Here is a 72,089-nt window from a genome sequence, read left to right on the forward strand (position 1 = left end):
ACACAAAGAGAGTAAAGTCAGGCAACCCCTTTCCCACCCCTTGCTGGCGGTGGGGCTCCATACTGGGCTGCTCACCGCTCAAGGGACCCAAAGGGGAACCACAAAGTCACAAGTGTCCCAAGGCTCTCGGAAGATTCCCAAGAGCCAACCCAGAGAATACAAACAGAAAATTCCAAATGCAGAACCTGCACGAACACCCCCCGCCCCCTGCAAACACCCTCTAGAGCAAGGCGCCTCTGCCCAACCAGCATAAGCAGCCTAGCCCAACCCAAACAGCAGAGGTAGCAATGGCAAATGACCCAAGTAGCCAATGACACTAGCGCCTCTGCCTGGCTTGCATAAGCAGCCTACCCAACCTGCAGCAGCAGCCAGCAGTAGCAGTGAAGGACCCCAGAATCGCAGCATGGCGCCTCTCTGCACAGGCCCATGGGAATAGCCCAGCCCATCCTGGAGCAGTAGCGAACAAGTCCAGACTCACAACCCGGTGCTTATCCACACAGGTCCACATAAGTGGCCCAGCCCAGCTCTGGAAGAAAGCAGAAGCTGCAGCACTAAATGACTCTAGACTTACTCCAGACGCAGCAATTCTCTGAACAGGCTTGAGTAACCCACATAAGCGGCCCAACCCAGCCCAGAGTGGAGGTGGCAGCGTTGAGGAACACCAGATCAGCACGGTGCAGACCTGGACAGCATAAACAGTGGCAAAGGCTTGAAACACAGACCCAGCCTGTATCACCACCCAGCATAGTCAACAATCATCTCAATGGATGTGAAACATGATGGTGACAAGCTAACTACAGCGCACAAAAATAGTGATCTGCCACAGTACCGCTAGACAGCTCCCCATCCAGTACCAAGGGAGACCAGCACTGGTGGTAATCCTGCAGAATTTGACTTGGACCCCACCACCACCACCTGGACTACAGGTCCTAAGGAAGCTGGGAGCTGTGCAAATGCACCAGCAACCAGTGGGCACACTCAGCCCACCAGGCTTGACCAAAAGCGCTCCTGGGTGGGAAGACAAGCAGCCTAGACTGCTGGTCCTTGACTAAAGGCAGAAGCTGCCTAGTATATCCAGTAGGCAGTTGAAGGAACCCTACCTGCATCCCAGGCAGGAACCCTAGCTATCTTAACTGCCTGCCTCTGACTAGTCAGGATCTGAGCGCACAGCCCATCAGAGGATGGAGTATGTCTGCCCACCACAATCCAATAAGAATAAGCTCTACATGGGTCAGACGAGCAACTGGAAAGCAGCCTCTCCCACCACAGAACCAAAGACCAGGTGAAGTACTCTCAATCAGTCCAGCCCGGAGAGCAAGCTACATCAATTGATCCAGGAACAAATCCAGAACCAAGCAAAGGCAACCACCTAGTGACCAAAACAGAGCCTGGAATTGGTCTCCAATCATCCCTGAAACCACATGCGAAAATCACAGTGAAAAATTGCAAGATTCATCAATGACCAAAATAGTAAGCCAGACTCAAAGTCCAGCAACCACACAGGGGAGAACACTAGTGGAAGTGAAAAAGAAATGGAACACAAGTGCTACAACCAAGAGATGGTAGAGGTAATGACTCAAGAATTAAAATGAGAAATAGATCAGAAAATTTAAAAACAAGGGACAGAGCTATCAAAAGAGATCCAGGCCTTCAAATAAGAAATGCACTCAAAAATAGATTCAGGCTGGGTGCCGGTGGCTCACGCCTGTAATCCTAGCTACTCAGGAGGCTGAGATCTGAGGATTGCGGTTAAAAGCCAGACCAGGCAGGAAAAGAGACTCTTATCTCCAATAAACCACTAAAAAACTGGAAGTGACTCTGTGGCTCAAGCAGTAGAGCCCTCGCCTGAAGAAGAGCTGAAGAACTGAGGGATAATGCCCAAGCCCAGAGTTCAAGCCCCATGACCCACAAAAAAAAAAAAAAAAAAAAAAGATTCAGTACACACCTCGCTAAAAGAGCCTAATACTGTAAGGAACGATGTAGAAATCATAAATGGCTCAATTTCCTCCATGTAAAATTCAATTTCCTCCATGCAAACCAAAATGGAAGTCTCAGTTAATAGAGTGAATGAAATGGAAAACAGAATATCAGATACTGAAGACAAAATGCAGGCACTGGAAAAAAAAATTACAGATATGGAAAAAAAACACTTAAAATATGCCAAAAGGAAGTCCACTAACAAGGAGATTGTGCCAAGAAATTTAATCTTTGTATAATTGGGGTGGATGAAGGGGAGGAATATCACAATAAAGGGATATATCAATTATTCAATAAGATCATCACCCAAAATTTCCCCAGTCGTAAAAGAGAAAATCTTACCTACATAACAGAGGCCTACAGATCACCTAACAAGCAAGATCCCAGGAGGAACACTGCTAGGCATATTATAGTTAAAAATGCTTGATTTTCGCAATAAGGAAACAATCTTGCACACAGCAAAAAACAAAGAAGGAGCTATACTATAATGGGAAAAAAATTAGAATCACTGCAGATCTCTCCACACAGACATTGAATGCAAGGAAAGCCTGGGAAAGTACCATCCAAACCCTGAGAACCAACATCTGCCAGCCCAGACTGATATAGCCAGCAAAGCTAGCATTCACATTCGAGGGAGAAACTAAAATTTTTAATAGTAAAGATAAACTAAATGAATTAATAAACAATAAGCCAGCATTCCAAAGAATATTAAGCGAGGGATAATAATCAGAATAAAGCAATCAAGAAAAGGGATCCCTACTAGATAGATATCATTAGGAGACCAACTTATTAAACACAGGAGGAAAGGAAAGAAGAAAAACTTAGGAAAGTAGAAAAATGGCAGGAAATACAATATATCTCTCTGTAATAACCATGAACATTAATAGACTCAATTCACCAGTCAAAAGAAAAATAGCTGCAGAAAACTAGATCCATCAATTTGCTGCCTTCAAGAGACCCACTTCACAACTAAAGATAAAAACAAACTCCAAGTGAAAGCATGGAGGAAGATCAACCATGCAAATGCCCCCAGCAAAAAGTCAGGAGTTGCCATTCTGATATATGATAAAATAAACTTTACATTAAAATCATTACAACAAGACAAAGAAGGTCACTACATATTAATACAAGGAACAAGCCAAGAAGAGGATATCACCGTTGTCACTCTATACATCCCAAATATTGGTGTACCCAAATATGTTAAGAAAATGCTCACAGATTTACAGGAAAAGATGGATCTAATACAATATTTTTAGGAGATTTTAATACTCCACCCTCACCAAAGGACACGTCTATCAACCAAAGAATTATCAAAGATGTTTCCAAATTGAATGATGCCATATCTCAAGCAGACTTAACTGACATATACTGAATTTTCCACCCAACAACAACCCAGTACACATTCCTCTCCATGAACTTTTTCTAAAATAGATCATATCTTAGTTGATACAAGGAATTTAAACAAATATAAGAGGATCTACATAACCTCCTGTATTCTGACCATAGTGGAATCAAACTAGTTCTTAATAAAAAGGCATACAGTAGAAAATACTCAAACACATGGAAATTAAACAGCACACTCCTGAGCAACACATGGATCACAGAAGAAATTAAAGAAGAAATTAAAAAGTTCCTACAATTTAATGAAAATAAAGATACATCACAAAGAAACCTCTGGAACACAGTGAAAGCAGTCCTGAGGGGCAAATTCATTGCTCTCAGTTCACACATCAAGAAAACAGAGACAGATCAAGTAAACAATCTCATGATGCAACTAAAACTGCTAGAGAAGCAAGGAAAAGTTGAAGCTAAAGTTGCTAGACAGAGGAAGATAACCAAAAGAAAAGCTGAAATTAATGCGATACAGACTATAAATGAAAGTAATAAAACAAAAAGCTTTTTTTAAAAAAAATGAATAAAATGGATGGACCAATGCCAAGATTAACTAAAAGAAGAGAGGATACCCAAATCAATAAGATCAGAGATGGCACAGGAAAATTACAACAAACATCAAAGCCATCCAGACTCTATACTCACAAAGGAAGGAAAACCTAGCAAAAATGGATAAATTTCTAGAGAAATTCAAATTGATCAACCTGAACCAAGAAGAAAAAAAAAAACAATTAAATATGCCAATAACCTACAATAAGGTAGAGGATGCAATCAGAAGCCTTCCAACAAGAAAAAGCCCAGGACCAGATGGATTCACTACAGAATTCTGTAAGACCTTTAAAGAGGAACTAATATCCATACTCCTTAAGCTCTTCAGAGAAATAGAAACAGAGGGTGTAATCCCAAACTCATTCTATGAAGCCAATATCACACTCATCCCCAAACCAGACAAAGACCCAACAAAAAAAGAGAAATACAGACCAATCTTTTTGATGAACACTAATGTAAAGCTCCTCAGTAAAATTGTAGTCAACAGAATCCAAAAACACATAAGGAAAAATCATACATTATGACCATGTAGGCTTCATCCCAGAGATTCAAGGATTGTTTAACATATGTAAGTCAATAAATGTATCTTTCACATCAACAGATACAAGGTCAACAATCACATGATTATCTCCATTGACATGGAAAAGACTTTTGATAAAATACAGAAGCCATTCATATTAAAAGCACTGGAAAAATAGGAATATGAGGAACATTCCTTAAAACAACAAAAGCCCTGTATGACAGACCAACAGCCAATATTATACTGAACGGGGAAAAACTACAACCAATTCCCCTAAAAACAAGAACAAGGCAAGGATGCCCACTCTCTCCATTCCTCTTCAACATAGGTCTGGAATCCTTAGTCAGACCAATGAGGCAAGAAAAAGACATTAAAGGGATCCACATAGGGGAGGAAAAAGGTAAACTATCTTGTTTTGCAGATGACATGATTTTATATGCTAACGATCCCTAAAGCTTCATCCCTAAACCCTTAAAGCTTATAAACCACTTCAGCAAGGAAACAAGATACAAAATTAATCCACAAAAATCAGTTGCCAATCTCTGCACCAAAAATGTACAAGCAGAAAGGGAAATTAAGAAAACAATCCATTCACAACAACCTCAAAAAATAAAGTATTAGGAATTAACCTAATCAATGATGTAAAGGGTGTATTTCATGAAAACTATAAAAGCCTTAAAAAAAGGAATTATAGAGGATACCAGGAAATGGAAAGACCTCCTATGTTCCTGGATAGGCAGCATTAATATAGTGGAAATGTCCAAAATTCATATACACATTCGATGCAATTCCCATTCAAATCCCAATGACGTACTTTACTGAAATAGAGAAAACAGGCCAAAAATTCATATGGAACAACAAAAATCCTAGAATAGCCAAAGCAATTCTAGGCAAAAGAAAGAATGCAGGAATCACAATATCAGATTTCAAGCTCTGCTATAGAGCCATAATAACTAAGACAGCTTGGTACTACCACAAAAAGAGACCCAAAGACCAATGGATCAGAATAGAGGACCCAGAAATAAAGCTGCATGCATACAGTCAGTTGATATTTGACAAAGGAGCCAAAGACATACAGTGGAAGAATCATATCTTCTTCAACTACTGGTACTGGGAAAACTGGCTGGCCACATGCAGAAAACTAAAGTGGAAGCTAGCCTGTCACCATACACTACACCAACTCAAAATGGATTAAAGGTCTTAACATTAAACCTGATAGTCTGAAATTACTGCAGAACAGAGTAGGAGACACACTTGAACTTACAGGCACAGGCAGGAACTTCCTGAACAGAAGCCCAGGGTCACAACAAATTGGAGAGAGACTGGATAAATGGGACTACCTTAAAATAAAAAGTTTCTGCACTGATAAAGAAATAGCAACCAAACTAGAAAGAAAGCCAACTAATTGGGGAAAAAATATTTACCAGCAATATATCAGACAATGGTCTAATATCCATTATATATAGGGAACTCAAGAAACTAACCCCTCACAAATCTAACAAACCAATCATTAAATGGATATGGGAGCTAAAAAGAGACTTCTCAGAAGAAGAGATAAAAATGGCAAAGAAACACATGAGGAAATGTTCATCATCCCTGGCTATAAAGGAAATGCAAATAAAAACAACCCTGAGATGCCACCTTTCCCCAGTCAGAATGGCCCACATCCTAAATTCAGCCAATGACAATTGCTGGAGGGGATGTGGAGAAAGAGGAACACTACTGCATTGCTGGTGAGAATTTATACTAATACAAGCACTTTGGAAAGCAGTCTGGGGTACCTCAGAAAGCTGAACATAGACCTCCCTATGACCCAGCCATACCACTCCTAGGCATCTACCCTGAGCAACAGAAACCAGTATACAAAGACACATGCACCTCCATGTTTATTGCAGCATTGTTCACAATAGTCAAGATTTGGGAACAACACAGATGCCCCACTACTGATGAGTGGATCCAAAAACTGTGGTAGCAATATACAATGGAATATTATGCAGCCATTAGAAAGGACAAAATAATGGAAAATGGATGGAACTAGAGAAAATTATTTTGAGTGAGATAAGCCAAAAACAAAGAGAAGAATGACATACGGTCTCCCTGATATGTGGATGCTAAAGCCAAAATCCAACAAGATATGACAAATAATAGGATTCAAGAAACAAAGGACAGCTACTCATTTTGTCATATCATTACTAAATAACTCCATGTTATTGACCATATATATGACATATATGCATGCATGGAGGAAAGCCAGGAGGAGAACACAGAATAAGTAGAAAACAGAACAGCATAAAACTAAGGGGTCCATCAGCTGCACTGGACATAGAAGAAAAAGAACTAAGCAATCCACAGACAGTGTTGGGAAAGGAGGAATGAGAGGGAAAGAGGGAACAGTCTACACTAAGCAAAAGGAAAGAAATGTTAACATCACCTGATGTGGAAGAAACAATTTGTATTATTAAAGCTCATAGAATTCACAAACTTTATAGACCATGATAATAACAATTTGCCTTGTTAAGGTTACAATATGTTTGTGACTATAACTAAGTATCACTATTTCATAATACTGTGAAATATGTGAAATTTATGTAATCACCTAATCTCAATTTTAAAAAAAATGAGAGAAGGGATGGGTTAGGAGCCATGGGTGGCAATGTTGTCAGACACCTTGTACTCATATACTGTTTTTTAGAATGGGAACTTCTGTGTACAACTACTTAAAGATAATAATAATTAAAAAATGTTTAAAAAATATGTGGATTTATTGTGTGTTCTCAGTGGTAACTACTTTTAGTGAATGGTAGCATGAAGAGATGTTAATGTGAACTTAGTCATTGATTGTAGAATTATTCATTGGATGAAATTAATAAATAATTTGAGAGGACATTCTAGGGATTAAACTCAAGGCCTTGCACATGTTAGGCAAGTGTTCTATTACTGAGCATATGCTCAACCCTTACATGCTGTAGACAGATCCTCATTTTGTAGCTCAGAGAAGCCTCAAACTTGTGAACTGCAGCCACTCTTTCTAAATTGTACACATCTATGTCTGGCTGACAAATTATATTTTTAAGGTAAAATATATTATAAGTTCACTCTAAAAGTTCTAATTCAAATGTATCCCATACATCAGGCTCAGAACAATAATGCCTACAAAACCAGGGTGTCTATGTGCCTGATCAATGTATATATTTTCTATGACCCACCAACACTTGTGTTTTTATTTGGCACATTGAACAAATGGTCAAACCTAATGTCTGAAGCCCAAGAATCTGTGGCTTGTTCCAGAAATTCCTGTAACAGCAATTTGGTAGTTTTCTCCTTGTGTGTAGCTCATAAAATGCTTAAACAGTGATCATAGTCTTCTTTAAAAATTTGATAGGTATGTCATCTATTCCCATAATAGTTCCTAAAATTCATATGATACCCCTGTGAAATAGATTCATTCAAGAATACTGTCTATCCAGGTGCCAGTGACTCACTCTTATAATCCTAGCTACTCAGGAGTCTGAGATCTGAGGATCATGGTTAAAAGTGAGCCTAGGCAGGAAAGTCCGTGGGACTGTTATCTCAAATAAACAACCAGAAAATTGGAAGTGGTAGTGTGGCTCAAGTGGTAGAGCCCTAGCCTTGAGCTGAAGAGCTAAAAGATAGTGCCCAGGCCCCGAGTTCAAGCCCCACAACTGACAAAAAAAATACCACCTATTCCTTAAAAGGAATAATTTCCCCAAAATTATGCAAATGATTGTGAACAATGGTATTGTAGCTATATTTTATTTAGGTCACATTTCTAAGATCATATTTAAATTTAATTACTTCTTTCTTTCTTTCTTTCTCTCTCATTTTTTTCTTTCTCCCTTCCTTTCTTTGCTTTCCTTTCTTCTTCCCTTTCTTAGATTTCCTTCCTTCCTTCAATCCTTCCTTCCTTTTATTTCTTTTTACTTTCCTTCTTGTGTGTATATGTGTGTATATGTATGTATGAGAGAGAGAAAGAGGGAGAGAGAGAGAGACAATCTTGCTATAACATAGAACTCCTAATTCTCCTCTAGCCTCCAGAGTACAGGGATGAGAGGAATGGGTACTCATGTTTGGATTCAATTTCATACCATATTTAAGAGAAATTTAGTTTATGTTTATCTTGGGATTTTTTTGCCTTTTTAAAGTGCAACATTAATTAATTAATTTTTTCTAGTTTCAAAGCAATTTGCTTTAATCTAAAGCATTCTCTGCTTCCTTTAGTATTGCTAGCTTGTCTCTTCCTAAACTCCAAATACAGTGAGCTCAGATCTTGGTCCCTCACAAAGCACAAACAATCATGGTTAGGAAATAAAAAGGTTTAGAAACACTCTTACCTACCAGGTAAGGCAGGCATGAGGTGTTCCCCCCAGTGCAATGCCCTCATGGAACAAAGCAAGTAGGTGAGGATGGAAGGGAGAATTATTCAGGATGTCGCTATTCACTTTAGGTGTGGACACATTCCTGATCATTCTCAGTTTAAGAATAATACTCAAGAAGAAAATTTGGCAGACAAGTTTGAGGCATTCTTAACTGAAGGTCAAGGGATACCTGTTCAAAAGTTAAAATGGTAGACAGCAACCCTTCCAGACACACTCAGGAGGTTGTGTCATAATGATGGTGGTCAAGAACACTACCCAGCCAGCTTTAATTGTGAAATTCCATCAGCTTTCATCACAAAACATAAGCTTCAAATGTGAAAGGAAGCTGGGTGCTGGTGGCTTACAACTGTAATCCTTGCTACTCAGGACCCAGATCTGAAGTTCACTGTTCAAAGCTAGCCCAGGCAGGAAAGTCTGTGAGATTCTTATCTCTAATTAACCACCAGAAAACTGGCAGTGGTGCTGTGGCTCAAGTAGTAGAGCACTAGCCTTGTGCTAAAGAGCTCAGGGACAGCCCCCAGGCCCAGAGTTCAAGCCCCATGACCAAAAAAAAATTGAAGTGACACTTTGAAGATATTAACGTAAGTGCCTTCCTCTAAAGTCGCCTACTTCAAGAATCAATGAAGCATATAAGGATTATTTACTTTGTTGTCAGTAATATTCATATATATTTATAAATGAACATGCATACACATGTATATGTGTATGTATGTAAAAGTATGCCTTTTAATTTGATGAATAGTCCTTTCATTATTATTAAGTTAAACACTTTTAGCATTAACATTACTGAAATCTATTTTTTAAATGCTTAAAAGGAGGTTTTCACCTCAATAATTAACTATTTTATGTATTCTAAGTTAATATTTTTAGATCTATGTGGTATTTCTGCTCATTTAATTGCTTCTTTCAGAGTCTACACTGAGTGAGTGAAATCTTGGATAGTCATAATAATATTTACTGGAGGTCTTTTACATCATATTCCCTTGGTTTTTCTAAGGATCTCTTGATTCTAGTACTGAATGCAGTGCATTAAATTTTCGATGGCAAATAAAACCATCTTCAGTTTTCTTCTTATCTATGTCACCTAAATCCTTTTATTTTAAGGTAGAGATTTTCAGTATATACTGTGTAACAACCAATATTGTCTACAGTTATGGACTGCATTTTGGAGATTGCACAATAGTTTAATGGTAAGGCTGTATCTGTGACAGTGGGGTAAGGACAGAGGCAATGACTTTCTTCCCATCTCCAAAATTTATAGAGGGATGGCTTAAGTGGCAGGTAGAGACAGGACTCCTGCCTTTTGATTACTGCAGGCCCTGGCGATTTGCAAATGCAACATCAAGGTGATATTTATCCAAACAATCTCTATTGAAAGTAATAAAGCCAGACAACAGTGAATGCAGAAGATAGAATGACTCTATCCTTAACTACGCTCTGTAATTAGCAGCAATTTCCTTTGTCTGTTAGTATTTCCTTCAAAGCTCTCTGTGTTTCGTTCTCTAAGTGTCATCTTGGATGAGCAAGTGTGATTTGAATAAATACCATCAGAGATCACTGTGCAGATACTGTTTGAAGGCAGAAATCAGAAATTGCCTTTTAGGATGAGAAAGCAAAGATGTTTTTATTCTAGGAAGCCTTCAAATGAAGCAAATTATTTGAATTGTTAATAGGCAGTCAACATGACCTTAATTAAGCCATTTGCCAGGAGTTTTTCTATGGACTAAACATTTCATTTTCTGCCTTTTTCAAAACCACAGAGTAAAACTTGCACATTTGAAGTTTTGATTTGATGTCAGTGGTTAAATATTTTTCACCCTGAAAATGATTATAGCAATCTTCAGTGTTCACGAGTGTAAATTTCATTTATTTGTGGCTCAGTAGCTCTGGTTTCAGTTTCCTACCCAAAGCTACAAAATCACTATGAAGTGTACCATGTAAGTAAATTAAGCCATCAAGTCATCAGGCTGGGATGTCATACCCAGGAGAGTACTTCAATGCTTATAGCTGCTACTTTGGGGCTCTAACAAGAATTTCCCAAAGCTGAAAGCTTTCTGAGGCTCAGAGAATTCATGGAACATAAAGCTTTACTTCAAAAATAAACTTTGTGTTTTGAAAACAAACCATTTATTGTTTGTATAAAAGGTCCTTGTGTTTCAGTGGGAAACAATTTAATGACTCCAGTTTATAAAAGCACTATGGGACAATGATTACAAATGTAACCTTTACTTTAAAAGAGCAAAAGCAATCTCGTCCTTCAGTTTTAACACTGTGTTGCTTGGTTGATTGCACAAAGTATCCATTGGCCACAAATGCTAACACCCTAAATATTTTATTGCTATATTTTTCATACTTTGTTTCTGGGAGAATAGTTCACTTTTTTGAGCAAAGAAAGAATTAGATGTGAACATATACATTGTTTCAGGTATTTTAGAATAAACTTGTAAATTAGTAGCTAAACAGTTTGATATACATGACTAGTACATCTCATATTTGGTGGGGCTCAAGATATGTTACTCCCAAATATCACTGTTGGGACTGAAATATGCCACCCTGAGTATGCCTCTTTGTCATAAGGATAATTTTGAGTGGGTTAGTTTGAGAACCTGCATGTATAGGAGAGACTCTGAGAGAATTACACAGCTGGAGGACTAGAGTTGTGACCCAAGTAGTAGTAGAGTGTGTGCTCATAGTTCAAGCTCAGTAAAAGTAATGAAAAACAAAAGATAGAAAGAAAAGGAAAACTTTTGTGGAAGATGAAAAGGAGTCAGGAGATAACTGGGAAAATGCCCATGAACTGTACACATAAGCATTTGTTCCCCTACAGGTAGTTATCTAGAACCTAAGGAATAAAGCAAAATGAGTAGAAGGCAAAAGGCAAGGAGGACAAACAAGGGACAGGTTCAGAGAAAATGATCATTTGACAGTCTTCAGCTAGTGTTCTTCAGGTACCCACAAGGACTTAATAGCTGCTTTTACTGTATAGCAATTACGCCTTGCTTCTAATAGAAAATCCCCAAATATTAATTAACCTCAGCAGAAAGCATCCAGATGGACATGAACATGGTGATGGCCATGAAGGTGGATGTCCATCTTCCATAGAAATGGAAAACTGACAAGTGTAAATACCGTATATGCTGAAAGGCACTGACATCAATGGGAGAGAATGGTCCCATAATGTCTGACAGTTGGGGCTCTTCTTTAAAACCCCACCCTTTTTGTGAGAGTCTGCATTCTTTTTCTGACATTAAGTTCACAGAATACCTTGATTTGCTGTCAATAGAATAATCTTTATGACATTTTCACCAAACCCTTCTTCTCATTATTCTAATTATCAGGGAAACTTCAGGAAGTGGAAGCTTCAATAACTGTTTGTTTTAATTTCTCCTTTTACTATTATTGAATTTCCCTGTGTAGTGGAGAAAATATTATTTACTTCTTATACATAGTGTATGGACTAATGAGAGTAAAACTCTCTTTGTGATCTTTTATAGTAAGATGCAATTAGTCTGTAAAGAAACAACCTAAAATCTGCTTTGGCTGGACCTATGAGTTAACTATTAGCAGGATAAAGGCTCTGCATCCCAGACACCACAGACACACACACACACACACACACACACACACACACACACACACACACACACGCACAAGTTTTCATCTGTGTTCTTTCCTTTGAACCATTCCCCCCATAGTCACTGCAATCACCTTGGGATCCAGGCAGGATAGCATTTACCTGAAAGCATCTTTTGACAAAACCCAGCCCCTCAGTCATACAAAGCTTTCTTCTTATTATTTTTTGGCAAAAGATAAAACTGCTCCAAAAGAAGAAAGCAGCCAAAAGTGCAGTCAAGAGCAGTGACTGACTCGTTCCTGTTCTCCAGGAGTGATAAAATGGTAGGTAACTCCATCTCCAGAACTCCTAGGGAAAAAAACTTCCAGGCCACATTACTACATCTATGACCTGGTTTTGTCTTGACCATTTACACCTTTCTCACCTCCTACTCAGTTTCCTGTCTATTTAAGACTATGGCAATGTCTGGAGATAGCTGAAGGTGTACTGAAGTTCTGTCTTCTCCTTGCTGTCTAATAAGAAATCTCCTTTCTTTCTCATTCACCATGTTTTTTCTTGTCTTACAGAGGCATATGGCTAAACCTGACATGTTGGAACTCCTGGAGTTTGGGTTTAGAGACTAAAGTCTCCAGTATCACTTACTACTTCCAACAACAATTCAGAGTATATATAAATAATGTTCTAAGTCTCACCTTCCATGCTTTTTTGACAGAACATGCATAAAAGTTATATGTAATTTTTGAAAATAAATGATATAATAAATTATTATACATGAAAATGAATATTGAGTTATTTCCTATCCCTTAGCTCACATCATTTGCAAATTAATCATTGCTGGACATATTGAAGGTCTTTGTAAGGTGTACTCACTATTAGTATCATCTCAAAAAGGCATGTTGCATTTCATTTCTAATTTCCATTTTTAAAATTTTACCATCTTTCACTTTTTTTGTATTGCTAGACTTGGGGCTTGAAATCAGGACCTAACCTCTCTCCCTGAACTGTTTTGCTCAAGGATAGCACTCTACCTCTTGAACGACAGCTCCATTTCTGGCTTTTTGGGAGTCATTGGGGATGAGAGTCTCAGAAACTTTCTTGTCCAGGCTGACTTCCAACCATGATACTCAGATCTTAGCCTCCTCACAGCTAGGATTACAAGCATGAGCCAAAACACTCTACTACAATTGCTTTTTAATAAAGATGTTCAGTATGGTCATTTTCTGCAGATGGAATAATGTGACAAGAAGTGTTATTCTATTTGTATGTTTTCCTTCCATGGGAGTTTGAGCTCTGGCCTTGAGAAATCAATGATGACAAAGCAAAATTTTAAATGGTTTTTATTTATTTATTTTTGGGTCCGGTCGTGGGGTCTGAACTCTGGGCCTGGACGTTGTCCCTCGCTCTTCACCTCAAGACTAGCACTCTACCACTTGAGCTACAGTGCCACTTCCAGCTTTTTTCAATTTGTTTATGTGATGCTGAGGAACAAACCCAGGACCTCATGCATGCAAGGCAAGCCCTCTACCACTGAGCCACCTTCCCAGCCCCTCAAATTTTTTATTTAAAATGTCTTCAAAAGTAAAGTCTGAATTCAACTCCACTGAAATGAAAGTGTAGACTTTTGTAAATACATAGTATGTATTCACCAAATAACTGTGTTCAGTACATGGCAATAACCAAAGGGAAAAGTAAAACTACCTTCTACATTTATGGTAGAAGATTTAGATAAAATATTTGTATCTATGGTACTTCAAGGAATGTCTACTACTTTTACAGTAGAAGATAGTTTTACATCTTAGAGAAAAGCACCCACAGAGTCATGCAGAAAGGAGTAAAGTTTATTGGTGCTTGAATTTCAAAAAGATGGTTTGAAAATCCAAGAGAAGACATTCTTGAGTTGTTTTTCTTGAAGTCTTAAAAAAATTATGTCTTAGCTGGACACCATTGGTTCACACCTATAGTCCTAGCTACTCAGGAGGCTGAGATCTGAGGATCGTGGTTCAAAGCCAGCCCGGGCAGAAAGATCCATGAGACTCTTATCTCCAATAAACCAGTCAGAAAACCAGAAGTGGCACTGTGACTCAAATTGTAGAGCATTCTCCTTGAGCTGAAGAGCTGAGGGACAGCACCGAGGACCAAAGTTCAAGCCCCACAACTGACAAAAAAAGAAAGAAAGAGAAAGGAAGGAAGGAAGGAAGGAAGGAAGAGTCTTAAAAAGCTAGAGAAAGGCTTTGCAATTACAAATTAAAAGTCAGTTCTTTCAGAGGCCCTAGAGTCAGAAAGAAGCATGTGTTAAGTTTAGCCAGGGGAACATTAAGGCCAACATAGTTATCTATATCTATATCTAATGACAAGTTACCAATCAAAAGCAAAATCATATTTCAAATCAACATGAAGAAGGGCAAAATAAAACATAGTATGACATATGTCAGTTAATTTTAAAGACTAGAATTATTTTAACTCTACTCATAACCTTTTTGGCTGAAAGCATTCTTTATTGTGTTAATAAAGCTGAAAGCAAGTATCCTTTGATATAAGAATAAGCTGTGATGCACCCATACTACGGCACATTAAGTAACTATTAAAGTTGATATAACAGATGGTCAATGGTCCTTCAAGGGATGGCCAAGAGGTATTGCTTTTGTTGTTCAGGCCAAAATCTTTGAGGTCATTGAGGATATCGCTTACATCATACTCTTCATCTTTCAGCCAGTCTGTTGACTCCTACTTAATATGCCCATTCTCATTATTTCTCCTCACTCCTGCTGGTACCATTCATCTGTCCTAAATGTCATCTCCAGACTGACTTACTATAATAGCATTGTCATTTGCTACTACAATGTCCCTTCCCAAATGCATCTCACAATGAACTCAAAGTACCCTATTGAAAACCCTAGTTAGATAAGGAAAGCATATCACATTACCCATCTGCTTCAATAATTAGCCAACCCTGTCTGATCTAGTCTATTTCTCCTGTCCTCATCTCTCCTGCTCCTTCACTTAGATCTTACCACATCAGCTCCTCTAAAGTTTTCAAATATTCTCAGACCTAATGCTTTTGTACAGACTGTTGCTATTATTTGAACTGCTCTTATTTGAAACATCATACTGCACCTACTGAACATTGTCAAAATATTCTTACCTCATACATTGAACCCTTGTAAATTCTGCTAAAGTGTCATCTTGCCATTGAGAAAAACTCTTGCCACTCCAGTTTAAAGTGCAATCTCCTCAGTCCCACTAGGATACCTCAATCCCTCTTCTCATACCAGTCTTACCTATTTATATGCTTGTGATTTATTTTTCTGACTCTTCTTATTAGAATGAAGCATTTAAACAGTTTTGTTTCACCATAATTTACTAGGACAATAACAGATTTTGATTGGTAACTCATCAGGTTCTAAAAAATAAAATACAGGGCTGAGAAGGTGGCTCAGTGGTAGAGCACTGGCCTTGCATGCATGAGGCCCTGGGTTCGATTCCTCAGCACCACATAAGCAGAAAAAAAAGCCAGAAGTGGTGCTATGGCTCAAGTGGTAGAGTGCTAGCCTTGAGCTGAAGAGCTGAGGGACAGCGCCCAGGCCCAGAGTTCAGGCCCCACAACTGGACCCCCCCCAAAAAAATAAAAATAAATAAATAAAATACAAAATAAATTAAATATATTGAAATGTACTGCAGCTGTCTTCTATACAATACATAAATCCTTATATTTGCTATTGTATTGACCATAGAGAAAACCAATATTTCTATTGAGTGCAAAATAGAAAGTATTGTGAATACAAAAACCATTGTATTATATGCTAAAGGTTATTCACTGAGCAAGTACAATATCTTTTGTTTTTACCCCAGTTAGTGGTTATAAAACGATAGTATTTTCCACTGATTACTCTCATAAAAGTGGTGGTTGTTGAAGGAGTATTGAGTAGTTCTTCTGGGTTAAAGAATACAGTTAGAATCACACTGCAGAAAGGTAATCAACAAACCAACACTTATGTCATCAATAGTGGGTGAACCTTTCCCTGTTTCTTTCAGCCATTCTCTGTGTATTCAGCCTCTAAGCCTCCAGCATGGATCAATGGATCTTTAAAGGTATCTCCTAATTCTCAGATATCAAGAAAAAGAAGGCCTGGCTTTTATGATTGTACTGTGTATATTAATACTATCTCTCACTTTCTCAAGTAAGGGAATAAATTGGAGATGATGGAAATATTAAGAAACAAAGCTCTTTAAATATCTTTATTATAAACAAATCTAATATGATTAATCAATCATTGTAATGAATGAAAATTCTAGTCTTTCAATCATGTATTTTGTAAAAACCATGGAAATGATAAATTATTATTACTTGTGAGTAGAGTATGTGGTATATATTTCTAAGGCCAGCACGCCAAACTGAAACAAGAGAGCTGGTAGTTCAGGGACATCCTGGGGCTACATGAGAAGACATTGTCTCAAAAAATATAAACGACAACAGAAGAAATTGTTACTTGATTTTTCACCAATTAATTTTCCTGTTAAGAATTATGCTCTTGTATAACTGTATTTTATAATATCCTATCAACAAAATCTAAAACATTTTTTAAAAATCCATTAAGAACTAGAGCATTTTTGCATAATAAATGAGGTCCCATAAAAGACAATGTAGTAAATAGTAAATAAAATAAAGATTGCTTGGAACAATATTAACTAAGTTCAAATCCTGTGTCATGCCTTACTTCTGTGCACTTGAACACAAAATGATTTTTCACAGAGTCTAACCTCTCTGTAGCTTAGCTTGTTAAATTGTAAAATGAAAAGAATAAATCTATTTTAAAAGATTTTTATGAAGATCGAGTTGGCATGAGTTAAAGCAATATATAATCAGGTAAACACCACACACTCATGACCTGTTTGCTTCTGTAAATAATGAGTATAATATACTACCTATGCTGTGAATATGAGGCTGCAGTGGAATAAATACATGAGCAGGCTCTACCTCTCTGGTGTATTGGAATTCACTCTTAATTGGAAGTTGTTTATTCTGGTACTATCTCTTCCTCTATTTTAAATTTTCTTTGGATAGAGTTTCTGGCAAATTTGAAATTATACGTGGTTGTTATACTTCTTACCCTGAAATAGTAAATTAAAAAACAAAAACAAAAAACATAACCTCATAGGAAGGGATATGTATATGTGCATGTGTGTGTGACTTGGACATCTGGTCTACCTACCACTGGCAAGCATGGCTAAGTATGATGTTGAAGAGGATCACAAGCTGAATAGGATGTATGTCTACTTCATTACCTGAAAGCAAAGGAAATGAAAACATGATGGATTATTTGTTCTGTGATTATCTATTAAACCCCTACCACAAGCTACAAAGGGTTTTAAGTAACCTTGAAAGTCACCTTCCAGTTGATACAATTTACTCAAATATTACATTAAGAACAAATGTTAGAGAGGATGAGTGGATGGTGGTGTAGTAAGACCAAAGGAAACAAAATAATTCAGCCATGTTATTGAAGATAGAGAAATTTGATATAAGCAAAAATTAATGAGAAATTCCTATATATAAAAACTTTAGCAGAAGTCATTACTTTGGAAAACAAAGTTTACAACTTTGGAGGGGTTGGAGAGAGGGGAGAGTATGGGAAGGGATGGGAAGGGAAAACAAAGAGGAAACAACAATGCTTTATAAAAAATGTACTCGTTAACTTGTCCATGTAATTGTAACTCCTCTGTATGGTATTCTCACAGTAAAAAAAAGAAAAAGAAAAGAAATTTAACATAGAGAATAAATAAAGACATAAGGAAAAAAATGAGTCATTGAGGAAACAAAAAGATAAAACACCTTACTACATTAGAAGGCTGGAAAACTTGAACTTTACCTCCAATGAAGTAAGTAATCTCTTTAATTTTATTGTTTAAGTTTTCATGTAGATGCTCATAACATAATAATATTAGAATAAAGTATTTTTTTTACAAAATGAAACAAATCTTCTTTCTCTCCCTGAATTTCTGTGTTTTTCTCCTTATGGCCTTTCATACAAACACTCCAACTACTTATGCTTTCTCACAGAAGAGATGTGATAAAGGAAAATCCTTGCCATTTTTGATTTTTGTCTAAAGAGCTCTGGGAAAAGTTAGTGTTTTCAGTATTTATATAAATGTACTGGAGAATCACAATTCTGAAAAACCTGAGTGCCAGAATATGAAAGAAGCCGTTAACTGCACCCCATGTACTTCAGAGTAGCCTTATTACAGCAAAGGACACTTAGGAAACGAATTCAGCCATTTAGTTCTCATTCACATTCACACACCCACTTGTTATGAAGCAAATTTAGAAAATTTCTTGTATGTGTTTAACATGTTCTAGGAACTGGACAAATACAGAGTTGGATAATAAATGTCTTGGAGTTCACATCCACATGACTCATTTTCTTCAAATGGATCCATGTTGCTTTAACTCAAGGACAGTGCTTTAGGTCCAAAGTTCAAGTCCCATGACTGGCATGTGTGTGTGCACATGTGCATGCACGCACGCATGCGCGTGCACACACACACACACACACACACACACACACACTCACAGGAAAAGTAATCAATGAGCTTACTTTTAATATGAACCTTCTTTATGCTAAGGTAGCACTCTTAATTTCCATCAGTCTTCATTCAACTTCCTTCAGCCATCTCTAGGATCATTTATATCTATGGCCAACCAGGACACTAAGGCAAGTAAAGATAGGTAGACATGACAAGAGCAACTAACCCTCAAGCGTGTGTACATTCTAAAATGTACTTGTTAGCATAAATGAAAACCTTGGTTCATTCCCCAACTTAGGCACTGTCTTTGAGTTTTATTGCTCAAGTGTACTGCTCTACCATCTCAGCCACACCTCAATTTATGGTGGAGGTGGCTAACTGGAAATAAGAGTATTAGAGACATTCCTGCACAGACTAGTGACACATAGAGATTCCTTTTAAAGAATTGTTTATTGAGTGGTTGTCATGTGCTTGACATAAAGCAACATACAATTATGTTCCTTATAAATAATGATTTGAGTATTATTGTAGGAGAGATAAGTTTTTGGTAGTACTAGGATTTGAACTGAGGACATTGTGTTTGCAAAAGAGATGTACTGGATTATTGTTAAACCCTTTTTCTTTTGGTTATTTTTGCAATAAGGTCTTACCTTTTTTTCCAGGCTAACCTAGACTATTTTACATATTCTACCTACATATAGCTGGAAGGACAAATGTATTTGCTATATACCCAGATGAAATTGTCATAAGAAATTTGCTCATGGTTGCCTTAAACCACAATCCTCTTGATTTCAGCCTCCTGAATAGATAGGATGACAAATGGGAGTCATGACATCAGCTGGAGAGAACAATTCTAAATGTTATAATGGTAATAACTCAAGAGAACCCTCAAAGTAGATATTATGATAATATCCATTTATATAGATGAGAAAACTTGAAGTGCAGAAAATTAACTATTATGCCCTAGGTCACAAAAATAGAAAAGAAGCTTAAGCCATACAGCCCAAATTCCTTGTTTAAAATTATGAGCATTTTTGGACTGTTTTATATATATATATATATATATATATATATATATGTATAATCTAAATTCTGATGACTTAGTACTAGGTACCTAAACAGGATGTCTCTATCTTAGAGTTCATATGACCACTTGCAAATAATTTCAGGTTATCTTCAACTCAAACTCAACTTGCATAATCAACAAAACTCAATATGTAGCTTTCCAATTTTCCCTGCTTTTTTTCATTTCTTTTTAGATCTTGCTTTGCATTTTTTAAAATATTTTTTTTCTTTTTCTTTTTATTGTGAAAATACTGTACAGAGGGGTTACAATTACATGGACAAGATAATGAGTACATTTCTTATCAAGCATTGTAGCCTCCTCCTTTGTTTCCCCTTCCCATCCTTACACATCCCCCCCAGCCCCCCCCACCCGATCCCCCCTACCAAAGTTGTAAAGTTCGTTTTTCGACATAATGACTTGTACATCTCATTGTTGCAATGGGTCCACCTGTATCCCTATTTAAACGATTTGTTTTTTCCCTTTGCCTCCACAAATTATACCAACATCAAATACAGTGAAAGCAGGGGTTATATCGAGGGAGAGGGACATACAAAGCAACAAAGAGATCATCTTATAACTATGTTAGAATCAATCACATGAAAGCAAAAAAAAAATTCGAATACTTATCTTGGGGTTCATTTCCCTAATATCAACTTATCTGACCTTTTCTACTAGTTATTACAAATAAGAGAAACCATGGGACCTATGTTTCTTTGGGCCTGGCTTACTTCACTTAATGGCACAGGCCCAAATTTTCTTAATAGAGATGCAGAAACACAACAAATCAAAGAAATGTTGGACAAATGGGATTGCATAAAATTGCAGAGCTTCTGCATGGCAAAGGACATAGCTAGCAAGATCAATAGAAAGTCTACGACTTTGGAGAAGATCTTCACTAGCCACACAACAAACAAGGGTCTTATATCTAAAATATACCTGGAACTCAAAAAATTAAATCCCCCAACAACAAATCCTTAGAGAAACAACTGTCCAATAAATAAGTGGGCTAAAGACTAAAACAGAAACTTCTCTGAAGAGGAAAGAAGGATGGCCAATAGACACATGAAGAAATGTTCAACCTCTCTAGCCATAAAAGAAATGCAAATCAAAACAACATTGAGATACCACCTCACCCAAGTTAGAATGCCTATAATCAAGAACTCTAATTAAACAACAGATGCTGGAGGGGATGTGGACAGAAGGGAACCTTACTGCATTGTTGGTGGGAGTGTAAACTTGTTCAACAACTTTGGAAACAGTATACAGTTTCCTCAAAAGATTCCACATCGAGCTCCCCTATGACCCAGCAATCTCACTTTTGGGCATTTACCCAAATGATCACAAACAAGACCACACTAAAGCTATCAGCACAACTATATTTATTGCAGCATTATTTACCAGAGCTAAGGTATGGAACCAACCCAGATGCCCCTCAGTACATGAATGGATCAAGAATATGTGGTATAAATACACAATGGAATACTATGCCTCCATCAGAAAGAATGACATTGCCCCATTTGTTAGGAAATGGAAAGACCTGGAATTTTTTATATATATAAAGAATGTCACTGCTCTGCGCTTATTAATTTTAGTAAAAATCTGGATTTTTTTCTTTTCTACTTTCCTTTTCTCTTACTCTCACCTAATCAAGTATCAGATCCTCCTATCTGCCAAAGCATTACCAATCAGACATATCTTCTCACATATGAATTATTTTAATGGTCTTCATGCTATTCTTACAACCTAAGCTTCTACATTACCCAGCCAACTAAGCAAAAGCTACCCTTTCATTTTTCCCTCTTCTTCTTTTCCAATTCTTTTCCCCCTCTTCCTCTTCCCCCTGCTCCCCCCCCTTCCTCATCCTCTTCCTCTTCCTCCTTCTTCCTTTTACTCTCTGCTTCTTCCTTCCTTCATTTTCTCCTTTTTCATATTGCTATGTCACACAGATTGACCTGGAGGTCCTGATCATGTTATGCAATGCCATTTGAATATAGAGATTACAAGAATAAGACAACATATCTCAAGAAACAGACATTCAAAACAACTTGGCATTTCATACTCATACCATTATATTGTTTATAAACAATTTTCCAACTTCCTTAAATAAGAAAGCTACGAAGCCTTTTTATTGTCCATAGCTTCATTTCTCTTTTCTGCTTTACTCCAATCCTACTAAACTAAGTATAGTTCACCTGAAACAAAATCTGCACCTTTGCAAGTACTTTGTCTTATTTTAACAAAAGACTTCCATCATTTCACCTTCATTACAGTATGAAGGAAAGTGTTGTTATTGTGTTGGTGTACATGAAGTTTCCTCTGATGTTTCTGCCTTAACTTCACTAAACTAAGTGAGGAGACCTTCTATGCCCATCAGTATTTACTACTTAGCAAATTTCTGTTTAGTCCTTTGTTTTTTCCTCAGTACCACACTTCCCTGATGGGCTAGAACAATGTCTTGATCTCCCAGTTCATTGCCTGCTTAGAAGAAGTGAAACTATAAAGAACAGCAAAAACTGTAATATATATATATATATACATATATATATAATACATATATATATATATATATATATACAATATTTATGTTACTTTCTCCTGGAGAGTAAGATACAGACCAATCCAAATAGAAGCGTAAAAACATTTTTTAAGCAAATTTATCAAAAGAGGACTATGAAATTAAAACAAGGATGGGATCATGAATCTTATTCTTTTCTGAACTAAATCACCAGCCTTCTCCTTTTCCATCAGCCAAATCCAAGGCTGTTACTATATCTGCCTTTTTCTTAATATCGCATAAATTTTTTGCAGGACTAATTAACTGTATGAATAAATGTAGTCTGTAAATAACTGGAAACAATTTATAAAGAAAAAAAGAGGTTGATAAGATTTTAAAGTTTATACAGGAGAGTAATGGACAATGGAATTTAAAATATTCCTGAGTAGAGTATCTGGCCAGCCAAGGACTGAAATCTCAGGTGATTAAATCTGAGTAGTTCTCCTTGAATTTGTGTTTTGGATAAGAAAACATAACCAGACCAATTCACACTTCAGAGATCTTATCAAAGTTGGTACTAAAATTCTTCAATCAAATAGCCTCTAATAGGTCACTCTGATAGATCTTTTCCTCCTCTTTAAATTGAGAATAAGAAAATGTCTTTTACTAATTACCTAGAATCGATGAGGGCAAGGCAGAATGGTTGATAAAGCCCAGGATAACTAGGCTTTTTTTGAATGTGAAGACCTTACTGACAGTGTTCAGTGAAGAGATTAGATCAGTGGTTCTCCAAAAGTGTGTAAATAGCCCCCAAAAAAGTCATTTTGAGGCCTACATATCAATTTGAGCAAATGATGGTATGAGGAGCTACTGAAAATGAATGTCCAAAGTTGCCACAGATGTTAGTTGCCCACAGGGCACAACAGCCCTGTGTACAGAGGATTATCATAGACTAAGGTAGGAAATAATGAAAAATCCTCAGTTCTATGGAAAGACCTTATGATATCTGAATTAAGTTAAAAGAAACCCATTAGAGGTCCCAGAAGCTAAAATAAGGGCCTGTGGGAAATTTGTTAACTGCATAAGATACACAACCAGAGTCTAGCCACTTTGGAGGCTGTATCAAGAGAGAAGCAATGTTCATTTGTGTTTCCTTTAGTCTTATTTGTTAGCTTTTTGAGAAAGAGAGCCATCATGTAACTCAAGGTACACTAAAACTTGAAGTCTTCCTGCCTCAACATGCTGAGTGCTGGGATTAGCTACCATACACGCACAGAGCCACAACAGAATACTTTGCAAAAATGGATTCTAACTCCACAACAGTTATAATTACTATATTTTCAATATTTTAATATAGTTAACATTTTCAAAAGAAAAATTCCAGTAACAAAGAAGAAACATCCAGGAAATAGCCAGGCATCTGGTAGCTCACACTTGTAATCCTTGCTACTCAGGAGACTGAGATAAGGAATTGTGGTTCAATGCAAGCACAGGCAGAAAAGTTCACAACCCTCTTACATCCAATAAACTACTCAGAGAAAGCCTGAAGTGGTACTATGGCTCAAGTTTTAGAGAGTTAGCCTTGAACACAAAGAGCCTCAAGGACAGTGCCTGGTGTCTGAGTTCAACCCCAAAGCTAGCAAAAAAAAATTCTTTGAGAAACTTAACAGTATCTTTTTCACATTTTCAAAAAATTCTGTTAAAGAAAGCTTATGTTGAAATATCCAGGTATTTATCTATTATCACCTGTCATCTATTTGAGATGTATCTATCATCATAATCATCTATCTATCATCAATTTTGTGATTGCATTCATACAGAGTTAAATGGAACATAGTTTCTGATACCTAGGGACTCTGTAATATATTTTCTTTCTTTTTTCTTCACTATAACCTATACAATTATTCAAAACAATAGCAAGAAGGAAGTTAAATGTCTTATACAAGATGTTTATCAGAAGTAATTATTTATTCTATCATAGGAGTAAAATATACATCAGGTAATATGATGAATCATAAGTGGATATGAGAAAAGTCAAAATACTAATACTATGCCAGAACTTTGGGAAAGAGCACAGCATATGCCCAGAACTAAACTTTTTTTTTTAATTTCAAGTGTTAAGTGTTTTTCCACAAGAAGTTTGCCAGTCTAGAGTAAGCAACTTGATTTTTGTATCTGTAAACAAAAAATGCTAATGAAAGATTTTCAAAAAGCATAAGGCTCTATTTTATGACATTAACTTTTTCTTCTTGGAAATTGGAAACATTGACAAAAAGTTCACACCAACATTAAGGTAATACATTATAATTTCTGAAGCTGGCATGTTCAAGCAGAGAGACATGCTAGGGTCTGGAGATTCTGGGTGCTCTGTGAGTTGTGCTGTTGGTACCGTGTTTCTATACTTATGCCTCATAAACGTTTGTACTGCGTGAGCATTGGGAGAAGCCTTGCATGTCATTAATTGGGTATGATGTGACATACCTAGGCTGGTATGCTAATATGTTACCTGGTGGCCCTTCATCACTGCCTCACATTCTGAAGAGAGGACAGGCTGGGGAGAGAGTGAGCCATATATCCCAGCTTGACCTTGTGCCAGGCACTCATGGGAGAGCAGCTGATGCCAAACCTCCACTGTTTCTTTTAATGGCTATCATAGCCAATTCACAATAGAGAAAATAAATTATTTTCAGATCCACTATCATCCTGAACATTCTATTAAATCTGATTTTTTTCTATCTGTGAAACAGAAACATATCTAGATATAATATAGAGAGACATAATATGTGCAATGTATAACAAATAGATATACACCATATATTACTATGTATCTTAGCATTTATTTGAGGATATTAATTAGTATTAAAACAAGTAGTCATTTAATAACTATTGAGGTACTTTCTGTTGTTCACCCCTCCTATGTCTCTCCCCACTAAGCACATATGCTTTATTTATACAGAGGAATGCCAGTTAAAGTTCATAATGAAATTAGTCAAAGTATGGAAATTTTGAGAAGAGGAGGAAAAGGATATGTGGCTTTCTTTTTTAAAAAAACTGAAACCAGATAAATAATTTTTGAAAGATGTGATCCTATAGAATTATTAATATTTTCTCCAACTTGCTAATGTGCAGGGCAAAGTAATTATGTGAATGTGTGCATACACACACATCTATATGGAGAGAGAGAGAGAAGAAAGAGAGAGAGCGCAGAAGGCGAGAGAATAGTAGATGACTTTGAACTCTTAATGCAGGAGCACAAGCGAAATAATCAAGTTGTGGTTTTAGAGGGACCATAATGCTCAACAAAAACCTGGCAGATGCTCTAGGCTATGATATACAGCATTCCTAAAGCTGCTGGTGGTAGAAAATAGAGCAGGAGTCTTAGAAACTGACACTAAACACCCAGTCTGTGTAATGATGATAAGCAATTCAGCTGCATTGCTTCAACTATGTAGATTCTTTAGGGTTTTCATTGCAAATTGGAGACATAACATTTCTTTGAATGTCTCTTGCTTATTTTTGTTTCTCCAGCTAGATAACCGTCTTTATCTAGACGTAGAGATGATGATTCCAATTGACAAATTTTCAGTTTCAATATTTTCCTTCTTATTGTGAGAAAAGGTGCATAGCATATGAGATAAAACAGAAATGTTACCAAGGTTTCCTATTAAATGAGAACTCATCCAACTCCAACCCATAGGACATTCTGCCACAAAGTAAAAGAAAGAATTGGTTCCCGAAAATGGTGTGTAGCTTCCAGTCAGGCTTAAGTTCTTATTAGACAAAACAGGCACAAATTTACAAAACAGAAATTATGGTTCAAATTCATGAGCTCATTTTATTATACACCAAAGAATCACCTGCATTATTATGTTGCTTTTAATTTGATATTTTACACATAGAGATATTTAGCAGATATAAACTGCCAATAAGCACACTTCAGATGCTTCATCTCCACTATGACTTTTTCAGCTATCATGGTTTCAAGAACTTTTTTAAAAAATATATCTTTTTTATTGCAAAGACTCTATACAGAGGGGTTACAGCTACATGAGTAGGTTAATGAGTACATTTCTTATCAAGCATTGTTACCCCACCTTTGTTTTTCCCCTAACATCCCGTCCTGCCCCACCTCCTCAACCCCTCCCTCCACCCACAAAGTTGAAATGTTCATTTTCAATATAGTGATTTGTACATCTCATTGTTATAATGGGTCAACCTGTTATCATTATTTCAGCTTTTTGTTATTTCTCTTCCTCTCCCCAAATTAGAAAAATGTGTATACAAGATGTAAGGCTCCAGAATCAAATAGAGTGAAAACAGGGTTATACTTGTTTTCATGGGGGAAGAACTTACAAAAGAAACAAAAAATTATATAGAACATTATATGTACATTAAGAAAAATAGCAACAAAGATAAAACCTCTTGCGTCCCTATCTTGGAGTTCATTTCACTTAACATCAACTTATATGGTCATATGTGCATAGCTTTTGACCTTTTGAACTTGTCATAGACATATATTGTTATTGCAGATAAGGGAACCATAGGACCTATGTTTCTTCGGGCCTGGCTTACTTCATGTAATATATTTTTTCCAAATCCATTTCCGAACAAATGGGGCAGTGTCATTCTTTCTGATGGATGCATATAATTTCTACTATATATATTAATAAGTTTTTTTATTGGGAAAATACAGCACAGAGGGTTGACAATTACATGAGCAAGGTAATGAGTACATTTCTTATCAAGCATTGTTGCCTCCTTCTTTGTTTATCCCTTACCATCCCTACCCTCCCATCTCCACCTCACTCCCCAACCCCAAAAGTTGTAAAGTTCGGTTTTCAACATATCATCTTTTACATTTCATTGTTGCAATGGGTCCACCTGTATCCTTATTTAAACAATTTGTTCTTTCCCTTCCCCTCCCCAAATTATACCAACATCAAACACAGTGAAAACAGGGGTTATACAGGGAGGGAGGGACATACAAAGCAACAAAAAAATCACATTATTAATATGTTAGAAACAAGAGCAAGAAAAAAAAAACACTTGAGTCCTTATCTTGGGGTTCATTTCACCTAACATCAACTTATCTGACCTTTTCTGCTTGTCTTGGACATGTACTAGTTATTGCAAATAAGGAAAACCATGGGACCTATGTTTCTTTGGGCCTGGTTTACTTCATTTAGTATTATTTTTTCCAAGTCTTTCCATTTCCTAACAAATGGGGCAATGTCATTCTTTCTGATGGAGGCATAGAATTCCATTGTGTATATATATCACATTTTCTTGATCCATTCATCTACTGAGGGGCATCTGGGTTGGTTCCATATCTTAGCTATGGTAAATAATGTTGTAATAAACATAGTTGTGCTGGTAGCTTTAGTGTGGTCTTGTTTGTGATCATTTGGGCAAATGCCCAAAAGTGAGATTGCTGAGTCATAGGAGATCTCTAAGTGGAATCTTTTGAGGAGTTTCCATACTACTTTCAAAAGTGGTTGAACAAGTTTACACTCCCACCAACAATGCTGTAGGATTCCCTTCTGTCCACATCCCCTGCAGCATCTGTTATTAGAGTTCTTGATTATAGCCATTCTAACTGGGGTGAGGTGGTATCTCAATGTTTTTTTGATTTGTATTTATTTTATGGCTAGAGGGGTTGATCACTTCTTCAGGTGTCTATTGGCTATCCTTCTTTCCTCTTCAGAGAAGTTTCTCTGTAAGTCTTTAGCCTACTTATTTATTGGGCAGTTGTTTCTTGGAGGATTTGTTGTTGGGGGAGTTCATTTTTTGAGTTCCAGTTATATTTAAGTATGAGATCCTTGTCAAGCCTATATCAAGCATTGAAATAAAATCAGCAATAAGAGACCTCCCATCTAATAAAAGCCCAGGACCAGATGGATTTACAGAAGAATTCTACAAGGCCTTGAAAGCAGAGCTCACACCAATACTCCTCCAACTCTTCAATGAAATTGAAAGAGAAAGTTCACTACCTAACTCATTCTATGAAGCCATCATAACCCTCATCCCTAAACCAGGCAGGGACTCATCAAAGAAAGAGAACTATAGACCCATTTATTTGATGAACATTGATACAAAATTTCTCAACAAAATTTTGGCCAATCGGCTTCAACAGTTCATCCAAAAAAATCATACCACGATCAAACAGGATTCATTTCAGGGATGCAAAGCTGGTTCAATATACACAAATCAATTAATATAATTCAACACATCAACAAGAGCAAGGATAAGAACCACATGGCTATTTCAATAGATCCAGAAAAAGCATTTAACAATATCCAACACCCCTTTATGATGAAGGCTCTGGAAAGATTAGGAATCCATGGAACATTCCTCAATATAATAAAGGCTGTATGAGACAAATCTACAGCCAGCATTATAATTAATGGTGAAAAACTAAAGCCATTTCTTCTTAACTCAGGAAGAAGACAAGGATGTCCACTCTCCCATTCATATAGATATAGATATAGATATAGATATATAGATGTAGATGTAGATATATATTAATGATCCATTCATCTACTGAGGAGCATCTGGTTTGGTTCCATATCTCAGCTACGGTGAATAATGCTGCAATAAACATAGGTGTGCTGATAGTTTTAGTATGGTCTTGTTTGTGATCATTTGGGTAAATGCCCAAAAGTGGGATTGCTGGATCACAGGGGAGCTCTATGTGGAGTCTTTTGAGAAGCCTCCATACTGCTTTCCAAAGTGGTTGAATAAGTTTACACCCTACAATGCAGTAAGATTTGCTTTTGGCCGTATCCCCTCAACTACCTGTTGTTAATAGACTTCCTGATTATAACCATTCTAACTGGGGTGAGGTGAAATCTCAATATACAACTTTCTGATTAATAAATGGGCTAAAGACTTAAAAAGAGACTTCTCTGAAGACGAAATAAGAATGGCCAATAGGCACACGAATAAATGTTCAACTTCTCTAGCCATAAAAGAAATGCATATAAGAACTCTTGAGGTCAGTCCTCTTTATTATCCATTGCTTTCTCTTCTCCATAGTTGTAAATGAAAAGTTTATATTTACATGTACACTCTTCCTTGCTCTTGGACATAAAAAATGTGAAATTCTCCAGCTTTTGGTCTGCAGACTTCATGCCAGTAACTTTCAATAGTTTCTTCCTTTTGGTGTTAAGCTGAGAGTTACAGTATGCTTCCTTATGAATGAATCTTTTGTATTGTAAATGAATCATGTTAACCTCTGCCTTGGTTTTCTAGCTTGTGGTTGGTTTATTGTGAGAATTCTTAGACTCCAAAAACAAATCAATTCCCTTAACAAATCCTTTCTAATACATTTCTAATTACATCCTATGATTTCTGTCCCTGTGGAGAATGCTAACCAAAAGCACTGTTATGACATTCTATAATGTTCACATGAAATAGATAATAATTAGCTTTAAAACTGAATAATTTGTCTGCCTAGGACTTTTCTCTTTATTTTTTTTTATTATTTAACAATTAAAAAATGACACTGGGTCCTGTATAGCACATTTCTGCCCAAACTCTCAGTCATCTTGCCTCTCCCTCTCAAATTCTGAGAGTGTGATTTTGTAGCAACATGCCCACTGTAAAGTTTCCAAATGAATTGTGGGAAATTTGCCATTACACTGGTATTATATTAATTTCACCACATTAAGGGTTTTATTATGAGATCCTTCATTTTGATAGTAAAACAAAGGAGAGGCTAGACACAACTATATTCCTAGCTACTCTGGAGTGTAAGATACAGAGAATTGTGTGAAACCAGTCAAGGCAGGAAAAATCTGTGAGATAACTTGAAATTTTGCTAGCAAGTAGTAGGAGTTGAATGAAGTTATAGAGTGCTAGCTGAGAAAGCCTCCAATTTCAGGGAGAGATGGAGGAAGAGGAAAAAAAGGAAGAAGAAGAAAGAAAATGTGACCTACCAAATAATTCAGTTTATCAGTTCTGAAATACATCATCATATTATGTCACCATTAAAAGTTGGATTCATGGTATGTGTACATGACATGAAAAGGTGCCACATTGAAGTCAAATATGTACATTGAAAATTTTTTATAGAATATATTTTGCATTAATTTAAACTAGCATGTCATATCAATCTAATAGTGGAGGGATTATATGTATGCTTTTTAACTTGATTCACTCTTGAATATCTAAATTAAACCTTTCTAATTATGATATATGTTCATAATATATATTCACATTCACATCTATGATATATATGATATATACATGTATATCATAATAAATCTTATTTACAGTTCTACAAGTTAATTTACAAAATATAAGTCAATCATTTTATGCCAGCCTAACCCACTTTAATGTTGTGGTTGTCAAAGTAATGGTTCCATCAAAAGATATCCATGTCTAATCTCCAGTGTATGTAGATAATATGCTACAGAACAAGAAAGAATTAAAGTTCCTGATTAAATAAAGATTGTTAATCAGCTGTTGAAAATTATGTCTTTATCAAGATCCTGGATATTCCTGGATCTATTCATCTATGACAGTTTATCCATGTGTGATTTTTTTTTTCTTTTTTGTTGATACTGAGGCTTGACCTCAGGGTCTCACTTGCCTGACTTGCTTGTCATGGATGGCAATCTACCACTACTAGATTCCCCCCCTCCCCCCCAGCTTTATGCTGGTTAATTGGGATGGAGTCTTGGAGACTTTTCTGTCCATGCTTGTTTTGAATTTCCATCCTCTCGATCTTTGCTGCATGAATAGGTAGTATTATAGATGTGAATCCCTGGTACCTGACTGTTTAAATGATTTTTCCAAATGTCTTGGCCTTTATTGTTTTACCTGATGAAAAGTTAATTTCATATTGCCAGTCTGACCAATGTCTTTCATCTAGAGTTTGGATAAATCTTCTAATACTTCTAAGTCTACAGATCACCATTATTTGAATGCAGGCTGCATAGCCCAATATTTAAATTCCAGATGAACATCTGGCTATCCTGTTTGACTTAATAGTAAATTAAAAGTACTTATGTGGCTTACATCAGTTAATATATTTTTTCCAAGTCTTTGATCCCATGGTTTTCCTTATTTGCAATAACTAGTATATGTCTAGGACAAGCAGAAAAGGTCAAAAGCTATGTACATATGACCATATAAGATGATACTAAGATAAACAAGTTGTTTTATCTTTCTTGCTGTTGTTTTTAATGTACTTATAATGTACCATGTGATTTTTTTGTTTCTTTTGTATGTTCTTCCCCCATTGTATAACCCCTGTTTTCTGGTGCCCTGAACTTTGTATATACATTTTTCTAATTTAGGAAGGGGAAGAGAAATATCAAAATGCTGAAATAAGGATATAGGTTTAGTTGACTCACTGTAACAATGAGATGTACAAGACACTATGTATGTTGATAAATTAACTTTACAGCTTTGGGGAAGGGGGGAGGGAGAAGTGGGGGAGGTAGGGAGGGAAGAGATGGTAAGGGAAAAACAAAAGAGGCGGTAACAATGCTCCATAGGAAATGTACTCATTACCTTATTCATGTAACTGTAACCTCTCTGTACAGTATTTTTATAATAAAATATATGCAAAATAATACTTACATGATTTTTCCTTATAATTTCTTTTAACATATATAGTAATTCTAAACATCTGGTAAAATTAGTTTTCATTATATCTTTCATTACATTGCAAGCTATATTCAGTAAAACCAAATGTGATTTATAGCTTGATTTCAGAGCACAGTCCTGTAATACCAGGACAGAGGAAGGAGATTTGGGATTTTAAGGCCTTAATAGAATACATAGAATATTTGCAGCTTAGAAAATTTAAGACTCATCTGGATTACATTGCGCAACATTGTGCCCCCTAAAAGAAAAGAACATATAAAGAATGAATGAATAAAGGCCAAAAATCAGTGAATTGAAATTTTTTTATTGCTGTTTTCTTTTCTTTTTGAGACAGGGTCATTCTAAGTAAACTTAACTGGCTTTCACCTGATGATCCACCTGTCTGTTCATCCTGAGTACTGGGATTAAAGGTATTCTGTACTAGCCTAAGCTTTAAAAGCAATTTATATGGTGTATCATCTAAGTAGAAGGCAAAGGGATTAGGAAGTGAAATTATTGGAAATTCTTTCTGTATAACATACTGTGTGGGTTCAGATTTGAGTCAAGCTAAAAGATTCTCTTCAGTTAACCACATCCACCAATTTACTTATATTTTTACTTATTATTTTACTTGTAATTTTACTGGTGCATAATGAATTTCAACTTTTCATACATATTTTTAGAAATAAATTGAAACAAAGAAATTTGAAAGAGTATAAATGTAACAAAAGGATTAGCTATCAAAGGGCACATCATACTTTAGATCATCCTATGCAGTCCTGATACAGAATTTGTGAAAGATGCATTTATTCACTGAGTAGATAACAAATGAATCACAGTTTTCTTTGTAGCACGATGGAAATGAGACCAGCCTAGCATATTTTGCACTCCTTTACCACTCTCTCCAGAATGTTAATTTGAATATGGCTATAAGCTGAATCATCTAATTATTCCAGTTGAAGCTTATAGAAATGATATCTAAAGAAACCTGTTTTTCAGTCATTAAGGTTGCAACTATAAAAAGGGATTTTTATAAGTGTTTAAGACTTTCTATACTTGCCTTTATTATTCATAGATATGATTTTCATCTAGAGAAAATGTATCTTGGTGAATTTTGGACTCCATTATTCAGTTATAGATGTGGTATTCTGGAATAATTTACTTATCACTAAAGAAGATCATATTCTTTCTTCATTGCTATTTATTTTTAGTGCAAATATCTACTAGAATTAATGCATCAGGCATATTTAGGTCAGAGGAGAGTCTTTTAGTCTTCCTATACATTAGGTGTATGGCAGAACCCTTGTAGGACTTCAGTCTATTTCAGTCCATTAATGCAGGATTCTTGGACAGCTTAATGCATATGTTCTTTACTGAAATTTTAAAACCTAAGGATAGTTGAAGAGAGGATTGTCCTTAGTATTTGGAATGATGGTGACTAAAATAAGATGGGAATAAATGATACCATATTACATTTTAATCCATTATTTTATATATGTTGTAGATTACATAACAGACTGTGATTTAATCTATAAATGTGTATTTATATACAACATATTAGAGCAAAATGAACATCACAGAGGCTTTTCCAATGTCACAGATTCCCTAATATTTCCAAATTTTTGCAACTCAAAAATGAAAAAGGAGGACATAATCAATGTTTATTCTTAAAACTATGAAGCTTGAAGATATTGTACCCTTTTGTCATAGTTACCATTATGGTAACTGTTAAGACTGTCATCTAGCATTCCCTGGGCATTATTTAGCAAGCCTGAGGCTAGCTTTATGGGAAGAAAGCAGCCTAGCAGATGGAATGCAAATGAGAAGGAAGGCTTCTGTAAGGAGGTCAAACAAGACTCAGAAAGAACTGATGCAAAAGATCCTGAACTCAGGTGATGACATGAAGTTCTTGCAGTTCATTAGTCAGGGTAAGAAAATATTTAAAATAACTTGTGCAACAAGTCAAATACAAATATTAAATGTGTTCCCTTAGGCTTTTTAATTTTATACATGAATTATTTGTAACCAGGAATTAAATTTCCCAAACATGTATTCATACAAATCATCTCTTAGGCAGGCACCAGTGGCTTACATCTAAATCTTAGCTACTTGGAAAGTTGAGGAAGAAAGGATGGTGATTCAAAGCTCAAAAGTCCCTTCCTCCACCATAACTAGGCAGAGTGATACACACCTGCCATCACAAACTATATCGGAGGCTGAGAACAGGAGCGTCAAAGTACCATGCCATCCCAGGCATAAAAGCCTGTAAGACTTTGTCTCTACATTAGGAGGATGTCTTGATGGCTGTTGCTACAGCAACAAACCTAAAAGTGGGCAGACCATTGCTCTAATTCATGTGAAGGAAATAAGATCATACATTAATAAACACCAGGGAAGACATTACGGGGTTGAGGTTGGGGGTGGGGAGAGATGTAACTCAGTAGTAGTATACCAGTTTAGCAAGAACAAGTTCCTTAGTTCAAATCCCAGTACCACCAGGAAAAAGTCATCTTTTATCTCTATATTTTTACACTTTTAGTGAAATACTACACTGGCAGACCCCTGAAATTGTGAAGCATTGCTAAGCTTAATTGGCTTAATTTAAGATCCTCATTCTCTGTCCCAGACCTTGAAATCTCCTGCCCATGCTGACACTTGCTGGTCATGGTATCATCTCTGAAAACTTTAAAGTAAGAAAGAGCACAGACTAAGTGACTCAGACAATCTTTCTGCAATTTAATTGTTTTATAGGCCTAATTAATTTAAAAGGCTTAATTATGCTACCACATGAGTGCTGTGGAAAGTCTGTCGACTTCCATGCAATGATATGTAGAAGCAAAATACATCCGAAGCTTTTCTTTTCACCTAATTAGCAAAATAAACCAGAAAGATTTATAGAACCAAGTATGGATTCCAAATAAAATCACTTCACTCCTCCTAAGTTTCCAATGAAGAGGTAGAAAGAATTTCAGTTTTTTCAAATATAATGTACCACTGAGTGATTATTAGAAAGTTGTCATCTATTCTGTTTAATGATTCTCTCTCTCTCTCTCTCTCTCTCTCTCTCTCTCTCTCTCTCTCTCTCTCTCTCTCTCACACACACACACACAAAGCACATCCAAACTTAATGATACCAAATAATATTGAACCATGCTTGCCTGAGATAGTCCTATGAAGCTTCTGCCATGAAGGTAATAGGTTAGATTTTATTATCTCATGAGTTTCCTGGGATTAACTGAGCCCAACTTCCTGTGTTTGTTATTTAGACACTGGAGGGGAGGGAGGGTCTGAAGATTCTTCCCAGGTGTCTGGCATCTGGGATCAAAGCAGCTGGATTAACTGGAACAGCCTGGGGCTCTTTCTACCTCAGTGTGGTTTCAGTGTGTCCTTTCCAGGACAGTGGCTTCAGGGTATCTGGATTTCTTTATAGAGGCTCAAGTCTTCAGGAATTCTGTTCCAAGTGTGTGTGGCAGAAGTTGTTTCACCTTCTATGATTAGTCCATGGATGTCACACAGAGTAGCATCTGACACATTTTGGCCATACAAATATTAAATAAAACTTACCCAGATTCATTGGAATGGCAATAAAACCTCCTTCTTGAGAATCCACTAAAACTGAAGGTATATGAAAAGTGGGAATAATGCATACATTTCTTATCAAGCATTGCAGCCTCCTCCTTTGTTTATCCTGCCTATGTAATTGTAACTCCTCTGTACAGTATGTTCTCAAATAAAATAAAATTAAATTAAAAAAAAAAAAAAAAAGAAAAGTGGGAATAACTGTGTGACTGTTGTACTACCCTCACTGCAATAGCCTTCTATTCACACACAAAGCAACTACAGACAAAATTAGATGGAAAGGACAACCAATAAATGTGTCACTGGACACACTGTGTCCAGAAAAACAAAAACAGGGTTCCAGAAGGTCAAGGGAAGGTCTCAGATTAACACTACCCTCCCATAATCCCTCTATCTGCAGATAGAGGATTAGAGGACATTCTGCAAGATCAGTCATATGCAGGAAGGAGAAGAAAAAAGAAGAATAAAGGAGAAATGAAGAGAAGAAGGAACGGGAAAAGGCACCACATCTATATAAATCTATTTCTATCTATGTTTTTTTAAGAAGCAGAAAATTAAGTGTCTTACAAAGGATGACAAATGAACATGCGCTCAGATTTCTCTTTGAGATACTGAAGAAAAATCTTACTAAGGATTAAGAAAACAAAATTTGTTATAGACATCTAGGTTTAAAACTTGGCTCCATATGAAAGAGAATGAAATGGACATGAAACCTCTCTAAGCTTTTTTCGTAGCCTGTAAGCTATAGTTAATATTCATACTTAAAGCATATAGTCATTAGAGAGATCAAAAGAGACTATACTAAAAATGCCTTGCTCTCAGTACAAGGATAGACTGTTGCTCAATATTCCAGAAAAGTGTGCCCAGACTGGAAATTCATCTAATCCTCACAGACACAATATTCTAAGTTCATATGTTCTTTGTGTTTGTTCCCTGGCAATTCAATATATTTTCTTAAATACTTATATGACAAATTTAACATCTTATATCCTTTGTTTATCTTCTTTTGTTATTATTCTTGTTGGTCATGGGGCTTGAACTCTGGGCCTGAGTACTGTCCCTCAGCTAAAGGCTAGTGCTCTACTACTTGAACCATAGCACCACTTCTGGTTTTCTAGTGGTTTATTGGAGATAAGAGTCTCATGGACTTTTTTTCCCAGGTTGTCTTTGAACCGCAATCCTCAGATCTCAGTCTCTTGAGTAGCTAGGATTACCGGTGTGAGCCACTGGCATCCAGCTTATATCTTCTATTTCTATATCTTCTATATCTTCCTTATTTATTGTCAAAGAAAGTTTTGTCCATTTTTTGATTGCCAAATATTCAGAATATTGAAAGGTAATTCTATTATAATTCAGTTCCATTATCCTATTACATACGTAATTAAAGTAAAATGAATTCCTAGATTGTTTTCCCTCGTAGCTGTCTATTTCTTGATGGAAATTTTCTGTGAACAAGAAAAGGCGATATGACAAAAGCTAAGCTTCACAAACTTAGAGGCAAGCAATGTACAAATTTTGAATGTTTGTAAAACATAGCTTTAAAGTTATTAAAAGGAAAAAGCAATTCTCATATCACCCTATGGTTTTTGTAAATCAAATGCTTGTCCAATGAATTTCCAATATGGAGTGGTAAATACATAGGTAGATGGGTAGATAGACAAGTATACAGTTGACATACCCTGTGAATGATACATAAGTTTTAGTTAATAGCCTCAGTGGTATTATCACTATTTTTCATTGCAGTTCTTGAAATTGGCTGACTGATACAATTATGTGGCTTTTTATTTGCAAAGGAGAAAAATCCACAAGCTTTTAAATTATACAACACAAAGCTTCTGTGTACTGATGTAGTGTAACAGAACACATGTAAAACTATAATTAATATCTCCACAGATAGCTGTAAGATAGTTGAGTGGGCAAGGATTTAATCTAAGGCAAGAGACAGCAGAGTTCAGTCTTATGTGAAGATACTGTTTTACAGGTTGATTCAGTGTACAACACATATATACCATACCTGCATATGAATTCTTGTTATTCTGATTTTACAGGTGAGAGAAGTAAAGTTCGGAAATAGAATAGCACTATCCTATGTGCACATGTACAGCCATGTACCTATATACATAGTCACACACACACACACACACACACACACACACACACACACACACATACACACACACATACCTCTTGCATGCCTATGGCAGTCTTAAATCAACACTTTTGGATTGTTTTGCTGTGATTTGTGCTAGTACTGGGGGCTTTTTTTTTTTTTTTTGCTCAGGGCTGGCACTTAACAAATCGAGCCACAGCTCCACTTACCACATTCAGATTGCAAAGCCAAGCTTCCATTTTCTCTATTTATCTGGCTTCTCATTTGGAAACATGCATATAACTTAAAATAAAAATATGTGGTTTATGCTTCATATTTTTATTATTTTTATACTTTAAATGAAGGTTCTTTTCCTCAGGCAATAATATTATAAAGTAAAAATCAAATAAGGGATATCATAAAGTGAATTATTATACTGAGGGCAGAATTACCCATGTGACACCTTCTGATAAATTATTTAGTTACCTCTAAATCTACAATGACCAAAATGGTATTCCTAGCCTAGTGAATATTCCAAATAAATAGAAATAAAAAATATGCATCAGATTTCAAGCTTATGACACTTTAAAGAGAATATAAAACATAGCATAATTTTTCTTATTTATTACATGCTAGAATTATAATGTCAAATTAGATACTACCTTGCTAATCTTAATTTCACTTTTTAAAATTTATTTAACATAGCATTTAGAAATTCAGAAAATTTACATTTCTAATGATCTAAAAGAAAGAGAAGGTGAGATTTATGTTAGGATTCTATACCAGTGAGGTACAGGTATGTTAAATTTTTTGTCCACTCTCATTTAAAAATGGAGGAACAAATTTACTACTGAAACATTTCCCTAGTAGGAAATAACTTCAGATATAATATAGACCACTTTCTCCACTTTATTATTTGAAGCAATTTAGACTGCAGCGTATAAAGATCATATTATAGAAAAAAATTAGACTTCTTAATTTTTAAAATTATTTCTTAAGTTTATCATGAGATTCTACATCCTTTTAACTGGTCTTTTAATTCTTATAAATAAAAATCTTGTGTGGGGTAGTATAGGGAATAGTACAGTTTGACTTTGCTAAGCCTCACAATATAGAACCACTTCTAAATAACTGAACTCTGTGTCAACAGTATATTAACACAGGGCTATAGTTTGGGCACTTCAGCAACTTTCCTGCTGAATATCATGTTTCTTTATTCCAAGACACACTTGGAAAAGCTTAAAGCCTAAAGAACAAACCAACAAACACTGCAAAAGAACATGTTGATTCTTTCTATAAAACTGAGAGTTCCTAAGGGCAACACATTTGGCATATTGAAAAATAAAATGCACAGACTACAGTTTGAGATTTTATTTTCCTTCCTGACCTTCAGATTGTACAATTATTCTTCCCAAGGAAGAGAACTGAAACCTTTGCGCTCTTTTAGTATTGTTGGGCAGAGGTTCACTGTGTAAGCCATTGCACACTGCTGACTATGATCTCAAGATAAATGTGAAAATTAATGCTTTACCACTTTGAAGACCCAGTACAATTGAGACATCGAAGGAACCCAGAATTGTGGATGAATATAAATTCATGTGTAGAGCCTGGGTGCTCTCCTGGAGTCCCTCTAGTCTTCTTTGCTGAACCTGCTTAATTTTTTTTTTTTGGTGAGGTTGGGGGGTCGGCTATGGGGCTTGAACTCTGGGCTTGGGCACTGTCCCTGCGCTCTTCAGCTCAAGGCAAGCACTCTACCGTTTGAGCCACAGGGCCACTTCTGGTTTTCTAGTGATTTATCGGAGATAAGAGTCTCATGGACTTTCCTGCCTGGGCTGGCTTTGAACCTTGATCCTCAGATCTCAGCCTCCTGAGTAGCTAGGATTGCAGGCGTGAGCCACTGGTGCCTGGCTTATTTTTTTTCTTTTTCTTTTGGAATGGAGGATCACATTTACAGGCATACTTTCAGAATAAAAGCAGGCAATATATAAATTCAGGTACATGATATTACATAGGTACCAAAAATGTTCACGTATAATGAATATATTTTCATACACACCAACCAGCTATTAGTGCTGAGATAGGTTAGATCACTGGAACTTGAAGTTTGTTTGTAAAGAATGAGGATACTGAGAAAGCTGGGCTGTAGTGGTTCATGCTTATGATCTTAGCTATTGAAAAGGCTGAGTTCTGAGGACCATGGTTCAAAGGCAGCCTGTTCAGGAAAGTGTAAGCGACTATATTAGTATATCACACAAACAATCCAGGCTAATTACTAATGTATAGACTTATTTATTACTTATTTTAGTATTGAAAATTAAATTGGAGGCCTCACACAGGCAAACAAGCAACCCATCACTGAATTATATCTTCAATGCTTTTATATTTTTTTAGTTTATTTTGAGAAATCATTTGATTAATTTGCCCAGATTGGCCTCATACTCTCAATCCTTCTGTCTCAATGTCCCAAGGCTCAAAACTGACATTTTAATTATCTTTCCCATCATTAGTAACACAAAAGTCAGAAGAAAAGTCAAACTTTTCTAATCTAAGAAGAAAAATCTATTTTTCTTTCTAATAGAACAAGCAGTAAAATGAAAACTGTATTAAATACAGGTCAAACACTGATTTACAATATAATTCTGGAAACCAATTAAATATTTCTTATAATTTCTCTTTTTAGTTCCTTTTTATACTATTATAGGCTCCTATTTATCTCTCTCTTTTTTGGGGGGTAGTCGTGGGGCACTGTCCCTCAGCTCTTCAGCTCAAGGCGAGCCACAGTTCCACTTCCGGTTTTCTGAGACGTTTATTGGAGATAAGAGTCTCACAGACTTTCCTGCCCAGACTGGCTTTGAACCGCGATCGTCAGATCTCAGCCTACAGAGTAGGTAGGATTACAGACATGAGCCACCGGTGCCCGGCTCCTATTACTCATGATATTCCTAATGTCCCTACAGGTAGGCCATTTCTTATTCTTATCAAAAAATTGTCATCAGATTTTAATTCTCATTTAAAAGTACATTATTAATTCCACCAGGATAACCTTTCCAAAGACCATTTTTAAAATCCAAAAAAGAACCAATATGTTATCTAATGGCACTTCTAACAACTGGAGTTAATAGTCTCTATCATTAACTGAACAAACATTAATTTAGAAGATGTTTATGTCAAGCTAATCAATATGGAAAAGGTGAAACCAGTGTTAATAATCTGATCAATTTAAAACAAATACGGTTTTAAACTGAAAATCAAGTAAAATGAGGGGGAAATCACTCTGGCTCAATATGCAAATGAGGTAACTATGAACTCTTAGTGTTCCCTGGATGAACTCTTTAAAAGTTTAGTATTAGTGAAAAATTCTGAGTTGATAGTTTTTTTTTTTTAAATAATACTGGATTGTGAGTAACTTGATTATAAATAAATTAGTAGATGAAATTGCCTTAAGAGTTTTAAGTAATTAAGCCACTTGGTTGTATATTTTAATTTGCTTAAAACTAAATAACTGTTAAGGCACTGAAGTGACATTTATTTCTCAATTTCTATATCACAGTACACTTCTGTTTTTTGTGCTAGAGGAATTGACTTTTTCTTTGGCTAACATCTATACAGAAAATAAACAATAGCTCACATTTTATTGATGTATTGAACTAGCAAGGAGACATTGTAATAACTAACACCAGAATGAGACCTTAATAAGTTAGTAAATAATTGGTCATTATTAAAAAAAATTATATATTTGCCATAGGGAGTAGGTAGTGGTTTCTAGCACATAGATCTCAATGCCTAAAAGCAAAAAAAAAAAAAAAAAAGATTACTCATTTCCAATATATTAACATGTTTATTTCTATATTTTAGAAATCCAGGTTGTTCATTTCTTATTTTACTAGACAGCATGGTTTGGTATTGATGTTATCTATCAAGATCTTTTAAACTTTTTTATAGCTCATAATATAAATTTAGTAACATATTAAGCAATTACATTTAATGGTAATTGTGATAACTAACCAATCATAGGGTGGACCATGGAAAGTATAATCAAAAGCACACATCTAATTAGGATGGCCAGAAAAAATATTCTATGAATAGTTGATGTTTAAATATATTTATTTGTCAGTACCATGGTTTAAATTCAGGGCTTCTTAAATTTGGATCATCATGCTCTCCATTGGCTTTACTTGTTCACTTCTGGTACTTCACCACTTAAACAACATCTTCAGTTATTTTCTAGGTAATTGTAAGTAGGAGTCTCATGGACTTTTTTTGTCTGGGCTGGCTTCACTCAAACTATGATCTTCAGATCTCAGCTCCGTAAATTAAATAAAATCATACACTTGGGTCTCCAGTGACTATCTTACATTAGTATGTAATGATAGGACTGACTTGACTGGGAAGGAAATAAAAGAGGATTTGATTCTGAATGCTGTTAAGTGTGGATGATATTCAAAGCACTGTAAACAATAGGAATAATCTCAGTGAAGACTTCTGGAAAAGAAAAAATAATAATGTAGTAGATGAATAATGAATAGGGAACAAAAGAACTTGAGATTTGGAAGGCTGTCAAGGTAGTCAGGAAAGTCAAGGTCTTATGGCCATGACATTGGCTGTTGTCTTTGTCTAATGTCAAGAGGACAGTTGAGACATGGCATTATATGATTTATATTTGTATAACTTTTCTCTAGCTATAGTGAGATGAATGACTTTTACAGAGGGATTGAGCATGAATAAAAGTAGATTTGAAGGTTATTATTATACCTCAGGTGAAAGTGGAATTTATACTGGTTTTTGATAGTTTATATAGAGAGAAGAAAGCTGGGACTGACTTAGGATATAGACACAAAATATTTTGTTATTGATTATATATAAAGAATCAGGTGGGCTGTGAAGGTGGCCCAGTGGTAGAGTAGAGCACTGGTCTTGCATGCATGAGGTCCTGAGTTCGATTCCCCAGCACCACATAAGCAAAAAGAAAAAAAAAGCCGGAAGTGGTCCTTTGGCTCAAGTGGCAGAGTGTTAGTCCAGGCCCAGATTTCAGGCCCCATGACCGGAACCCAAAAAAATAAAAATAAAAAAAATAAATAAAAAATAAAGGCTGACTATTTAAAAAAAGAATCAGGTCAGAACAGCAAATGATATAGGAATCTGACTACTTAGCAAAAATATCTGTTTACTATGATGAGTGAAGAAATGGGCAGACTGTTTAATTAGTTATAATTAAATACTGGCATAAACTGATGGTATCAGTAGTTATTATATATTGAACCCTCAAATTAGAAAAATGTGGAAAACTTTACACATATTTCAGAGGTCTCAGCAAGATTACAAACCTGAGAATTAAAATTATATTAAAAAATCAACAACAATGAAGGATGGCATGAAGACAAGACAAAGCAATAATGACCTTTTAAATATTTAAAGGGTTTTTGTCTTCTTGTTTTTTAAATTATTATCTTTAAGTAGTTGTACAAAGGAGTTGTCATATAGCAAAGCAGTTTATAAATACAATACATTATGATCAATGTCACCTCTCTCAACATTCTTATCCATCCTTCTCCAATTACTCCTTCCCTAACTCTAATTAATTTAGAAAGACATCCATTGATTTTTTCCTTTTTTTGCATTGTATTGTTGTTATAAAGGTGGTGTACAGAGAGGTTACAGTTATATAAGTCTAATAAAGAGTAGATTTCTCTGGAAAACAGTACAGAGGTTGTTAAAAAGACTAAACATAGATCCTCCCTATGACCCAGCAATTCCACTCTGGGAATTTATCCAAGAGATCACAGACAAGGCCACACTAAAGCTACAATGTTCATTGCAGCATTGTTTACCATAGTCAAGATATAGAGTTAGCCCAGATGCCCCTCAGTGGACAAATGGCTCAAGAAAACATACACAGTGGAATTGTATACTTCCATCAAAAAGAATGGCATTGTTCATAAGAAAATAGAAAGACTTGGAAAAAAGTTATAGTAAGTGAACTCTGCCAAGCTCAAAGAGACATAGGTTGCGTGGTTGTCTTCATTTGTGGTAACTAGAATATTCAGTCTGGATAATTTTTTTATGGAGAGAAGTGAAGCAAAAGAGGTGAAAAAACTCTGAGACATGATAAGTCATACAAGACTCTAGGCATTCATACACATTGAGCTCAAAGGAAGATAGGAAAGGAAGACAAAGGGGCAATGTTTATGTGAATCTGATCATACAAAATAATATTTATTGAATTGAGCTCTAGGAAATTGAAATAAAAGTTTTATTCTTTGTTGCTGTTTTCATTTTCATTTCATCTTGTTTGTTGGATTTTCTGTCTTGGGGAGTGTAAGGAGAGGCAAAGAAATGAAGACGCAAAGGGTAAACAAAGGCAGCAGTGGTACTCATTACACACTATGTTGAAAATGAACTATATACAACTTATATGAGAAGATGGGAGATACAAACTTGGAGACAGGGGCTGGGCAGATGGCACAGTGGTAGAACGCTTGCCTTGCATGTCTGAGGCCCTGGGTTTGATTTCTCAGCACCACATAAGCAAAAATGAAAAAAGCCTGAAGTGGTGCTGTGGCTCAAGTGGTAGAGCGCTAGCCTTGAGCTGAAGAGCTGAGGGACAGTGCCCAGGCCCAGAGTTCAGGCCCCACGACCAGACCAAAAAACAAAAACAAAAAACTTGGAGACAGCGAGGGAAGGGATGACATTGTTCAGAAAGAAAAGTACCCTTTACCTGACTTATGTAACTCTAACTCTGTACACCAGCTTACACTAACTTCATAATTAATTGTGTATTATATCACAATTAGAAATATTTTAAAAGAGGTAGAAAAAAATTGTTTAATACATTGCTTTTTAATTTTACAATATAAAAGTTGCTGGTAACTTTCAGAAAGGAGAAGCTTGATGATTGCAGTTAGATAATTAATTTTTTAAAAATCAAGAAATATATTTAAGGAAAATACACACTTCTTTGGAAAAAGTTGATTTTAAAAGAAGGAGAGAAGTTAGAAACTTCAATTCAAGTATAAAGTGAAGAGGAAACTCCATGCTTTGAAAGTTTTCTTACATTTTAAAAGTGGGAAACAGCCAAGTGTAGGTGGCTGAGTCCTGTAATCTTAGCTATTCAGGAGGATATTCAGGAGATCTGAGGATCTTAGTTTCAAGCCAGCCCAGGAAGGAAAGATTGTGAGGTAGCTCTTATCTAATACTGTTTGTATCACATATTGAATAAGGGAGCAAAGAAATGTTTCATAGAAATGTAAAAAGAGGGAAAAATCAGGAATTCAAAGAAAACTTGTAAAAAGTTAGAAAAGAGATCTGACTAAGGACAGGAATGGGAATTGGAGTTGGGGGGTGGGGGGATGAGGGGGGCTGGGGAGGGTGGAGATGGGAAGGGATAGAAAGAGGAAACAAAGGAGGAGGCAGCAATGCTTGATAAGAAATGTACTCATTACCTTGACCATGTAATTGTAACCCCTCTGTATGGTATTTTCACAATAAAAAAAAAGTGGGAAAAAAAGGCTACAGCATGTGTCTCACTGAGAAGAGATAGATATTCAAGTTTAAGGTTAGGAAAGTTTATTTCCTTTTTTCTTTTTGGGGAAATTTAGAAAAGAAGGAAAGAAAGAAAGGAAGAAAGAAAGGAAGAAAGAAAGAAAGAAAGAAAGAAAGAACGAAAGAAAGAAAGAAAGAAAGAAAGAAAGAAAGAAAGAAAGGAAGAAAGAAAGAAAGAAAAAGAGAAAGCTTTACAACGTTGGTGCGGGGAGGGGGGGGGAGGGAGGCTGGGAAGGGATGTGAAGGGTAACAAAGGAGGAGGCTGCAATGCTTGATAAGAAATGTATGCATTACCCTGCCCATGTAATTGTAACCCCTCTGTACAGTATGTTCACAAAAAAAAATAAAATTAAAAAAAAGAAACAGAAAAAAAAAGAAAACAAAAAAAAGAAAGAAAGAAAGAAAGGAAAGATGGAAGGAAGGAAGGAAAAGGAAAAGAAAGGAAAGAAGGTAGGAAGGAAGGAAGGAAGGAAGGGAGGAAGGAAGGAAGGAAGGAAGGAAGGAAGGAAGGAAGGAAGGAAGGAAGGAAGGAGAAAAGAAGTAATAAATAATGCCTTTGTAATGTATTACATCAAGGGAAGGAAGAAATAGCCCTACAAATACTGTATTCTCTTGAAACTAACAGAAATCTGAATTAAGTATTTTGAAAGATATTAGCACAAAGTGACAAGACACTAAAAATCTACCAGATTAACCTGAATATAATCTCTAGAAACAATAAATGAATTTAGATAGCCAGAGAACATTTGACAGAATTTAGATTTGAATTTCTTAGATATAAAGAAAGGTTGTTGTAACCACAGTAAGATTCTAATAATAAAAATTTATCATAAAAGGTATGAGAAATTACATGAATTTATATAATCTAGCAAAGAATACTAATATACTTAGATTAATTACTAAATATGTGGCACTTAAAAAGTGTTCAGATATAAGAAACACACACGCAAGTACACAACACAAACACACAAGCCCTATGTAGTTATAAAATATTTAAGGCAAATGAAAAGGATACTTTAGATTTTAGAAAATCAATGCAAAGCAATTTTATAAGTAAATAATGTTGCAAAAGCACTAAAATAAAAAGATGGAACATATTGATGGCAACTAGAAAAAAAATAAGAGTTCCATTCATCACACAGAAAACGATTGAGTCACTAATATCTTCAAAACACATCCTTGGTATTGTATATATATTTATCTGCATTAGGAAAGGGAGGGGAACAACAGAATGGTCAGAGAAATGACAAGGTGACAATGCGTTATTTACAAGACAATATGTTGGAAATGATCTGTGCAACTTGCAGAGGGTAGGGGAGGATTGGGAAGGAGAGGAAGTGGGAGAAATGAGGGAAGAGATAACAAGTTTGACAAGAAATGCACTTATTACCTTACTTATGTAACTGTAACCCCTCTGTGCTTCATCTTGACAATAAAAAATAAAAATAAAATAAAATCATAAATAAACACACACCAACCTGGATAAAAATGGCTATAAACAACACAAGGAAAAAAAATATGGTAATAGATATTATCCAAGTTACTTACTTTTAAGAAGTGCTATTAAAAATGAATTCAGGGAATAAAGCATACATAATAATAAAAATATTCTTCCAACTGACATAGTAAGGGAATATAAAATAAAGAAGCAAGGGATCAATGGATGTTAGAACCCTGATTCCAGTGCTCAATAAAAAGGATCAGAAAGGTTGTCATCCATAGATAAGACACCAGTCATGATTATTTTTAGCATCTAACAAATAAGAAAGCTAGAGAAAAATTTTGTGTACAATATCTAAAAGAAATGTAGAAAAAAATCAATTAATGGATTCTAACATTAAATCATGAACTTGGGGATAGAGGGTATTGTTAGGAATAAATGAATATAGAAAAAAGGATCCATGGCAAGAATGTCCACAAAATAAAATACAAGAAGATAAGTGCAACCTGCTTTGGACTAGTACAAAGGAGGAACACAGGAATGGAGGAAGGGAGGATGAGCAAATGCAGGCCTTATATTCTATATGCACTATGTACAACTGCACTATGTAACTTGAAGGTAGAGATAGGAAGGAGAAAATAGGGAAAATGATGAAAGGGATGACATTGATTAGGGTATTGCACTCATAACCTGACTTTCAGAATTCTAACCCCTTTATACAAATACTTCGTAGTAACTTAAATAAAAACAGAAACATAAACAAAAATATAAATTCAACAAAAATAAATGATGTACAAATAAAACACAAGATGGAAACACAAAATGATTATTTCTTTCACTAAAACATTTCAAACAATAGTGAAATTATGAAATGTGAATTGAACAAGGAAAATTAAAAATATAATAGACAAGTCCTTTAAATAGCTATGTAGTATTTTTTACAGTTTTATAGGAAAGTTTCTATAGGTTATTTCTTGAAACAAATAAATGTTTACATAGAGATATATACTTGTACTTTCAAGCATACACACACACACACACACACACACATATAAATTTAAGAAATTACCTTCACTTTCTTCTGCTTTACTGCTTGGAATTTAAGCAAAGGGAAACTTAAAGCATTTTCTGAAAATATATTATGTTACTATGTTTCCTCATGAGCAAAGATTTATCGATATTTTCATTTAGTCAATTCCTATCTCTTTCTATTCAGCATCTGTAAGAAGAAATATATCTGTCAAAATTTACCCAATATTATGTCACAGGTGAATTTTTCCTATCTCTTTAAATGTCTTAAGGAGGAACTTAGGTGAGATGACCAATTAGCATCAGCGAGATTTTTCTCTCTTAAGAAATTCCATTAATACTTTCTTATATCAAGTGCTTTACTACTGTACAGAAGTATTGCTTTATAAACATAATACACAATAATATATTTATTGTGTATATTTTAGGTTTGCTAAATAATGTTATGGAATGCATATTGGTGAAATGATTTCTAAAGACAAAAAGGTTAATAATAATATTTTTTTTTGAGAGAAACTTTAGAAAGGAAGACAAAGGTTGAAAATTGTTTAAACTAAATTGTGCAAATGATTCTAACAGTGAACTCAATTAATTAATATGATAATTTTGGCTTTGGACCTTCTTTAGCTAGTCAGATATTATAATTCTTTTTATGGAGAGATATATATTCTTTAGATTTTTTATTGCATATTTTTTTGACTGTGTGCCTCTCCTGGGGTTTGAACTAGGGGCCTAGGAACTGTCCAAAGCTATTTTTGCTCAAACTTAGACCATTCTACCACTTGAGCTGCAGCTCCATCATTGGTTTTTTGAAGGTTAGATGAAAATCTCACAGACTTTCCTGCCCAGGCTAACTTTGAACTAGGATCCTTAGATCTCCATTTTCTGAGGAGCTAGGATTATAAATATGAGTCAGGGAATCCAGCTGCAAATATTTTCAGATTGGTTATTTTTTTATTTTTGTAGTGCTACTAGGATTTGTGCTCAATGTTTCAAGCTTCCAGAACAAATACTGGGTCACTGGAGCCATATTCCCATGCCTCCACTAGATTTTATACTTTTAACTGGAGGTTTGATGTCATTTCTCTGGCAAAATTCACTTCATTAGTAGGAATTAAATATAGCTGTTTTACAGTGAATGCAAACATGAAGAATGTAATGAAAGCAAGTACCTACACTGATTTCCATTTTTCTTTATGCATTTTTGTCAGAATTTACACCCAGATGGAGTACTGTCCAGGTCTGCATTGTAGATCATTTTGCTTTGGTCAATGTTCTTTACTTATCTCTATCTTTCTTATGGAACTTGGCCTTACAGTAATCACACAGTTCTTTTTTATGGTTAATGTACTTTCCAGTGATTGGACTCATGACTTCTAAGGTCTCCTTCTGCTTCAGGACATCTATAGGGGCTTATTGACCTACAATGAAAGACGTAGAGAACCCCATACCTGATGGTAATCATTATATCCACAAACTATGTATTCGACATTTACAACTACAGTTTGTAATCAGCATGAGAACTTCAACCACATGGATAAGCTTAAAATGATTACCAAAACAGGAAGAATGAATTTGCAATCCAAAACTCCTCAAAGAAACAAAATGAAAGAGACATGGAAGGGCTATGTGGTCCAGAATATGTTCTCAATGGTATTTTTAAAATTATGTTCAATATCGATGCTATTAAAAGAAAGTATTTAAACAAACCTTGCAAAAGCAATTTATCCAGCAGTATTTAGAAGATGAAACAGGATCAGAGACACATTCAGGAATTATGTATTCTGACTTTTGAATAGAAAGTTCATTTTCTATTCAAGAAGTGCCTTCTAGGGCTTTCATTGTCTAATAACTACGATTCTACAAGTACAAGAAAATATGAACTGGGCGCTGGTGGCTCATACTTGTAATTCTAGCCACTCAAGAGGCTGAGATCTGGGGATCGCGGTTCAAAGCCAGCCTGGACACAAAAGACTGTAAGACTCTTATCTCCAATACACCACTCAGAAAACCAGAAGTGGTGCTGTGGCTCAAGTGGTAGAGCACTAGCCTTGAGCTGAAGAGCTGAGGGACAGCGCCCAGGCCCAGAGTCAAGCCCCAAGACCGACAAAAAAAAAAAAAAAAAAAAATCAATCCTCTTCACATCGGAAACAAGGGTTACTACAGTTAATCACATGGGGATTTTGTCCTATGAGATATTGATGTACAGGTTGGTGAGAGGAACTGACAAAGCCAACCACCTTCCTCACATTAGTGTCTGACAATTAGGTCACAGGTGAACATTTATTTTAGTGAGCTGAAATTCTTCTGGAAAAATCTAAACCAGTTCGGTCTCATGTGAGATTCTGTCATGTAATGAAATTGTTCTGGTTCCAGCATGAAGGGTTATTGTTAAAAAGTAGGAATGAGAAAGCCTATAAATTTTTAAAAATCTGTTATTCTCTACAGTGAGATATTTCTCACAAGCATATAAAATCCACTGTTGTGATTGTGGTCAGTTCTTACCTATATTCTAAAATGAGTTAATTTTTCTTCTTTTTAGAAAATGAATATGACTCTGCTATATTACAATTACTCTAATTTTACATGATCCCATGAACATTTCTACCCATGAACATTTCATGAGATATTCATATTTTATTTTTATAATCTGCATGGATTTTCCAAAACAATAAGCAGTTACTAGAAAATGAAACAAAATAAAATCTTTTTAAATTATATATTCAAAAGTCCTTTGCTTTTATATAATTTTACTAAATTGAGAGTATTTTCTCTGCATTTTTTGTTACTAACATATTCATAATACTAGGGGAATTTATTGCTGGTAAAGAGGTTTTCTTTAATCTTTTCTTTTTGAATTTAGCATGGATTTGCAATAAGAAGGAATTTCACTCTGATATTTTCATTTATGCACACAGTGTACTTAAAAAAAAGGCACTTCCTCCCTCTTTCTATTCCCTTTTCAAACATCCTTTGGAGGTTTCATTACACCATCTTCATGTAATGTAATGCAAATGTAGTGTTTTTCCATCATCTTGTACATTCAGAATTCCCTTCTTTCTTCCCTCCTCCTGCTGTCACTCTCCCAGACAGTTACTCCTTTGACATTCATGTCACATTATGATTACTACCATCATCCTCATCAGAAGTTGATACTCCAAAAAAAATTGAGAACATAAGATATCTCACTTTTTGAGTTTAGCTTATCCCATTCAACATGAGGAAGTCCAAATCCATCCATTTCTCTGCAGTTGACATAATTATATTTTACTTTATGATTAAATATTAGTTTATGGTACACATGTGTTACACATAAATACATAAATAAAATACACACTTATATGTACACATATATATTTACATGCTTATCTGTATAAGCATGAACCCATATAAGCAAATGCATATATACACATATTTTTTTCTTTATTTATGCAGCAATTGTAGTTGCTGACATCTTGGCTGATATTACAGTACAACCATGATTATTCAGGTATCATTCTTAAATATTGATTTATATATATGCCCAATAGTAGAAAGGTAGGCAATAGTAGTATCTTGGGGTCATGTTTTTAGCTTTGTAAGTACCTAAAAAACTAATTACCATAGAGGTGGTATTGGTTTATATTATCAACAATAGTGATTGGGTTACACAGTCTAACATCTTTCCTAGTATTTCTTAATGGCTTTCTTGATTATTTCCTAGTATTTCTTGCCCCTATAACTATGGCAAGAAAGAAACATTGTATCATTTTATTTGCATTTATTTATGGCTGCAATGTTGAATATCTCTTCATATAGTTATAAGCCATTTTTATTTATTGTGAGAACTGTTGAATTCACTGACTCATTTATAACTGGATTATTTGTTATTTTATTGTTCAATTACTTGTCGTTTTCACTGGATCTTAATCCTTTATCAATTGAATGGCTATAGTGTTGCTCTCTTTAACTATGCAGGAGCTTTTATTCTTCTTCCATATGAAACTTTGCATTGATTTTTGTATTTCTGCAGAGAATAACATTTGAACTTTGGTGGATGTTACTTTGACTCCGTAGAACACTTGCTTTTTGCTTATTTATTATTTTATTGTTTGTTCATTGTTTATTTATGTAGTTGGAAAAAGGGATTACCATTCAACATCAGTTTGTAAGTGTAATTCATCTTCATCATTATCACCCCTTTCATCATGGTGTGGCCATTGACATGATGTTAATTCTTACCATCTATGAAAAGAGGTGATATTTCCATTCCTGATTTCTTCTTCTATTTCTTTTTTTTTTGTAATTTTTTTATTGTAAAAATGTTGTATGGAGGGGCTACAGTTACATGTGTAGGGTAATGTGTATATTTCATAGAGAGCATTGATACCTCCTCTTTTATTTTCCCCCTACCATCACTTTCCTCCCCACCTCCCCAACTTGTCCCCTCCTCGATATTGTACCATTCGTTTTCAATATAGTGTCCTGTAAATCTCGTCATCACAATGGGTCAGCCTGCATCCCCATTTAATCATTCTGCAATATCCCTTCCCCTCCCCATATTACAAAAATGTGTATAAAAGATGAAGAACAACAGGCATCAAATCCAGTGAAAACAAGGGTTATACCATGGGGGAAGAACCTACAATAGAAATAACAGAATCACATAGTACATTGTAAATACATTAAAACCACTAGCAAGAAAGAAAGAAAGAAAGAAAAACAAAAAACTGTTGTGTCTCTGTCTTAGGGCATATTTTGCTTAACATTATCTCATATGGTCATATGTACATGACCTTTGAACTTCTGTGGTTGTCTAGATGTGCACTAGTCACTGCAAACAAGGGAAACCTTGGAATCTATGTTTCTTTGGACCTGGCTTACTTCACTAAATATAATTTTTTCCAAGTCTTTCCATTTCCTAACAAAATAGGAAATGTCATTCTTTCTGATGGAGGCATAAAATACCATGTGTGTGTGTGTGTGTGTGTGTGTGTGTGTGTGTGTGTTTTGCATTTTCATGCAATCCCTTTTGTCCAACCTTTCTTTGATTTGTTGTGCTTCTGGGTCTTTATTAAGAAAACTTCGGCCTGTGCCAAGGATCTCTAGAGTTTCTCCTATTCCTTCCTGTAATGTTTTCATAGAATCTGCTTTTATTTTGAGGTCTCTAATCCATTTGGAGTTGATTCTGGGACAGGGTGATATATATGTATCTAGTTTTAGTTTTCTACAAGTGTTTAACCAATTTTGCCAGCACCATTTACTGAAAAGGCTGGTAAGTTTGAGAATCTGAAAGATATGGACAAATTTCTAGCAAATATTGACATGCCCCAACTAAACCAAGATGATTTAAAACAACATAACAGACCCATATCAAGTTCTCCCACCCAAGAAATCCAAGACCGGAAGACCGGATGGATTTACAGATGAATTCTACAAGGCCTGCAAAGCAGAACTCTCACTAATACTCCTCCATCTCTTTAATGAAATTGAAAGCAAAAATTCACTGCCACATGCTTTTTATGAAGCCAGCATAACCCTCATCCCAAAGCCAGGCAGGGACTCATCAAATAAAGAGAACTATAGACCCATTTCTTTGATGAATATTGACACAAAACTTCTCAACACAATCTTGGCCAATCACCTTCAACAACTCATCAAAAGAATCATACACCACGATCAAACAGGAATCATTTCCGGGATGCAAAACTGGTTCAATAAAGGAAAATCAATTAATATAATTCATCACACCAACAAGAGCAAGGATAAGAACCACATGGTTATCTCAGTAGGTGCAGAAAAAGCATTTGACAAAAACTAGGAATCCATGGAACATTTCTGAATATAATAAACGCTATATATGACAAACCTACAGCTAGTATTATACTTAATGGTGAAAAGTTAAAGCCATTTCCTCTAAATTCAGGAACAAGACAAGAGTGTCCCCTCTCCCAACTCCTCTTCAACCTAGTATTAGAATGCCTAGCTACAGCAATAAGACAAGATGCAGACATAAAGGGGATCCAAATGGGAAGGGTGAAGTAAATCTCCCTCTTTGCAGTTGACATGATTTTGTATTTAAAGAACCCCATGGATTCCACTCCCAAGTTACTTGAGCTGTTTGGAAACTTTGGCAAAGTAGCAGGGTATAAAATTAACCCTCAGAAATCAATGGCTTCCCTGTATGCCAATAATGAGAAGAGCACGGCTGAACATAGGAAAGCAACTCCATTTGTAATAGCCTCACAAAAAATAAAATACTTAGGAGTTAACAAAAGAGGAGAAGGATCTGTATGATGAAAACTTTAAAAACCTGAAAAAGGAAATTAAAGCAGAACTAAGCAAGTGGAAAAAACTCCCATGCTCCTGGATTGGGAGGGCTAGCATCGTGAAAATGGTAATGCTTCCCAAGGCTATCTACAAATTCAATATGATACCTGTCAATATTCCAACTTCATTCTTCAAGGAAATAGAAGGGGCAATCCAAAAATTCACAATAAAAGACCCCGAATAGCAAAAACCATCCTTAACAGAAAGAAAAGTGCTGGAGGAATATCAATACCAAATTTCAAACTCTACTACAAAGCCATAGTAATCAAAACAGCTTGGTACTGGCACAAGAACAGACCTCAGGACCAATGGAACAGGACTGATGACCCAGAAATGAACCCACAGACCTATAGCCACCTAATCTTTGACACGGGAGCTAAAGAAATAGAATGGAAGAAAGACAGCCTTTTCTTTTTCTATTTCTTTCTTCCAGGCTTTTTGGTTTTCATTGTAGAAGTTTATCATTTTCATTATTATATTTATACACAGTTCCATTCTCTTCCTTTTATTTATTTTTTGAGATTATTCTGAAAGGAATTGTTTTCCTAATTTCTTTCTCAGTATGTTCATTGTTGGTATATAGAAAAGTTACAGATTTTGCTTATTGATTTTTTATGCTTCTATGCTGCTGAACTTATTAGATCTAGAAGTCTTCTAATAAAATGTTTATTGTTTTCAAATTCTAGCATTATATTTTCTGAAAATATGAATAATTTTCCCTCTTACTTCTATGTTTGTATCCTCAACTTATATCTCTTGCTTTATCACTGTGGCTAGGAAGTTCAATCTACCTGGGAATTCTTTAGGCAGGTACTTGCCATATTGCTGGGCTTAATTGGTAGTTAGGCAAAGAAATTTTGGTAACCTGTATGAACAATATTTGTTAGTTACTGTTGAAAGCTAGTAGTTACAAAATGAGAATGAAAAGATAAGTTCAGAATTCATCATTTTTTCATTATGTCTGTAGATATTTTAAGTACTCATGGAAATATTATTTTGAGATGAGAACTGGGATTTACATAATTCTTACACAATATTTTCCTTTTGGCACATGTCTTGACTTCATCCTGGTCTTAGTTCAAATACTGCCTAACCCAGATACTCTTTATGGAAATGTGATACTGCCACCCCACAAAGTATCAATGTTCATTGTTGCCTCCTCCTCCTTTGTTTCCCTTTCCCATCCCTTCCCATCTCCCTCCTTTCCCCTGCCCCCTATCCTCCCAACCAAAGTTGTAAAGTTCATTTTTCCACATAACAAATTGTACATTTCATTGTTGCAATGGGTCCACCTATATCCATATTTAAACAATTTGTTTTTTCCCTTCCCCTCCACAAATTATACCAACATCCAAAACAGTGAAAGCAGGGGTTATACCAGGGGGAGGGACATACAAAACAACAAAGAAATCATCTTATGAATATGTTAGAAACAATTGTATGAAAGCAAAAACATTTGAATACTTATCTTGGGGTTCATTTCACCTAACATCAACTTATTATGGCTTATACTTCTCATCATAGCTACTGAGAAGTCTGAGATCTGGATAATTCAGTTTTGAGACAAGCTTGTGCAGATACATTTGCTAGACTCTATTTCAGAAATAACTAGCAAAAAGTAAGGCTAGAGGCATGGCTCCTGAAATGCATCACTAGTCAATGCACAAGATTTTGCATTCAAACACCAGTATTTTAATATAAATAGATGATTATGGTGATGCTAGATAGATAGGTAGATAGATTAACAATATCTACAACTATGTATCTCTCTATATTAATGTGGGCATGTATGTATGTACGTATGTCTGTATTTATATATGTATATATGTCTGTATCTTAACATTGCAACTCACAGAAACTGAATGTAATCTCATTTGTACAAAGAACCTTTGGCTATGCAATTAAGTTGAATATTAATGAGATAATCCTGGATTTCTCAATGAGGCTTATATTAGTTGGTAAGTGTTTTTATATGAGAGAGAAGAAAAAACAGATAGCATTGGACTAAGACATATGACAACAAAGGCAGAGATTGAGATTCTGCATATATGAGCCAAGGGAAACAAGAAGGAACTGTAGGCAGAAGAGATGAGGAAGGAAAATAGGGTCAGAAATAATGAGGAGTCTTTTCTAAATCGTTTAAGGAAAATAGCCCTGATGACACATTAAGTTATGAATGCTGGACTCCAGAAGCATGAAAACACAAGGTGATATTTGTTTAAATGACAAGTTCCAGCAGCTCTAGAAAACGTATATAGTTACTGTACTTTAAAAGAACACACTCTTACCTTCCCCTCCCAAGCTCTTAGAATACAACATATAATATCTGACTATCCCTAATTCTTTAATTAATATCTAACATATAGTGGTAAATCAATAATTTGAATGAAGGGTGGAAGGGAAAGGTAGGAAGCAAGCAAGCAAGAGAGGAAGGGAGGAAAGGCAAGAGAAAATAACAAAGAAAGGAGGGAAGAATGAAAGAAGGAAAGTTGAGAAAAAGAGAACAAAAGAATGAAGGAGGATATGAAAGAAGGAAAAAGGGAGAAATTGAGGGAGAGAGGACATGGAATGCATATCAATAAAAAGTCCTTATATACATCATCTTGAGAAATCTACATTTGCTCATCTATAAGAAACAGGAAATGTGTCCTGAACACGGTCACTGAGCCCCTTGCTGACTAACAAGTCAGCTGACTAGGAAGACTGCTCAGCACCACTGTGTCACTAGCATTACAGCAAAGGACAAACATTGACCAGTAATTCTTAGCATGGCCAGCAATATCAAACCCAGCTGCTCTGAAATCCCTGCTATGCTGTTGTTTTCCTCCCAGTTCCAGGTCATACAGCCAGGACAGTACTACTACATCTGTTCACTCAGTGCCTCTTTATTATTTGTCATCCCCATAGCCTGGTGACAGCATCACTACTCAGGAGCTGATCTCCAGTGTGTAGTTCAGTTTAACAGAGCCAGTTATAAATAATCCACACTAGTGATATCATTTCTCAAACTGAAGTGCAAAGTAGGGGAGGCAAGGAGCACAGAGATTTCTTTGTGGATGTGGAGTGGCTGGATTTTGAGGATATTCCCAACACTCAGCCCTTCTGATTTCAAATGCTGCTGATGACTTGTTGCAGTTGTTAATTTCCAGAATTTAACCCTGGTAAGTCAACAATATGTATGCTTACAATATACTGTGAAAGCTCACTGATTTTTTTCATTGGTTGAATTATTTTATCATAAACCATGTATAACTTCCCAATATGTATTAAACTTGAAGTTAAGGATATTCATTTTTCAGACACCAAATAAGTCAGAAATTGCTTTCTTTCTTCCTTTCTTTCTTTCTTTCTTTTTTTTGTCAGTTATGAGGCCTGAACTCTGGGCCTGGGAGCTTTCCCTCAGTTCTTCAGTTTAAGGCTAGCACTCTACCACTTGAGACACAGGCCACTTCCAGGTTTTTCTGCTTATGTGGTGCTGAGGAATCAAACTAAGGGCCTCATGCGCGCAAGGCAAACACTCTACCACTGAGCCATCTTCGCAGCCTATTAGTATTTTCTTAATAAGTTTCTGAATGTCTAGTGGTTTAATTTCCTCTATTGTAATTTAGAGAGGAAAACGCATAGAGAAAAATAATATGGAAAGATTATTTTTGATGCCTATAAACTAGTAGATAGTGCATATCTTTAGAAGCAAAGAAATTATTTTTGATGTGTTGTCTTGTGTGAAGAAAAACTATCATAAAAAATCTAAGAAAATGTTCAACATGTGTTGATATCTACAGGCATCCAGATACATGTACATGAACAGCTGATGAAATGAATGTGTTTTAGATTTAAAATCATCATATGTCTGTCACAACCTTCCTCTGGGTTCATAATATGAATTTGTTTAATCCAAATGATATTCCATTCATAATTCCATTATTGTGGATTGACTATGACATGTGTCTCTATAGGCTCATATTTTGTATGTTTAGTTCTCAAGTGATGGCACTATGTAGCGAGGTTCTTCAATATTGATGAGACTATCTTTGCTGGAGGAATTGGAACACTGGGCAGGGTGCTGACATAGTTATATCAGGACTGTAGTCACTTTCTCACTCTTGGCTTGCAGTCCACCAAGAGATAAAGAATCTTCTCTGCAATATGCTTCCTTTGCTGTGATGTTCTTCCCGAATACTCGGGGCCAAGAACCACGGAAGTCTCTAGGTCTGGGAAGCCGAATAAATCCCTTCTCCTTTAGGTTGTTCTCTCTTGTACAGTGTTTGGTCATGGCAACATGAAGTAAACTAGCACATCTCTGCAATCATATGTCTATACTATACAATGAACTAAGTTGGCTTGAAGTTTTCCAAGTGTTCAGTTTTGGTTCCTGCTTATTTTTAATTCTCAACTCTCTGGTGAGGGACTGTGTTACAATTTTACTTCCCCCATCTCACATAATATATGCAAAACAAGTGCCAAAGACTGGCACCTGGAGTTTTATTGATTGCCTATATTCACAATTGGCTCAATCACAGGGATGTAGAGGGTAAAAGATGACAAAAGGAGTGATAAACAATCAAACAGCCAGAAACCATCATTAGCCCAATCTCTTCCTGTTGACTAAAGATCTTACTTTAGTTAACGAGGATGCAGATTAATGATACACAAACTGCTCATCCTTTGTCATTTTTCCAACGAAGCTTGGAGGGGAAAAAAGATGCCAACCTAATTATAAAAACTGATGGAAATACATAAGGACTTGGCCAATTATTCTAAGCATATTTTTAAAAAGCTCAGCTGCCTCAAGCCCTGATGAAATGAGAGCATGGGCAAAATAGCCAATCACCGAGCACAGTAAGAGACCTTGGTTTTAATGAGGAACTGAAACTTTTAGGTATCTCTGATCAGCCCAAACTATGAGACATGGAACAGAAAGCTTTTATCATCTTTGTGTTTAGAATTATTATTTGGATATGAGTTCTCCAGCCATCTCAATATCTTTAAAACATTATGTTTTTGTAAGTTTATAAACTGGTCTAAAAGTTACGATATGAAGGCTTCTTAATCACTTGTTTCCTGCCTGCAATGTTCCAAAGTTCCTTTTTATCCTAATAAGCAGATTTTGTTTTGCTTTGTTTTTTTTTGATGGAGAAAATATCCCAGTGATAGAATACTTACACAGCCTACATAAGACTCTTATTGCAGGCCTTAGAATTTAAAAAAAAATAGAAACAAATTTTTATTATTCATTTCAAATTGTACACCTGCAAAATCACACACACACAGACACACATACACACACACACAGACAAACACACAGAGACTTTTGTAGAGATACACCATATAATAGAGAGAAATTGAAAGGAAAAATCCTAATATTCCAGTGATTCTTTCTAGGAATTGAAGTAAAGTAATAGTCCAAAGTTCTTCACAACCATACTTTACTGCATTATACCACCAACAACTACAGCTTTTTATGTGTTACTATCACTTGGTACTCAAACACATTTTCCATTCTTGTTTCCCTTATAACCACCTCTTCTATAGAACAAATCACCCTACTCTCTGTTTTCTATCTAGATATAGCAATTGAGGGATAGCAACACAAATCAGAGACAACATGTGAGAAAGTGTGGGGTGTTTATTCTACAGAATCAGGTTTCACAGTGTTGTATCAATGTTATTCTTCCACACAAAGCCTAAAGTGCTAAGAAGAGTCCTTCTCCCATATCTGCAGTGTTTCTGAGCTGAAAAAATGATTTCTTCTTCTCCTGTCATGTCCTGTGGCTTTCTCCATTTCAAATCCCTGGATGGCTTAATGTTCTATTCTATTTTCGCTATATGGACCATGCTTCTGTAAATAGTCACATTACTAAAAATTCCAGTGACCTGATTGGATCTGCACTGTTTCCTGCTCAGAACTGGCCTTAAATTGTTTTCAGTAATGTACTATCCCTGTATTCTTACATTACCGTATTCATTTCTTTTATGATTCTATTTAGAAAACACTTTTAATTATCTTTATGTATTTTTTTTCTCTAGGAAGCCTTGATTTCCTTGATTAGGAGCTTTATACAATGCCTGATAAATGTGCAATGAAAAAATGAATGAATGAATGAAAGAACAAATTTGGAATTCCTTTCCTTATCAGCTAAAATTTTATATTGTGTTAAAAGCATCTTCTTTTTCCTGAGGCTATCTATCATTTGGTTTAAAATATCAAGATATTGTTTTATTTAAGTCACACTATGTCCAGAGGAAAATAGCCTGGTTCCTATATCTGTTAACATTAAAAAAGGCCTTCAGGGTAGTGCCTATGAAAACTTCACAAAAGAAGAAAATAATATTGTAAATATGGTAAATTGGGTTTATTTTGAACTGTGTCCCAAATAATTAACATTTATTTAGTACTTGTCATTTTCATAGTTAATTGATTTATACTATATCTGTGGTATCGCAAATTTCCAATGAGTGGAAGAGGACCTTGTATAAATTAGGGGTGTAACCAAAACTTCAGAACGGATGCAAGACAGCTGATAGCTAACAGATCTGTACAAGGACAGGTCATCTCAAATTACCACAAATAATTTAATTTGTTTAAGGAGTGCAAGTTATTTTCAGTGTTCCACATCTCATATCAAATATTCTGAAATTGCTCTTAGTGATGGCGAATCCTACATGGTAAGACTAACATGCAAGTGAACATGCTTGGTTTTTTGTTTTCCCTAGAGTGTAGGTGAGATCCATTGAACAAGTAAGGCTACAGGAAGAAATTAGATCTTTCATAGAAGTAGCATTTCCTTCTTTTCACCCTGACATTTCTCATAGAAATATCTTTCCACTGCCAAGAGGAATAAGCAGAAAACTAAACAAAGTGTGGGGGTGATTCTGGATTGGTTGTTAATACTATTAAAGCAGAACTTAATTTAACTATATAATTTGCATTGTGGTTGTCACATATTACCAAATTCTTCTATTGCATTCTTGTAAAAAGCCTTTAAAATAATATTTTCTACATTTTATCCGAAAATATAATCACATGTGAACCTTAACTTCAGGAATGAGTTACTTATCTTTTAACTTATAGATCTTGACTTGTGGATAGCAACCCACCTCCCCTGGGGAATATTTTACAATCAATAGAGACATTTGGCGTTATCACATTTGAGGGTATCATAGTATTGAGTATTGTAGCATAGAACAAGAGATATAAATTTCCTATCATGCCCAGAATAGCTCTCCACAAAGAATTCTCTCACTCCTATGAAGGAGATTTGTTTTCATGTGTGAAAGTAGAATGATGGAATCTGTTGAAATTGGTTTAGGAAGCTGGCAAAAGTGTAAGGAAGAGTGAAATAAAGGATGAGATTAGTTAGGATATATTGTCTACATACAAGGAAGTGTCACAATAAAATATTCCCTGAATAATTAATGTATACTAATGAGAGAAAGAGAGAGGGACAGAGAAGAGACAGCAGGAAAGAGAGAGAATAATTCTCTGACCACAAATGTCAATAACAAGGTTTAGAAGCTTTTATTGTAAACTAGTCTCATTTTTCTTGCCAGGTACTGTTTCAAATTAAGCCATAATAAAATTTAAGCCATTGACTTAATAGAAGACATTAAGTAATATTAGGGGTTGTTTTTCTATACTCTTAACAAGAAACAGCAGAGGGATAAGATATAAAAGTAAAATAATTTTAGTTTATGTGACCTAATAACCTTCTCCTTTATGTTTATGTTTCTGCTGCTTACATCTGCAAATACCTGCTCCTGGTTCACCCCATAAACATGTGTGTTGACACTGGGGACATGTGAGTTAAAGTCAGGAAGGTTGGAGAAAGGCATTAAGTTGAGAAAAAAAGTAAGCTATGAAGGCACAAAAGTTGTCTGGGTTAGCTAGGAGAATAAAGCCACGTGGTAAAGGAAGAAGATACAAGAGAGGAATGTCGTATAATAGGAAGCAATATATACTTGAGTCCATGGAGGTGATTAGACACATCTCATTTTATTGAACAAAAGGACAAGAATTTTCTCTAATACATGCTCAGTGTTTAGTAAACATTGTGCTTCTTTTGAAAGAGGCATTGTCTATTCTTAGGCTTCTACTTCCATTAAACTTCTATCACAAAATCCCAAATAATCCCTGGAGAAAACTGCCTGAACTCCCATTTCCTTAATTCAGGCCTGTCATAGTGGACTTTTTGCTTGTTCTTGACTTCAGAATCTTGGGCCTGATTTCCACTAGCTATTTTGCTCACAGATTATTTCCAAGAGAAGGAATTACTTCCTGTTGTATCAATCATTTCTAGGATTGAGGCTTTAGCCTCAATGAACTTTCTCATATGTTTCAATCAGTCCTAGCTCAGCAAATTATGACAATGTTAGATACTCTCACTATTTCAGTGCTAGATGTTCCTTTAAAAATATGAGCTATTTTAACCACTATGGTTTCTATAGTAAAGATACATGATGGAAGGATTATTTCCTAATTTCCGCATCAACTCTGAAGATCCTATAAAGCATATCTATGATAAAAATTTCAGCCTACACTTAAGTTCTATGGGCCTGTCTAGCAGTATTACCAGTATTTTCGTCACAGGACAATTTGAAATAGGGTATGGATGAATATATAAACATCTGGATGAAGCCCACAAAAATGTAAGCAAACCTGAAAATAATAGGGCTAAAATATTGTAAAAATAATATATACTTATGTACTAAAGACAATGCTATCCCTTAGTAATAACTACCATAAGAAGCATCAACTTCATTTGGGATGAAAGAACTACGCTATTCTGATCTGAGTTATATGAGTTTCAGGGTATTGAATATATGTGTATATTTATACATGTATGTTTCTATTGCTTAAGAATTATGAGACAGGGGGCTGGGAAGGTGGCTCAGTGGTAGAGCTCTTGCCTTGCATGCATGAGGCCCTGGGTTCGATTCCTTAGCACCACATAAGCAAAAAGAAAAAAGCCCAAAGTGGCACTGTGGCTCAAGTGGTAGAGCGTTAGCCTTGAGCTGAAGAGCTGAGGGACAGCGCCCAGGCCCAGAGTTCAGGCCCCACGACCGGACCAAAAAAAAAAAAAAAAGCAGAGTTAGAGTTGGACCTAAGTGATTAGAATTATGTGGTTCCAAAGTGATTAAGTACTTGAAAAAGTCACTAGGTGCTTAGAATACTTTCAATTTCTTTCCTTATTTTCTAAAAGTTCAATGGAACAAAAAAGTTCCCTCAAAAAGGAACGCAGAGATGAGACCAAGTATAGAGTCAGAAGAGAATTTTTTTAAACCACATTTCAGAGACCCAGAAACCAAGAAAGGTTAAAAATGTAGATGGGTAGTTTCGAAATCAATAGCTGATACCTTTGCCAATGGCCCCTCTTCCTTCCTGTTGTCTTACTTTTCTTTCTGGCTTTCTAAGATCAGATCAAAAGAGTTATTTATCTGAAACCAGGGCAAGATTTCATTGTCAACATACAAAATATAAGATTTCAAAGGACAAAATAATATTTTTCAATCGAATGTTTTGCTTCCTACTGAATATATTTCAAATTGACAAGGAAAGCTGAAAAAATATTTCTATAACATGTCATCATGCTTTTATTGTAACCCATGTTAGACCTAGTGCCTTTCCTAGGATTTATACACTGTGAGAGGAAATCAAATCAGCAGTTCACAAAGATACAGGCCATATTGGGTAAGTTAAATAACACAAACAAAATTAGGTGGAAATATTTTCATTGATCTAAATTTTTTTCCTACTATTTTCATGTTAAAACTTCGTCCTTCTTGTAGATAGAGTTAAACTGAAAATTTAAAATAAATTCCATTCTCTCCCATTAAAGCATCTTGATTAAAGAAGAAATTAAATATACAAGGAGGTGTGATGGAAGTATCAGGGAGAGAGACAAAGAGATGTCACTACAACAGTTATACAAATGCATTCCTATTAAATAATATTATTAAGGTCATTTTGTTAAGACCTTGATTATTGTTAATTGCAAATACACATGATGGTTTAATCAAAACTACCTACTTTCTACCCTTTACTGAAAATTTTGCATTCTGACTACCTTACAAGGGTAAAGCTTCATCTAAACTCTCAACTATAATAACTATCAGGAGATTGTCCTGAATTATTCATACTAATTATGCTGAATCAAACACTATAGATAGGAAAATGTATTGCCCTCTAAAATATGTTTTTTCCAGAGAGATTTCTAAATTGATCACAATCTCCCATTTTTTATGATTAGACCAATGGGTCTCTAGGGTGGTCAGAAATGTGTGTAATGAATTGAATTCCAACCACCATGATAATTTTCAGCACAATCATCACCTTAAAATTAATTATACATTTTCCCTGAGTTTCATAAATAATCATAACTTCAACACAATATAGACAAATTATCTATCATAGTAAAAGATACATATCTTTTCTTCTGGTGACATTCTATTTTTATACATCAATTTCATATATACTACATTTCATAAAATATAAAACATATTATTCTTTTTTAACATTTTTTATTGTAAGATACTGCACAAAGATGATTTAGTTACATGAGTAAGGTAATGAGTACATTTCTTATCAAGCATTGTTACCCCTTCCTTTGTTTTTCCCCTCCCATTCCTTCTGTCCCCATCACCCCAATTTCTCCCATGTCCCCTGCCCTGAACCTGTAAAGTTCACTTTCGATATACTGTCTTGTACATCTCATTGTTACAATGGGTCAACCTTTATCCTTATTTACACATCTCATCATTTCCCTTCCCCTCCTCAAATTAGAAAAATGTATATACAAGATGCAGGGCACCAGAATCAAATACAGTGAAAACAGGGGTTATACCATGGGGGAAGAATATAAAAAAGAAACAAAAAAATCACAAAGTATATTATAAGTGCATTAAAAACAATAGCAAGAAAGATAAAAATACTTGTGTCCCTATCTTAGGATTCATTTTGCTTAGCATCATCTTACATGGTCATATGTACATAGATTTTGACCTTTTCTGCTTGTCCTAGACATATATTAGTTATTGCAAATAAGGGAAACCATGGGACTAATGTTTCTTTGGTCCTGGCTTACTTCATTTAATATAATTTTTTCCAAATCTTCCATTTCCTAACAAATGGGGTGGTCTCATTCTTTCTGATGAAGGCATAGAATTATATATATATATATATATATATATATATATATATATATATATATATTTCCCCTTGATCCACTGATCTACTTAGGGGTATCTGGGTTGGTTCCATATTTTACTATGGTGAATAATGTTGTGATAAACATAACTGTGCTGGTAGCTTTAGTATGACCTTGTTTATGATCTTTGGGTAAATGCCCAAAAGTGGGATTGCTGGGTCATAGGGGAGCTCTATGTGTCTATTTAGAAATCTCCATACTGCTTTCCAAAGTGGTTGGACAAGTTTACACTTTCATCAACAATGCAGTAGGGTTCCCTTTTGGCCACATCCCCTACAGCATCTGTTGTTATTAGATTTCTTGATTATAGCCATCCTAACAGGGATGAAGTGTAATCTCAATGGTTTTGATTTGCATTTCTTTTATGGCTAGAGAAGTTGAGCATTTCTTCATATATCTATTAGCCATTCTTATTTCCTCTTCAGAGAAGTTTCTCTTTAAGTCTTTAGCCCACTTATTTATTGGGTAGTTATTTCTTTGAGGATTTGTTGTTAGGGGAGTTAATAAGTATATTTTAGATATGAGACCCTTGTCTGTTGTATGGCTAGTGAAGATCTTCTCCCAATCCATGGTTTTTCTATTGACTTTGCTAGCTATGTCCTTTACCAAGCAGAAGCTCTGCACTTTCATGAAACCTTATTTGTCCAACCTTTATTTGATTTGTTGTGTTTCTGAGTTTTTATTAAGAAAATTTCAGCCTGTACCAAGGAACCCTAGAATTTCTCTTATTCCTTCCTGTAATGTTTTCAGGGTGTCTGCTTTGACTTTGAGGTCTTTAATCCATTTGCAGTTTATTGTGGTGCAGGATGATCTATGAGGATCTAGCTTTAGTTTGCTACAGGTGTTTAACAAATTTTGCCAGCACCATTTACTGAAGAGACTGTCTTTCTTGCATTCTATATTTTTTTTAGTTCCCTTCTCAAAAATTAGGTGGCTGTAGATCTGTGGATTCATTTCTGGGTCTTCAGTCCTATTTCATTGGTCCTGAGGTCTGTTCTTGTGCCAGTACCAAGCTGTTTTGATTACTATGGCTTTGTAGTAGAGTTTAGAATTTGGTATTGATATTCCTCCAGTACTGTTCTTTCTGCTAAGAATTGTTTTTGCAATTTGGGGGTCTTTTATTGTTCCATATGAATTTTTGATTGCTTTTCCTATTTCATTGAAGAATAGGGTTGGGATTTTGATAGGTATCACATTGAATTTGTAGATAGCCTTTGGCAGTATACAATTTTCATGATGTTAATCGTCCCAATCTATGAGCATGAGATGTATTTCCACTTCCTTAGTTCTGCTTTAATTTCCTTTTTCAGGTTTTTAACGTTTTCATCATGGAGGTCTTCACTTCTTTAGTTAACTCCTAGGTATTTTATTTTTTGTGGAGCTATTACAATAGGAGTTGCTTTGCCAATTTCAGCTGTGCTCCTCTCATTATTGACATACAGAAAAGCCATTGATTTCTGAGGGTTTATTTTATAGTCTGCTAGTTTGCCAAAGGTTCCTATCAGCTCAGTAAATTTGGAGTTCAGTCCATGGGGTTCTTTAAAGATAAGACCATGTCATCTGCAAAGAGGGGGATTTGATTTCATTTTTCCCTATTTGGATCTGCTTTATGTCTTCATTTTGTCTTATGTCTCATCTATGCAGTCGTTTAGATCTGAGGTTTTTCTGTTGAGATTTTGTTAGATTCGTCTGTCCAGGGGGGTTAGTGGTATGTTAAAGTCCCTTACAATTAATGTCTTTGGATCTATGTGAGAGTTTAGGAAAAGTATTGTTTCTTGGATAAATTTGGGTACTCCATTATTTGGTGAAGAGATATTTAGAATTGTAATATCCTCCTGAAGGAGCTATCTCTTAATTTGTATGTAATGATCTTCATTATCTCTTCTTGCTAATTTTAATTTGAAGTCTATTTTGAAGTCTATTTGAAATCTATTCTGATATTAGGATTGCAACTCCCGCCTGTTTATGGGGGTTGTTTGCTTGGTAGACTTTATTCTAGCCTTTCACTTTCAGAATTTTTTTTAGCTTTTGAATGTTTAGTTGTTGTTTCATGTTCTCCCTTTTCTTCTTGAATATATATGCTTTTAAAGTACTTTCTCCTCATGTCATGGGAGGAAGAGAAGCAATAAGTGTACTCATACATACAACTAACTTTCCCTAGAATTCCCATCTTATTTTAGCAGATGTTAAAGTCTTCTGCCTAAATTTTATCTCCAAGTACTCATCTGTATTATTTTTCCCTGATCATATTCTGTAAAACTAGCTCCATGGCAATATCTTTCCCTTAAAATTGCAATAACAAACTAGATTTTTGCCCCCACTACATTCTGATATCTCACAAGGAAGAAATGATTCTTCTAACAATACTAGTACTTACAAACAATATGATTAATAAAATTATGGAACATAACTGTAATCACAAAGAACACAAAAACAACTACATTATAAAATGGACTGCTGCTCACACACTTAAAGATTTAATCATTCACTCCTCTCTGTATTCTTCACATAAAGTTGCCAAAGGTATATGTACAAAAGAAAAAGACAAAGAGTTAATTTGATGGTCACAGTACCATTTATGGTTTCATGCATGTAACAAATTCAAAAAGTGAATTTATCTATCAAAAGTATGGGTATAGAAATTAAGTTTCTAAAGTAATACATAAAAATAATTTGCAGTTCTTTAAGAAAGATTAACCCCATTAGATTTTTTCCTGATGAAAGTTAAACTTTCACAATACTTGAGTGTATAACTAATGCTCATTTTTTCCCCTAAAAACAACCAAAAATCTCCAAAGTAATTTCAGTATTGAAAGAATATCTTGATTCTCAAGATTCGCTAATGTGCCCTATCTAAGTTCACTCCTGCCAAAGACTTTAAATCCAATTAGGTGTTACCATAAATAATTTAATCATTAGAAGCCAACACTCCTTCAAGATATTTCTAAAGAGGTAGTAAAGAAATAAGCCTGGCAGAACAACACACATGCAGTTCCAAAAGCACAGCTGCTTCCTTCTTCTTGCCAATCTATCAAAATTTGATCAAATAAGAACAATGGCTCTGCATAGAAAATGTCTATTAATTCATTTTCCACTTTGCCCTCCAGAATCTCAACAGCTCCACAGAAGCTATTACGATCATATCCTTGACATTGTCTGACATAAAAGCAAATTACTACCAATCTAGGAAGGAACCTGAACATGAGTACTACTGGATTTATTGTTCTGCTGAAATCCCTGTCATTTTGATCCAGTTAAAATTTCTGTCAGAGAAATAGATTGATACCATGAGAAATTTTAACTCAATGAACACAGGAATACCAATTAAAATGTAGATCTTAGTTTCCTATTTCAAAATGTGTACTTTCCACATGTTAATTCGTTAACTGGTAAATATTTTAGGTAAGTCAGCTCTCTTACACTCTACCTCGTGTGTGCCTACATATATGTATGTGTATGTATGTGTGTGCTGTATAATGGGGACACAGGCTGCTAAAATGTTTGAATAATAATACTCTTATAAACTGCTAAAATGCCTGAATTGTAGTATTCTTATAATTATTCAAAGATAACTCTCAGCAGCAACCTCAATGAAAGGAAAACAAGAAACACTTTAATATTTAAAAATAAAATGAAAGAAAATCACATTTGAATTCAGCAAACAAGTAGAAAGGTTGTTCCTGAGATTTTGATACAGAGGATATGATCTCTTGCACAACATTCTGCCTTTTGTACCTCATGTTGAAAATTTTTCTATTTCCAAAAAAAGACTAAATTGGTAACATTTTCTGAATTAGTAATACTGAAAATAAATTGTAGATTTTTGTCAAGTTGTAAATGTAATATGAAAATAATCTTTTTCAGAATTTTTTAACTTATCACAAAGATATCAGAAAAACAGTTATGAAAAGATTTTCAAATAACAAGATTTTAATTAGGATTTCTTTCTACAAATATTAGGCCTAGGAATTTTGTTGCACTAAGCAGAATTTGGGGAGCCTACAAATCACACAGTGACAGTTGCTATCTATTATATTATCTTTCTTTTGTTGTTGTTGGTGGTGGTGGTGGTGGTAGTTGTGGGGCTTGAACTCTGGGCCTGGGCTCTGTCCCTGAGCTCTTCACCTCAAGGTGAGTGCTCTACTACTTGAGCCACAGTGCCTCTTCCAGTTTTCTGGTAGTTTATTGGATAAGTTTCATGGTCTTTCTTGCTGGGGCTGGCTTTGAACCACGATCTTCAGATCTCAGCCCTCTCAGTAGCCAAGATTACAGGCATGAGTAGTGCACTGGCTCCTGGCATGTCTATTTTTTAAACACAATGCTATTGCTACTGACAAATGTCTAGGGTCACATTAGTTCAGTGTAACAATTGAACATGGGACCTCATTCTCATTGGCCAAATCTTGAAGTGATGAACAAAAGACCCAACAGAAAAAAGAATGAGTGTCTAATGAAGATTCATTAATGGAGATCTGCAGGCTATCACTTCAGATTCACTTATTACATATCACAGTGAGTCATATAGAAAGTGATGACATGTTTCTAAGGATGTAAGTCATAACACTGGAAGAATGCTTTCACAAGAACCGTCAAAAGCCAGGTACAGGTGATTTGAGGAAAGAGAATTATATGTTGCCAGGAAACCAGGCCTCATCCATTAGTCATCACAGGAGGCAAGCACTTATATGAGAGCATGCTAGGCCTGTAAACAATGGTTTATTAGGTTAAATTTTTACAGTAAAGTTATAGTTTCTGGCATGTTTTACTGTGAAATTCCTTTGTGTATTCCATCAGTGTAGCAAATAACCCCAATCAATTTAACTTCATTTTTAATAAAAATTTATACATTCACTTTAGCCCATGTAAGTAGTTTGTGTAAATAATACAAAAATAGGGCTAGGAATGTTGCTTGGTGGCAGAGTGCTTGCCTCGCATGCATGAAACCTTGGATTCGATTCCTCAGTACCACATAGACAAAAAAATCAAAAAGTGGTGCTGTGGTTCAAGTTGTAGAGTGCGTGCCTTGACCCAAAGAAGCTCAGGACAGTGCCCAGGCCCTAAGTTCAAGCCCTAGGACTGCCAAAAATATACAAAATACATTTCAATTCATTTTACTGTGCCTCACCTATTCCATTCCAATATTATTTTCTGTTAGCCCTTACTCTATTTGACTGCATTCTGTTCAAGGCACACCAAGCCAATTTATTGCCAGTAGTATATCAGAATCCCCTCTGCACTAATCTTATAGTATGCATCTTGTATTTGATAACATAAAGGGACATTTACACTATTCTCAGAATCTCTGCAAATTATAACTTAAGTTACAGGGTAGGCACAAGAAGGCTGGAGACAACTGAAACCTGAGGGATACAATCTCACTACTAAAACTTGGGTTTTCTATGTGTTGTGCATCGACATTATACTGAAAAAATGGCTGAACTTTATCAACTATCAAACACTAACACACTACTGCAAATGAGAATTTATCTAGTAAAAATGCAATCCCAAAGAGGCTCCATAGTTTCCTATTGTATAATATGCTAGAAATTACTGTTCCTACACTGTAGCATGGCTGAATTCAGATGACTGATTAGAACCTTGCATACACACACACACACACACACACACACACAGATCAATTGACAAGATGGTTTCATCTTTTTTTTTTTTTGCTTGCTTTTCTACAACTGCAAATCATCTATTCATTTAACATTTTGTGTTTCTCAAAGTTATCCCCAAATCCTTATTCTTGAAGTGAAACTCATTCTCCTGTTTTCAGTTTCATTCTTTCTTCAGCAACTAATTCAAGAAAGGGGAGTTGTCATCTATAGTTGTGTTAAGCCCACCTCCCCTGCCACAAAGTTAAATATCTAGCAATTATCTTTGTTACCTATCTTATTTGCACTCCTCTTACCTAATTCGTCACCCTAAATATCATTCAGTCACCCCCTCTTTCTGTTTCCCCCAACACCATTCTTTTCCAAGCATGACAATTCTTGCCTGAAATTCTGCTTCTGCTTCTACTTCAACTTCTCTTCTTCCTCCCTCACCTCCTCCCCATCCTCCTCCCTCTTTTCCTTCCCTTTCCCATTCCTTTACCTCTTCCTCTTCTTTTTATTGTGCTGGTCATAGGGCTTGAACTTAGGGCTTGCGAGCCGTCTCTTAGCTTTTTTATTCAAGGCTTTACCACTTGAGCCACAGCTCCTCTTCTGCTTTTTTGGAGATTACCCACAAATGAGAGTTGCAGGGAATATCTTGCCCAGGCTAGCTTCAGACTGTAATCCTCAAATCTCAGGCTCCAGAAACAGCTATGATTGCATGCATGAGTCACAGGCACTCTGCTTAAAATTAAACATCCAACATTTGTTCTTGTCTCCACTTCAGTTCCTCTCTAAGGTGTCCCTTATTCCAATTACTATTATCAAAACATAATTATGAAGCTGAATGCCAGTGGCTCATGTTTAAAATTCTAGCTACTCAGGAGACAGTGATTTGAGGATCATCATCCAAAGCCAACCCAGGCAGGAAAGTCCATTAGACACTTATTTCCAATTAACCAGCAAAAAGACAGAACTAGAGATGTGACTCATGGGTTAGAGTGCTAGCCTTGACCAGAAAGCTCAGAAACAGTGCCCAGACCCTGAATTCAACTCTAAGCACTGGTACACCCTGCCAGTCCCCCCCCAATACACATGCATACACATATACAATTATGATTATTATTTTTCCATCTTAAAACACCTCTCCATCTACACAGAAAAATAACATGTAATGCTTTTTAAATATAAACCTTTTTTTGACTCTCCACCCTTCA

The sequence above is a fragment of the Dipodomys spectabilis genome, unplaced genomic scaffold (assembly GCF_019054845.1).
Source record: "Dipodomys spectabilis isolate Male_0828 unplaced genomic scaffold, ASM1905484v1 ptg000137l, whole genome shotgun sequence".
Lineage (NCBI taxonomy): Eukaryota > Metazoa > Chordata > Mammalia > Rodentia > Heteromyidae > Dipodomys > Dipodomys spectabilis.